General features: G+C 32.1%; 1 protein-coding gene and 1 pseudogene across 1 annotated transcript; one reads left to right on the forward strand and one right to left on the reverse strand.

Annotated features, from left to right (window-relative positions):
- Positions 1 to 7,595: 7,595 nt before the first annotated feature.
- On the reverse strand, positions 7,596 to 8,117 carry LOC121391753 (probable U3 small nucleolar RNA-associated protein 11). The gene has a single exon (XM_041523271.1). The coding sequence runs from the start codon at positions 8,115 to 8,117 to the stop codon at positions 7,596 to 7,598; it is 522 nt and encodes a 173-aa protein (XP_041379205.1).
- A 21,700-nt stretch (positions 8,118 to 29,817) lies between these two features.
- LOC121391754 lies at positions 29,818 to 32,666 on the forward strand (annotated as a pseudogene).
- Positions 32,667 to 72,089: the final 39,423 nt, after the last annotated feature.

The raw sequence follows: 72,089 nt of genomic DNA on the forward strand, positions 1-72,089 counted from the left end.
ACAAGTTAATATATGCTCGTTGATAACAGTTGAAAGGTAGTTTATCTTTGTCAGTTGTGTACTGATCAGGTAACTAATAGAGAAAGAGGTAAGAATGAAATGCAATCATATTCAAGTTAAATAATATTAATTATATAGAGAGTCAAATATAGTGCTTGTAGGATAGGTAGGCATTGAAACTATTGAACTTATACTGTAAATTGTTACATAGCAAGAAATGCCAACAGATACAACTGATCAGTATTCATGTACACATTGACTATGCTCTTAGCCAATACTGCATTTGGAGTACAAACACTACTTTAGATGAACTTACTGGGACATTATATTTGCGTCTAGCCAAGCCAACTTTAATATTTAGATAAAGATGAAGAAAGACACTTGTAAGAGCAGCCAGTATTACAAATCCAAATGGATCCATCTTTACAACTCAGCAAATATACTATTCATAATATATATATATATATATATATATATATACATATCAATCACTAGTAACCACACCCTCAAATATGCTCCTAAAAAAAACTGACATGTAGTGTTTACATGAAGTGATAAGATCAGATAACAGTTGAAAGGTAGTTTATCTTTGTCAATCACTATTACTAATTATGAAGTAATTAGTTCAAATTATAAAATACTTAATTCAAATTATAAAGTAGTCAATTCAAATATAAAGTGATTAATTCAAATTAATAAAGTAATTCAAATTAAAAAGTATTCAATTAAAGAATCTTTCTCTTTTAGATATTAATAATATCTAGTCTATTCAAAATGTTAACAACAGTGAAGATTGTAAGGATGAGGAAAGCAGGGTCATAAAACGGTGCACCATGAGGTAAGCATTTATTGGGACATTATACTTTTGTTTGGCCAAGCTAACTTTAATGAAGAAAGACACTTACAAGAGCAGTCAAATCCAAATGAACCCATCTTACAACTCACTAATATAGCAGCCACACCCACATAATTGTGTTAATATTGAATTAGTAGTTTGTGTTTCAAAATATTGTTGGTATAAAACAAATTTGACAAAAGAAGAAATACGTCTAAAATCTATTAATTATGTTTCTTTTTTGATTTCATAGCCAAACCTTTCAACTCATCCAACATAGCCTCTAGCTGAGCATCAAGAGTCACAGAACTATCAGACACTTTATGACTACCCTCTCCAATATTGTTTCTCTTTTCAACTTGATCGTAAGATGTCTCCAATTCTCTACCAGTCAACTTTGATGCTCCTTCTTCTTCAGTACCATGTCCTACCTCTGTAGATACTTCTCAGTTGGTGTAGCAGTACTCTGCTCAATGAAATCAATGTTAGTTTTATCATCAACTAAGTCTGAAGAAGGATTGGTTGTATTATCTCTAAGTATATGCTTTCTTCATTTTCTGAATTCTTTGGCTCCTCTCCTTCCACACCAACTAGTTCCCAGTCTTCATCAAATAATGTATCATCAATTACATAGCATCTTTAGCATCAGATTCTACTTCTTTAAACATCTTTTCTTCCATTTTCTCTGCCTTTAGCTTCCCTTCTTCTTTCACAAGCTTCTCTTCCTCTCTCCCTTTCTCAGATGCCTGTTTCAATTGCAACACGACCAATTCCTGAAAACTAGTAAGCTTATGAAAGTCTTCCGGTTGCATATATCCTCTTAAAAATGTGATAATTTGCGGGAGGAGACGACCTGGAGTGTGTAAGAGACAGCCGGTGTGGATTTGAAAGAGAAGGACAACAGTTAAATGAAGAGCCATTGCTGGATCGTTTTCTTCTTTGAGACTTGTTTGTAGAGTTTGTTGATGACTAAACACAAGTTGTCTACATTGTGTGTGTGTGTGTGTGTGTGTGTGTGTGTGTGTGTGTGTGTAGGTGAGAAAGAAGGGAAAGTTCAGTAACTATAAATTTGGACACCTGACATTTAACCTCTCAATAACAGTGAAACTTCCTTATAACATCAAAGTGAACCTAATCCCCTTTACTAAATTCTCCACATGTAACACAAGCTAGTGTTTGTATGACTATAGACAACCACAAACTTCTAGATTTACATGAATAATATGATATGATCTTACTTTTCTTTCTTCTTGTCCAAATTCCTCAACATCACTCCGCATGAATCGTTTTCACACAATGACTCAAAACTGGCAAAAAATCCACTAACCTCCTAAAGAAAAAAAAATTATAATGCCTCAAATTTAAAGGCAATACGATGTACATGTAACATGTACCCAGGTACATGTAAAAGTGGGTATCCAGCAATATTGACTAAAAGTGCACCTTACCTTCCTCAGTTAAACTAGAATTGAGTGTTGTAGTTAGTTTCTTTAGAGGATCAGGTAGTTTGTTAATCACTTTCAACCTCTCCTACACAATATATATATATTACATGATAGTAGGTTAAATATAAACCCCAATAATACAATACTACATTATTTAATACTTATTATACACAATTATTATAGCAGGTACTCACTTTATTAAAGGCATCCACATTATCAGATACAGCTAACTTACAATCCTCTGCTAAATATTTTACAACTTGATTTGTCATATCAGTACACAGTGTTCTTAAAAGATACTTTGACAATTGTAGCTTCAAATCATCTAAAAAGAAAATTAAAAGTACGCTAATAAATTCATAGATCATTAAGTAGCATTTAGTTGCCAGGCAACAGAGTAGGTGTGCAGCTGATGTAGTATATCATATAGGAAGGTGCTATAGTGAGATATTTAATTGCTGACACACCTCCACAATTATAGTTAACACAAACTTATACATGTACTGACCAAACAATGATCAATTTGTAAACAATTCCATAGTCACTATAGTACTCATTTACCAATATTTCATTACACAAAGTTCTAACCTTCAAACAGTTCAAGTCCTTTTTGAAACAATTTAGCTCGGCTCCATAACTCCTGTATTCCTTCTTGTAAGTGGGCGTGTCTCTTTCGTTGGATGCCCGCCTCTCCCTCTGCTTTGGACAGCCAATATTTGTTGGGCTTCTTTCTGAAATAAATCTTGTAGGGGACTACAAAATATGAAAAACAAAATAAAAAACAATTTAATATATTAATTTTATTAGTAAACTGATATAGTATTGTAATTGTTTTAATTCTCTACTAAACAGTGTTCAATCAACTAAATATTTGAAGTACATCACTGTTCTATTTCAGTCATAATCATTCACATTTCAACACATTATGCTAAATAAACTTCCTACTAACTAATTAAGTATCACATACTTTCTTTTGACTTAAAAAGAAAAAACATAAAGTGAATTATCAATGTTCAGGCCATTTTTTAAATATTAAAGAAATTAAAGGGTTAGGCTTGGCTCTAGTAACGACCATGCATAAATTTATATACATAGTCTAACAAGTCTATAGATGTATTCTTAATATTAATATTGTATTCCTTTTGACTTAAAAGAAAATATATATAGTGTAATGTGTGTATTTTATGCCCTCAATGTGCGTATGTTATGCCCACTTTTTAACTATTCAGGAAATTAAAGGTTGGGTTTGGTTTTAGTAACGACCATGCACAAATTTACATAGTATAGTCTGTAGATGTATTCTTAATACAACAAAAGATTGTACATACCTCCAGAGATGATTTGTTAAATTTCCAGCAAAATCTTCAGATAAATCTTCAACATTCTCCAACAGTATATTTTCAATCTAGCAATAAAAGAACTTAATTAAACAATTAATTAATATACATGTAATAATAGTATAGGTGTTACAAACAAGCTATCATAATACATTTTTCCAAGTATTTTGATATTATAATGAAATTGAAAACAATGTTACTAAACTAGTATACAATTTTTTGGATCCAATCAGTTTCAAAATATGCAGATTATGGAGGTAATTAAACAATATGTATGTATGAATTCAAGGTGATAAACGGTTACATTCCAAAAATGTGTAGAACATGGGCACTGCAGCTAAATTTTTCACTTTTGGTAGAAATTTTCTTCAAACAATTTTTTACTTTAAAGCTTTGCTTCTACTGTTCAACAGTTGTTTCCAGAAACATTAATACCAATTCTCTGATTTAAGGCAACTCCATCATTATATGTGAGTTATAGGACAACTTATAATCTCATTACCTCTTGCTTCGATAAAAATTTTATCTCCCAACTATCATCTCTCGTGTCACTATCTCTCTCCTTTTGGCGTTTCCCTTTTCCTTTCTTTTGTTTCCCACTTCTTTTTCATCTTCTCCAGTACCCTCCTGGGAAACACGACGCAGAAAAGAACCACTAGACGCAACAGCCTAAACAAACAAACCGCCATTATGTCACTGGGTCTCTTATTGAGTGTTAATTCATTTACTTTTTTTGCTTTCTCTTGTAACAATGGTTTAAAAATATCAACACATGATTTGAGAAACTCTTGGTGTGCTACTACTGTCTCTGCAATAAAGAATTGGTCCTCTTTTCCATAGAGCTTTTGCAATAGTTGGTTGCCGTCTTCGACAGTACAAGGAGAAGGAAGGAGTGTCTGAGAATAAGTTACCATAAGTAATATATTGTAGATAACTAAAGAAATTATTAATTACATTACATTTATTATAACAAGTACATGTAATACATTTTTATACATGTATTGATGTTCATGAAAGTTATTTTAATTACATACTAATTACTGGGGTCTATACAGACTTGTCCAAGGAATAACTAGACTATTTAGACCAGGAGTGTATCAATAAAGAAATGTAGGGATCATGTTGTGGGTGTGGTCAATATTCAGTATTAAAAATAAACAAACTGCTGATTTCAATTATTTGCGTGGGAGTTACACAACCCTTCCTTCCTTTTTGATTGATGTACTCCTGTTTAGAGCAATATCTGCATTTATCAACTACACAATCTACATGAAATGTTCTCTTTATCAACTACACGATCTACATGAAATGTTTATCAACTACACAATCTACATGAAATGTTCTCAGACTTACCATTACATCCACCCATTTATAAAGCACCTTCACTGTATCCTCCACACTCCCCATCACCTCACCTAATACACTTGGACCCAGTACACAACTCTCCAGTATATAAAGATCTTTCTTCTCCTTGTATCTCTGACGTATATACACAGAGGATCATCAATACCAAGCCGTGAGAGAGCATCATACTCTAGAGAAGATATATTGAACCTAACTATCATAACAATAACACATATATTACATGTAGTACTAAACAAAAAAACAAAACAAAGCAGCTGTTGCTTTTAAACCATACTAGTATTACATTTTCAGTTAACACCATATAATATAAACATACATACATACATACATATATACTGTAAACATCAAAATTTTCGAGGTAGTTATATTTTCGCAGTTGACACAAAACGCAAAATTATGAGTTTGGGAAAATTTTATGCAAAAGTTTGAGCGGCAAAAATTTTGACATTTACAGTATATATATATATATATATATATATGTATATGTAGGACTGTTTATTATAATCATTAGCTTTCCAAACAATGGATTTATTAATAATACATTACCTAGGTAACCATTAGTTGCCAGGAAATTATCTGCCCATTGGTTTTGCATTTGAGTATAAATACTTGGAATATATAGGGCTTTGTCCCCCGTCCATGTACTGTTCCTGCTAACTGTTCACTTGATACTAGATCGTGGAGAACAACTAAAATAGAAAGAGGATAGAATATGATGCTACAAAAAAATATTTGTATTGAAAAGGAAAAAACTCTCTCTCTCTCTCTCTCTCTCTCTTTCTCTCTCTCTCTCACTACTCACATTGAAATAGCTTCCCATGAAAGTTTCCCTGAGTAATTAGAGGGGCAATAGGAGTGGGACGAGTCACTGCCGAGAATAATCCCCTTATTCTCGTTTTATGACGTGAAACATATACATCAGTATAGAGAAGGCCACTCCCACTTTTATCAAGCTGACCATGAATCCTTGAGTTGAGAGCATTTTCTACACACTACGAAAAAAGAAAAGATCAAAATTATGAGTTCTACAATAAAATCTCACTGTAGTGGACAAATAGGTGTTAAATTTGGACCTAATAAAATGTAGTCTTAAAAAAATATAAGACCAGTATTGGTGTGAGGTTGTCTATAAACACACACTTAAGCAGATGTATTAAAGTCTGTTCATGATCTTACATTATCTAATATAATTTTCTTACATTATCTATTATAATTTTTCTTACATTATCTATTTAATTTCTTACATTATCTATTATAATTTTGCCTCTTTTATTAATTTAGTGTAAGTCTGCAATCAATAAGTTTAATAGTTCCAAAGTTAGTTATATTACCAATAACCAAAGTATTACCATGTAAGGCCACATATAAATTAATGTATTAATAAATTTAATGAAGTTGATCAAATCAATTACAAGATAATATATAGTACTAGTACAATTTAGCTCACTGTTGTAATGAAGTCAAGAGGCAAGTTGAAATTAGTGGACAAATCAACTAATGATATGTAGCCATTTTGTAAGAGTATTTCATTAATTTCTATACAAAGACTATCTTTATAGGAACTATACAATGGAGAGATGAATAAAGATGGAGAACGAATAGATAGAAGAAAAATTAATAACATTACCTAGTTATTAAGTCTCCATGTAGCAGCTGGAGAGATGAGTCGTGTTTCATTAAATTAGTCACACCCCTTTGTATTAATTGAGATCCACATTTAATACCTAAAAACATGTACATGTATTATTACATGTACATGTACTAATATATGGTACATGTACTAGTATTATTAGTACATGTATTATTACATTACATGTACTAGTATTAGGTATTATTACCTGTACATGTACTAATATATGTACATGTACTAGTATTAGTACATGTATTATTATTATGTACATGTACTAGTATTAGGTATTATTAATGTACATGTACTAGTATCGTAGTATATGTACATGTACTAATGCATGAATATACAATGTATAATGAATATTATAATGTTATGTAATATTGCACATGACCAATACAAGAGAGAAATATAGTTATTAATATTATTAAATAAAAACTAACCTGTTGCAAGTCAACAATGTTAATACGACCTGACATGAGAGAATAGAACGAGTTATCATAATAAATTAAGTCACTGACATGTACGAGATTAGAAATTGTTTAACACTTTAATAACTCACCTCGATGTGCTTCCAGTTCATTTCTGATTTCTTTTTCCAAATGATCAGGTACAATGTACTCCTTACCATCCAACGTGAACAGAATATTGAGTAACTTCATTTCTACTAATTTCTTAACAATCTCTACACAATTTCTTTCAGAGAGTTTGTGTGCCGTAGATGCGGCTTGGACCTGTTCTAGTGTAGCTTGTAAGCGACGGATCTCAGCCCAATCGGCCATTTTTATACAATATATTTTAACAGTAGAATCACTGCAATTGTATAGTAATCATGGGTGTGGCCAAAGTAGTTAATTAAATTTGATATTAATTATTATATAAATAAATACTATAACATTATGCACTTTTATTTCTTTCTTTCTGGGAACCATCTATAAGTCACTGGTCTGTTATCAGATCCTGGAATACGGACACGCCTCTCTTTCTTATTTAACAAATGTTTTCTCTAATTGCATTTTATGACTTAACCTCTCCAGTTCACGAGATCGTGTTAATCGTTGACTTAGCTCACGATAGGCTGATAACTTGAGAGAAGGGTCAAAAATATCTTTACCACGTTGCTGTTCTAGCAAATCTTTATCAAGAGAGTGGATTTCTTGGTCACTAAGATCCTGAATACTCTCCTGGAGTTCTCTTTTCTCAACTTCACTTTTATTTTCAAAACTGCTATATCTTTCTTTGTCTTCTTCATCTACAAATATAGTATGTGTATTATGTTGTAATCCTTCACTTGTGAGATGTAAGGTTGATTGAAGGCGTTCAATCTTCTTTTGCTCAATACTCAGTTTCATTTGAACATACTTCAAATCTTGTGTCTTCATTAAATGAAGTTCCTCTTCTGTGTAGTTCTCTTCTGGTTGAGGGATCACGTGACAACCATCTGTCAGTTTTGAGTTTGACCATTTTATAATAGAACTCATCAGGATTTCTGTTACGGGCCTTCTCATATAATTGTTTCAATTGGGCAGCTTTTTTTTCTTGTACGATTTGGCTCTTTGAAGATAGTCTTTACGCTTCTCCAAAAGACCGAGATGTTTTCTGGCCGAAGGCTGGCCTCTCTCTTTGTGTGTTTTTCTGAAGCGTTTTAGCACGTTTCTTGAAGGAAGACATTTCTAAAAAGCGAAGCCACGTGGTAATACGTGGGTGTGGTCATTAACCAGATCCTTTACTATTACTGGTGAATCACGTATAATTGGAGTTGAAATCTCCTACAATAAGTATAGCAAACCAATAGCTACCAGCTGTTTCATATAACTTAATGAAGATAGACTTATGGAGTAAGAGTAATTAATACTCCCTTTACAATAGTACTTTTTGTGTTAAAAATTAGTACTAAACCCTTTACCTGTATAAGACTCAACTTTTTTCTAGAGTTTGGTACTTCACTAGTATGATGAATTATTCATGACACTTCATACAATAGAACATTCAAAGTTTACAAGTTTTACTAGTAGATAGAGACCTATAATATACATATGTAAGGTTGCCATTTTGAAATATATTCATATTCCACCATGACTCTAAAAAGTACTCCACCATCTAGCTAATATACAATGTTATAGTGTAAAAAATCATTTTTTGGCTATGATCTGTGCATCATTGTTTGCGTAATAAGGAGATACTTGAACAAAAAAAATAAATAGGGACTACACACTCCCTTTCAAAAATTTTTTACAACTACATTTTCTCCAAGGAGATTGTGAACAATCACAACCACTGACAATGATACAGTTTTAATTAAACACCTGCTTAGTTATACTAATAGTATTACTACTATCTTATGGGGTTTGACCAGAAGTCATTTAAACTGAGCATATTCATAAGGACATTGTTATGACAGCACTGAACAAGCAATGTTAATTTTAACTTGTGTCATCAATTTTCTATTGAAGGATTTGCCATCTCTTTTAAAAATTTAAACATGACTTTGTACACAACTACTGACTTCGAAACAACTTAACAACTGTTAATAATGTCAACAATAATACCCATAATCTTATGGGGTTTGACCAGAAGTCACTAAACTGAATGTATTCGTGTTGTCATTGTTATGATAGTTGTATGTTATATAGTAATAATGTCTATGTATGTCCATGTGGATGACATAACTAAAGTAAGTTACACAAATACCAGCGTATTTGAACATACCAGTTTATGTCAAAATTATGACAAAAAAATGGAGTTGCTCAGTTGTAACAGACTACAGTATATAAACCAAAATCATCACTGTGTACTTTTATACTGTTAATAAATGTGGAATGTAGTACTATGAACTCTTTCGTAGAATCAACTATCAGTGAGATGTTCCCAGCTAGGTTGGGTTTCCTAATTTTTATTTTTACATTGTGTCTGTTATATTGAAAGCAAATAAGCCACTCTCATTTATTTTGTCATATAATTTTGACACAACCCCACAAGTCATTAGCACACAATTAAAGTTTTTTTTATCATTTCTGTGGCATTAAATATTGAATTTGATACATTTAGCAGCCTACGTATAACACAATAATGACACCATGTAAATACTTCCTGGAAACAAATGATCAATCTAAACTATTTATCGTTTTATAAACATAGGGAATTATATTTCCCATTCAAAAATTTGAAAGAAAATCACAAGCTGATATCAACATGTACGTCTATATGGTTAACAGTTTTTTATAGCATGCACCTTACAAGCATCTTGTGGGTTATAGTACTAAGTTTATTCATGATTACATTACAATTATGACTGTATGAGTCAACTTGTAAACACGACATACAATAATTATAATAATTATATATGTACATCAATGAAAAATGACAAAAATTAACATAATATGAAAAATCTTTCAAAAGTGAACTAACTTTTTCCCAATTACAATATTATGGATCACAACACTAATTCTATTCATATCATAATTGTGTCTGTACAAATCAAGTTTTTATCATATGACATATCCATAATTATAATAATATTATGTACAACCATGAAAATGATAAAAATTAATATAATATAAAAATATTTTGAAAAGTCAGCCAGAAAGCTATCTAACACTAATAGTAAGGATAGCGGTATTATAAAATAGACTATGAGCATTAGTATTGATTTAGGTAATTAAAATGTAGTGTTGGAGTACAATAGCTATAGTATTAATGTCATAACAGAAATTCACTGCTGTTTTGTGACGTGCAAACCATTGTAATTTTTTGTAGTTACTTTAAGGGACTTAGGTCTCTTTCCAGAACTACATTAACAATAGACATTCATTACTCTCACTGGTCACAACAATACTGTTAATAGATTGATATTTTAAACTTCATCATCTGGGTTTAACAGGAAGTCACTAAACTAAGCACAAACCATGTGACAGTCACATGATTTGTGTCAGGGTAATACATGTCCCACTTGGTTCAGTAGGTGTATTATATCTCTATCTATCACTTTTCACTTAATATAAAGCACTGAATTCTCTATTATATATTTGCACATATATATTCCTAACAGAACAGATAAACGTAATAAACACAATACTTCTTGTTTTAAAAATATATAGGGAAATGTCCCCTTTCAAAAATTGTCAACAACAACACGTAGATGTTGAAGTTATTGTTCCAACTCACCACGCTGTCAGCTTTTTATAGCACAACATTATCATCATCTTATGGGGTTTGACTAAATGATTGTATTCATATGGCCATTATTTGATAGTCAAATATTATCAGATACTGTTTGCATATGTATGTGTACAAAGTAAATGTACCTTCCCCACCCCTTGAATATATATTGTGTTATGTCACTTATGTGAGATATGAGGACACCTGTATTACTTCATTCTGCATTAAGATAACAATTTACTACAAATCTTTTAATGTTGCTATCTCAGTGTATTTATATCTTCCACTATCACTGGAAAATACTATGTAATGTGAGACATTAGGAAACCTTGTAATATTTCATTGTACATTAAAGATAGAGGGATTGATGCTGTAATAATTTTATGCATTTAGTGTATGCTTTTGAATGCATTCTAATAATAATGATAACTCTCTACATTGTCTTAATGTAGATTGAATATGTTGCATTTTTATAGATTAGGTAATGTCTTGTAACAATATGAAACACTTTGATTTGTCTTGTGATTTCATGAAGGCCTATTAAATGTTTATATTGTTTGAAATGACTATTACAACATCTCTAGTTACTACACCTGGAAGCTTATGACAAATTGACAACAAATTTATCATTAAAACTAATTTTCATAACAACTAAAAAAATACATATTATTATCCTAACTAAAGTACTTGGAAAAGACCAATAACTGTTCCTTTGAATCAATAAAAATATTAGGGACATAGTCCCTCCCAAAATTTACCACTCATTTTTTATCAATCTTATCAGTTATCACAAACAAAATCAATACAACAAGTATAGAGGAGGGCTTGTTCGTTTTATAAGTCAACACTAATATCACTCTATGGGGTTTGACAGGAAGTCACTAACCTAAGTGTATTCATATATCATAAATTATTACAGTCAGATCGTAATAGTTTATATATCCTTGCATGTCAGATATACACTGAGTATTACTAATTTATATTAAATTACATTGATCTTATCCACAAAACAAAGAACATTATTTAACCCTCTACATATTGAACAAAGCATGGATTAAACTGCTACATTATCTTTATACATCTCTGTCATATAAATTGTATGTTTATATTTCCCTATCAAGCTAGTTGATGCATTATAACTAATATCATTTATAATTATTACTTACAATTGCTGTGTTGTTCTAGTTTCATTAGTCCTCTGGTTTTATTAATTACTTTTCAAGTTGAGTCTCTTTATATGACATTATTAATTGTTTGTATGATTGGACAAATTAACTATAAGCTTAAAGTTAAGTGTCACTGAATTTATCCAAACAAACTAATGATATAACAGATCACTAAATGTTCTGAATTAACTCTTATTAGTTAAAGTCACATGACTTACAGCCAATCAAATACTTTCTTCGATCAGGAACAGCACATGTATTAATATCATGTATACATTGTTGACTTCCATACAAAGTAAATAATTTTGAGTAGATATCTAATATAAAAATTATTAGATTATGACATTTCTCTATATGTTTTTAAATGTTCTTTGAAAATATTGACGTTCTTCAACGAACTATAGAAACAAAGTACAATATTATATATTGAATCAGCTTTATAAAGTGCAAATGTGCATGAGATATTATGTTAACATATAAACTATTGAGATTACTCCTAAAGTGTCATGATATTTAAAAGTTTATGTCACTCACTTTCTCTAAGGTAGCTATCACAACATCTTTTGTTACGGAATCACTAATATGGAGTTAAGACTCTGTATGTGTGATATATGAAATGAATTGATAACTATTAAACATCATAGCATCTTAAATATATCAAATGTATTATGTTATATTGAATAATAATAATAATAATAATAATAATAATAATAAATAATAATAATAATAATAATAAAATAATAATAATTGACCTCATTGTTTGTTTTCTTGGATTTTTTAGGAAACAATCTGTAAAGAATATTTTACTTAAAGAATGCTATAATCATCGTTATCAATATTAGGTATTTTTAAAATAATGTATTGTACCTTTGTCTCCTATTGAACAACTATCACTTGTATAATTGACTATATAGGTCTGTGACTGTTCTTCAACAACTTCAATCCTACTCATGAATAATGTCATAAATTTGAATCCATCCATCCATCCACAAATGTAAGGATATAGTCCCAAAAGAACTCACTTTCCTCTAACTAAAATATAAATATGAGTAGATGGTTCATTATACTTTGTAAAAATACTTCCTTCATCAAAATAATGCTATGATAAAATACAGACAGAATAATTAATACAATATCATATACAGTGTTTAATTGGACTAACTTAAAATACACAGTCTGGCCATATATTGTAACGATTTTATACTCCAAGACTTGAATGTTATAGTAACCTATATAATAATATAGTAACCTATATAATGTATACAGTAACCTATATAATGTAATACAGTAACCTATCTAATGTAATATGTATCCTATATATGTAATATAGTAACCTATATAATGTAATACAGTACCTATATAATGTAATATAGGTAACCTATATAATGTAATATAGTATCCTATATAATGTTAATACAGTAACCTATATAATGTAATATATAACCTATATAATGTAATACAGTAACCTATATAATGTATATAGTATCCTATATAATGTAATACAGTAACCTATATAATGTAATACAGTAACCTATATAATGTATATAGTAACCTATATAATGTAATATAGTATCCTATATAATGTAATACATAACCTATATAATGTATATAGTATCCTATATAATGTAACACAGTATCCTATATAATGTAATACAGTAACCTATATAATGTAATACAGTAACCTATATAATGTAATATAGTAACCTATATAATATAATACAGTAACCTATATAATGTAATACAGTAACCTATATAATGTAATATAGTATCCTATATAATGTAACACAGTATCCTTATAATGTAATACAGTAACCTATATAATGTAATACAGTAACCTATATAATGTAATACAGTAACCTATATGAAAATATATAATGCAACAGGTTTAATAATATTAATACATACAATGAGTATATGTTACGTAATAAGATTAATGATACATTTCTACTGTTCATATTATGTTTTGCTCTACATACACCATGTTCTAATATAACAAATTTATATTGTAGTATATTACATATAGATAAATACACAATACATTTTAGTAACAAGAAACATAAATATAATATCCAATCAAAATGATAAAAATATAGGTCCAATTTTTGATATATCATTTGTAACTCACTTGTAGTGCACTTATTATTATAGAGAGTGTGATATCATCATCATTAAAGAGACCATTAGTATTAATATACCCTCTAATAAGTGAGAAATATATTAAGGGTGTGGCTTTGTTGCATAACATGCCAGCCGCCTTTTGTTTGCTTCCCACCAATCAAAGACAAAATATAAAATTGTTTTAATATACAACAAATGACGTGTGCACACACACACACACACACACACAATGAACCAATGAACTATACTAGAACCCTTGCCCATACTGAGACAGTAATCATAATAAGAAGAGATATATGTCAAGTATCTAAGATATCTTTACCTCTCAATACACCAGTCTCTCATTTTATCATTGTTTATAGTTCCATTAATACCTAATATAACAGATGTTTGGGAATATATACAAGTGTACCACTAAAATGAGTGAGAGAGAGAGGAGAAGAATTTTATAATATATCACATTTGCTAAATGCACAGTAGTAATTTACTTATAATTAATTATATTAGCTTGGTTTTAGTTAAGTGATAATATTATATAAGTTGTTAGTTAGATCCCTAAACTATATATATATATAGCACTTGGATACATATTAATACAAGGTTTATATACACAGACATATATATTAATATAATTATATATATATATATATTGCCCAATTTTGTTTACTTACCTTTGTTTACTTTGTATTGGTCATACAACAAGAACAATTCATAAATGTCTCAACTTCACCAAAACTATCTCCTTGAGATAAATGACCCAATATCACATGACCAGTTGGATCCATAATGGATACCACTCCATCCATCACAATATAGACACCTGTAGGTTCTGTCCCTGCTGTTAAAAATTAATTCACCCGCTGTAATTGGTTTAGAGATTGCAGACGTTTGCAAGAAATCAATATTAAAGGTCACAGATAATAAATTTGAAAGTCTCTCAAATAGTCTTACTAAGAACACCTTATGTGTTGCTGAAACTTGTGCTATACTTGTCCCTTGAGTACTACCTCTACTAGACAATGTATTATGTTGAATACTTTGCTCAGGTGTCCTCACAACTCTTTGCAAATTCTCTGGTAAGTCTATTTCTTCCTCTTCTGAATTATCTTCTTCGTTAATTGTTGAGGTAGGTCTTCTTAAAGGTACAATATCATTGAGGACTGGTTGATGCTGAAGAGTGGCAGCTGTACCTGATGTACGAGATGTAGCTCGACTACCACCTATACTAGCTCCATTACCCATTATATGAGGAATAAAATCTAATAAAGAGGAAAATATTTTATTCAATATACATTAAATACACTTAAGATTGATGTCTTTTCAAACAGTTCACAAAAATAATGATTTTAGGAGATGTGCACAAAATCTGATATAGTAATGAGTCCTTGTCTGTTAACAGGTACTTAGGAATAATTAATTAGTAATAACTTATGAATAATTAATAAGTAATGACTAAGGTGGTGGAGCTAATTATTGATGTAGTTTATCTGATTTATTCACTGACCTAAGAGATCTTGTCCATTCAAAGTAAAAGCTGAAGTAACCAAAAATGGCGATGGCGGCAAATTATTGTTATTTACATGTAATTCTGTCTTTGTCTCTCAAGGGAATGGTCTCACGAGACTTGTTCTCTTTTACGGGAAATGTTCTGTTTTAGCACTGTTGCAATGTCATTAGCTTCAAAAACTGAAAACTAAACTGTTGAGAGCTGTAACAGATACTTTATCTCACGGAGTGATTGCTAGATGGAGCTGTACCAATATGCTGCTATGGTAACCAGATAACAATTCCCAGTGGGCGTGGCTCGAGCAGGACTGGGCGTGGTTGTCAGCTTAATGTTGGTAATTACAAGTATGAGTTACATTTAAAGATATATGTGAGATCATAAAATTCTTTTTAAGTGTATTTAATTAGAACAATTGAATATTATAATCCATGGTCTTTTTAAAAATTAAAAATTTAACTCGGTCATCTAAAATGCTTGATTTTTTAAAAAAAATTTCAGTTATAGGTTCTTATTAAGCAACACTGATATGTGCATGTACATACATGTTAATGGATAAATCTCTTTAGTTTTTATTGCATATTCTAATATTATTTCTATTACACAATGACCTTTAGACCTAACTTCATGAAAACATTTCAGATAATATGGTTATTCACAAATCTATGACAAGGATGCCTTCATTATTACTAGGAGCTATATAATAAAAGTTATTATGTCTCCTACTACTCTTACAAGGTATTTATCTAAGTAGATAAGATCTGCTTAGATCAGAGAGACTACATAATACTGTCACCTTTAGCTCAGAGATCATATTTGGTATAGTAAACTAAATGACACTTAATGATATATATATGAGCAGTAGATTATCCATAACACAATAACTTGTCTTAATGTCAACTCTACAATTTTTATTCATGACTAAAATTTACAAATGTAACATGTGTTAATAACATTTAATTAAAACTTAAATTAATGTATGAAATAATTGGTATATTGAAAGTGCATAATTTTTTAAAACCATCACTGACAGATCTGAGTCCATACAACTAGTCAGATACACTATGATAGCTGTCTCCTACATACATATGCTAGTTTCACTAATTCGTAATATATACTGATATACACATAATATTATTATTGTAATAGAAAATGATTTTGAGACCATTAGTTTTGGATTTTCCGACAGAAATATTGTATCTTATATCACATATAGACATTGTGTTATAAATATATTTCTTTCTAGTAACAAGTTGTAGTTAAGGTAAGACCTTTAATTAATTGTTAATTAGATCAATTAAAAGTCAATTAATGTTGGTCACGCAGGTTGTGATGGAGGTGACAATTTTTCACGAGTTTTTCTTGACTGGTTGTCAAATTGACGCGTGAAAAGATCTCTTGATAACATAAAAGGTACTCCATTTTTCATACTTCTATGTTCTCTACGACTCGTCTCGTCGCTGGATCGTCTCGTCACTTCGTTGGATCGACTCGCCTCATCGTTGGATCATCATCTCGTTACTTCGTTGGATCGACTCGCCTCATCGTTGGATCATCTCGTTACTTCGTTGGATCGACTCACCTCATCGTTGGATCATCTTTTTGTTTTAGTTATGTCATCTTTTTTGTTTTCTTTTCTTTTTTTTTCGTTTTTTTTTTATTTTAGTTTTTTTTTATTTTTTGTTTATGTAAAGTTTTTTTCTTCTCATTTCTACAGAACTCAACTTGGAAGTTCTTACTGTGATTGGCCTGATGTTCTTGACTGTTCTTCTCTGATGTTCTCTTGACTGTTCTTCTCTGATGTTCTCTTGACTGTTCTGATGTTCTTGACTGTTCTTCTCTGATGTTCTCTTGACTGTTCTGATGTTCTTGACTGGTCTTCTCTGATGATGTTCTCTGGATATAAAAGATGAGTCGCTCTCCTGCTCATTGGACTCTTTCCTGTCTTCCTTCAAGCCTTCTTTCCTCTTCTTTTATTTTTTTTTTAATTTTATTTTGGGCTATCTAGCCTATCTACACCATACACACACTCACACAATCTCTAAAAATCATATTCCCCCTGCCGCCTGGCGGCCAAAAAATTTTTTTTAATATCCAAGGCCGCCAGGTGGCGGGGGAACCTCTGATCTTCTAGGGTGCGTGTGTGTGCTGTGTGTGTGTGTGTAGGTTGGTAGTCCCTTTTCACTTCCTCTGTCTCTCTTCACTCTCTATCCATTCATTGTCATCAGTTCAGTTTTGACTACTCTTTTTCTTTCCCTGCAGGAGCAGCACTGTTGAAAAAGGTGAGCTATCTTTCCATCCAACCATCCATTCTTTAGTAATCCAGCTGTTCCAAATAACTCTCTCTTTCTTCCTCTATGTTCTCTACTTGTGGATTGACTGGAAGACTCTTGTGGACTGACTGGAAGACTCTTGGGGACTGACTGGAAGACTCAAGACTCTTGGGAGACTCTTGGGAACTGACTGGAGGACTCTTGGGACTGACTGGAGGATTCTTGGGGACTCTTCAACTGCCTTATTTTAATTTTTATTTTCTTTTTTCTGTAATTTTTTAATGTTTTTCTTTATGATTTGTTTTCAATTTAATATTGAAGTTCTCAAAAACATTTTTATCTAAATTTTGTCAAAAATCAATCATCTTATCTTTAGTTAAAATTATTTTAGAAGTTAATTAATCTTCAAATCAAACATTCCAGACTTTTTTAACTTTAAAAATTTAGTTAGTTCGACTTTTTTCAACTACAGTGACACTGAAATCTTATACCAATATAAATCATTTTTTTTATTTGTTAACAGTTTTGTAGATCATTTTTTATTGTTAACTTTTTTACAGTGACACTGAGATCTTATATATTATTATACCAATATAGATCATTTTTTTTATTTGTTAACAGTTTTGTAGATCATTTTTTTATTGTTAACTTTTTTAATTGTTAACAATTTTGATTGTTAATAGTTTTGGAAAAATAAAATAACTTCATTAGTTTTGTATCATAATTATTATCATTAATGTTTTTTAGCTAAAAGCTATATCATTTAATTAATCTTTTTCTTAATAATTAATTAAAAATCTATTACTATCTTGCTGTTCTCTTTACGAGGGCAATGTAATATTTCCCGCCAAAATAGTAGTGGTCACGTGTTTGCTGTTCCTTGCTGGGTGCGTGCTCGTGATATTTTCCCGCCTAGCCAATGACACTGAAAACTGTGAATGTTCACAAATGGAAACCTTATTTGACTGACTCTCTCTCCCTCTTTTGACTGGACTCTTGAGATCCTAATCTGTTAAGACAGTTTAATTTGTGTTTCAATGCTTCCACTCCACTAACTTAGTTTATCATTGATTGTACCAAGAACAAGAATATTGAGAGGGAGTGCCAAAGAATACTTCATATATGTAACTGTGGTTGATCAATGGATGAACAAAACAATGATTTTTTACCATGTAAATTGATGTAATACAGTTTTAAGTATCTTTTCCAAGGACTCCATTGTCTGGTACGAGTTTCAAGAATGTAAACTTGTTAAGTGCCTTCAATGTAAGTTATTTACACGTGTTCTCAATGAGTATTGTACAATTATTGAATGATATGGGCAACCACATACAATAGATATACAAGACTATTTAAAATTCATAGATTACAACAATTAAAACTTGTAATTTGCTTTATTATATATATAATACACTTACAACATTCATACATTTCGTAGACCACAACAATAAGTTATTGAATATTCATTAATCACAGTCTGTAGAGTTAGTCTCCAATGGTATCCATTACACATCTGATCCTATTGATTTTATTGTTGGAGAATAGAATGGACAACTTCTAACTGTTTATAGGAAGTAACTATTGCTGCCCTTTAAAGACGTTTATTGTCGAACATGATGGAGAGATGGTACAATTAGAACTTGATATAAGAAATACAAGAAGGTATTGTTAATAAAACACTATAGGAACAATACATGTACATATGTCTTCTCTACTTATATACTTGAGGTTACTATCAGTTGTATATCTATTGATTTTAACAGTTTTACTTTTATCGTTGACATTTTTTATATAATTTTCATGCCACACTTTCGGAATTAAAGCTATGTGTACACTCTTATTTTAGACAATTCTTACAACAAATAGTATGTCTAATTTAGTTAATGATTAGTGAGTCAGTAGTTGTTAACTCTCATTAGATGATAGTTGTTGTTAAGTACATGTACTAATGTTCATTAATTTAATTTGTTATTCTCTTGTGTTTTATTTATCCATTTTCACTTTATATATCCATTGATGATCTCTATTTATCCATTTTGTATTTCATTCATCCATAGATACCACATACATTTACGATACAAGCTATCTAGCCACTACTAAATCTACTTATAATGATTCTTCTATTAAGGTTAATTACAGTCTGGAGTACCAAATAAAAGATAAAGGTGCTGGAGTTGGTGGTCATATGAATGACCATCTGAGCATTAGTATGGGAACAAGACTTATAGTGGTGGTGTCAGAGCTGAAGAAGGAGGACAGAAAAAATAAACTTTACATTATTATTCTACTCCACCAGATAGTGAATGTAATTTAAATGGTGTGGTTTTTGTGAGGAACTATAGTTCTAGCTACATCTGTATATCTTGATCAGTCCATTTATGTATCTGTTCATTTATTTATACATTCATTCAGCCATCTATCCATCCATTCATCAATCTGTCTATTTGTCCATTCATCCATCCATCAATTTAATACTACCTATTAATCCATATCATAGAGTTATATTCTCTTACTAAAAACTTAACTTACTCCAACAACAAAATCTATTACTCAAAAACAATAATATTTTGTCTGAATCTCCACCTAGTTTTTGATACAGAAGCCACACCCACTGATTTAGAAGAATTCTATTGGCAGTTTAGTACAGAAAGACATAGTCCTGCCTGTGGTTAAATTTTAAGTTCCCATTTCCATACAACCACTTCGATTCTCATTCCCTTTACACTTAATTTCATTTCCCTATTTCAAATAGTTCACATTGTTAATTAATATAGTCTGATGTACAAGGTGAATTAGTAATCATTAGGGCAAGTTCTACACTCTTAACGTTGTACTTGACAGCCACAATTATTCAGATATTTGGTACTGTGTTAATAATTGTTAGTAGTTTACTTAATGCATTATAACTCTCCCATTCACCTAGTAACTTTATAATACAAGAGGCGAAAAAATCATTATTGCATAATTTTCGGACTATCTCAGTTTGTCATCAGACAACTAAATACACGCAGTAATAATATAACATTAATTATACGAGCTTACTTGATATTTCCTAATTTAAACCCAATCCTTTGTGTAGTTTAACTGAAAGCTACTCATACTTAGGACTTAGAGGAGCTCTTAAATGAGAGGAACCAGTAGTCACAACTCATGGAATTCCTATGTTACCATTTCTTAGTGTAATGTGGTTGGTGGGTGGAGGTGCTTGTTATCTGATTTAAGATTTTCAGCATCTTCATTCACAGCATCCAACTAATCCATTATATAATAAAGTTGTATGGACACATTTACTTGTATGAGTAGTTTTCTAAGATAAATATTAACTTCTGACTGTGCATTAAAGATCACTAGCTTCACAATGAGTTAGATCTCTTAGACTATGTCCATTCAACTAGTGTAATAAAGTCAAAAGGCAACTTACTATTATTATAATAATTATAATTATATATAATCCAGGTAATAAGACAAATAAGGAGATAGACAAGGTTAGAGCCACTCACTTCAAACTATTAGACATTTTTTATACCTATCAACCTATTTTTATAGTTCTTTTTATTAGTGGTGAATTATAGCAGAGCCTATAGAAAATCTACTTGACTCTAGTATTGTTCAAAAGGATGCTCAGTCTCATCAGCTATAGCAATGGTGATATGTATAGTTATAGTAATAGTGCCAACAGCTATATACCAAGCAAGGAGGTACTCAAATTTTTAAATAATTACCATTTTAACCATAACTAATATTTGCAATATCATGTCTTAATTTTTTAAACATATTGTCAATACAAAAATTTGAATACATCTAATAAACCAATCAAACTTGTTAAACCAGTTAAAGAATTATTATCTGATAAAATTGATGCTATGCTTTGTAATACCAATTGCATGTTTTCATGTATACCATACAACTTAAAGGAAGTTCGTGTAATGTTCTCTATAAAACACTGATCAGTTATGCCAACATTCCTTCCCAGTGGTTATTTAGATTTCATTAAAAATGTACATTTATAAAAAAAAACATGTTGTGTTGCCCAAACGATTCCTACTCGCTCACCCACTCAGGCTTCCACTTAGGCTCCAGGATTCCCTGCTATTGCTAGCTGGGACCGCCACCTGGCTTGGTAACCCTCGTCTTCGCGAGGTAATCCTGGCTGGAGCATCGCCCTAACTTAAAACCAGCCGTACGGATTCCAGCTCTTAGGGAATATCGCATTCAGGAACCGGGAACCACAAATACACCAGCCTCTTCTCGTTTAAAGGGAGACTACCAGCCCTATCCTAGTCGGCCTTTCGGATACTCCGTAGAGTATGCTGGTAACCATCTCAGAGGTCTGATGCATTGCAGAACGCTGGCCCACAACACAACCTATCCAAGGTTGTTTTCGTTTCCTTTTATATGTACGTCAGATTTTGTCTTCATGTTCTTGTGGGGCGCAACCCTGTCTGTTATGAATCTCATTAACGTTAACTATGAATATGTTTAATGGCAGTCTGCGATAGCACTAACGAAGTAAAAAGCCTATTAAAATAACTAAAACCAAATATTTTTAGTTAAAGTTAAATACTTTAAGTCACGCATAAGCAACTAGAAACCTATAGCTTCACAAATTTGTTTTGTTTTAAGAGTTTTGCATAATTTGGAGGGACACATCTACAATATCCAATATTCACTATCAACAATGGGAGACAGCTTAATGTAATACAAGTTTCATCTTGCATACAAAATCAAAAGTCAACAGAAAACTGCAATCCAATGAGAGATGCATATTATTTTAGGAGAAAAGCTTAGGTAATAGATCGATTAATATGTGGATGAATTATTAGATAGAAGGACAACAAGAGGAAAATGATTGGAATACTTATTGCATCTGTCTCTGTCTCTGCCTCTCTCTGCAGTCTCTCTCTCTCTGCAGTCTCTCTCTCTCTCAACAATTAGAGGATGACTAAGAGAGACTGATTAGTCTTCCTAAATTAACCAATCTGTACTCATATGTAGATTGAATAAAATATAAAATAAAATGTTGAAAATAGTAAAAAAACACTATTTTATTTGTAAACTGCCCACAAGTCATGTTACTAGTCTGAGAAATGAATAAGACAAACATGTGTAAATGTGTAGTCAACTGTCTAAGTAATTTGTTAGATAATATAATTTCATGGTAAAAACCATATTGGTCGTCATGCACTATGTGATTATCATGAGATCGCAATATAAATATACATATGATCTGACTTTGAAGTCCATGAACTGTCAATTCCATAGTAATTAAAATCATAATGCACTAGTGCAAAGTATTTTATAAGGATATATACAAAGTAAATGACTATAAATTAGTTTAAGATAATCAAGTTAACAGTATAATATAATCAATAGCAACAACATATTGTCTAGACTGATTTATGTTATATTATATAGTGTATCATTACAATTTACTATATATAACACCAGTATTGTATCCACATGAAAATTACATAATATTAAACAACTAATAAGCTAAGCCTTCCTTTTAACTTTCTTAGATTATTCATTATTAAGTCTATCATTCATTCAGAACACTCTTCAACATCCTGTTATAGTTATGTCATAGATAGGTACAATTTACTGTAAATATACAAATACTTAACAAGAATATTTACAATTATCCCATGGTATAATCATTGAAGCCATATATGAAAATTGCATTGGACCACAATTTGATTTATCAAATGAAGAGTTTCTTGGTATACAACACAAAGATGACATTTTAAAATAAATTATAATTACTATTATTATAATTATTATAATAATAGTAATTATATAAATATCCAGGTAATTATTAATTACCTGGATTATTTCAGTCCACTTTCATCAGCTTGTAAGCCTTTAATAATACTACTCACAACAGTACAATCTACAATAATATAGTAAATACAATATCTATTATCAAAAGAGACCTTGATCTCTTTTTATATGTACACTGAAGACCTGCCTACTATATGAATAATTAATAAACAATTAAGATGGGTGGAGCTATTGTCTTGTACCATGACCTAAGAGATCTTGTCTGTTAAGTAGAACACTGAAGTAATCATGAATAGTGGCAAATTGCCATTAGTTAAACTTACATGTAGTTCTGTTTTACTGGCAGTGTTCTGTTTTGGTGCTGATTACACAGTCTTTCACTGGCCTCCACTTCAAAATAATAAGCACAAAATGAAACTGTTGAGAGCTGTAACAGATACTTTATCTCATGGAGTGATTGCTGGATGGAGCTGTGCTAATGTGCTGTTATGGCAACCTGGTAACAATTTGTCAATTAGCATAGTCCAAGTTGGAATGGGCGTGGTTATTGGTTCAATTTTGGATTTAGATCACTTCATTGAAGCTAGATCATTAAAATTAGAGGTAATTACATAACCCTAACTTATGTTTTGAGGATTAAGTTTCAATTGTTGGTATGTGAGGTTATTAATGTAGTATGCCACACCCTTTTTTTCCACTGATTTGGGCCCATGTATTCAACTTAACAACTTTACCAAATTATAATTATCCTCATATATACCAAAGTATCCTAGTCTTAATCTCAGTAGTAAATAAATAAATAAAGAACTATAGTTGCATTGGATTTGTTACTTAGCAACATACCCACATGGTTACTATTTTTAGAAAAAGTGTTCTTGTTTAGAAAACTTATGTTTAGGTCATGATGATCTTTTCAAAAGATTATAAATACAATATATATTAATAGTATTTTAATGAGGTAGCCCCTGTTCGTTATCCTCGTGTATGTAGATTAGTTTTAAATTAATTTATCTTATTATCTCTATCATTATAGGATGCCATTTCATTGACCAAAAAGACCATTTGCACACAATACAACACTACTTAGTTTTACAGTTATTCTCGCCTATTGCCTTCTCTTTTTTAATTCCACATCTCCGTAACAAATATACTCAGTATCTTCCGCTAATAATATTACTGAGCTTTCTTTCTCATCATTTAAGAGATGCTGATCGTAGAGGGGTGTGGTTTGGATTCTTCTCAACTTCACCTATACCTTGGAAACTATATGTTGCCATGGTGATAGCAATTCCATGGTTATTACGGATTCCTTGTGTGTTTTCAGTATTATCATTACCGCATCAATCTTTGAACAAGACAGAAATTGTTTAAGAAACACTTAAAAAGTATATTCTATATTTCTATTAATTTTGTTTGTGAGTTGTTAATTTTTTTATTTAATAATAATTATTATCAATGTTTAATTTTAAAATCATACACTGGTTGGTTGCTACCATATATCACTATCATGTGATCACATACATATTAGGAGTGTTGTTATTTGTTTTTATTTGGTATAAAACATGACAGTCCCTTATGTCAAACATGTAGACACCTGACTGGGATCAACTTTGACAGTCACATCACTCAATGTCCATATAATTAGTAACTATATTTGATTCCTTTTAAACTTTTTGTTTATTATAATTCATTTTATTTATTTGCTTTAAGTTTAAAAAATAACTCTAAATCAGTTAGCTTTTAAGATGATTCAAATTGAACATATTTTCTGAATGTAGATGACTCAAAATAAAGCCTACATCATATCTACATTGTCACTGATGTAACTTATAATAAAATTAATATTATTTAAATTAATGTTTTTAAATGACAATTATTTTTATTTATTAAATTTGTCTCAATTGTTAACAATGAAAAGATATTTTGTTGTATTTTATATATCAATTAAAGATGATAATTACAATATTATCAGTTCTCAGTTATTTACAGTGAAAAAATATTAATAATACCCTTTCTTTATCCTAATTGAGTTACATCAGTTGTCATGACAACTCTCCCTAGTGATTGTGACCCTAGTTTTATCAGTTCATCACAGACTTGATTTATAGCTACACACATCGTACATGAGCCTAGATAACAATATGACATAATAGTCCATCTATAATAATTATATTCAATTATATTTTCATTTGTCCATAAATGAATCAATGATCCATCTATCCATCTATTCATTCAACTATTCATCCATTCATTATGTCAAGTCTTACTTCAGTTTTCCTTCTTAAGTTTTATAACAGCATCATTTAATATATCTTCATGTGAAGTATGTTAAAGACAATACTAGTTGTCTATTTTATAAGATATCATGGCATAATGCTTAGCTGTAACCTATACATGACATGATTCATCACATGCTAGTCACATGACTTGACTTTTTTAAAATTACCGTGTCTATAGTCAAGACACATCTGTTTTTTCTAGCAACACTTTATAATTTTACTAATGAAGGACAACTCTCATATAAAGGATATCATAACAATGTCTACTAAATAGAGTGGTCCTATTAAATTATCTACTAGCAAAAGGATACGTAAATATTTGCCTTGTTGTGAACCAGAGAGTGTCCATATGGGATCAAAGAGAAAATGAAGGCTGTTCCCCTTTAGGAATAACAGTTTAGTCTCTGGGGTTCCAACTGGAGAGAGAGAGAGAGAGAGGAAGAGAGGAGAAAAGAGAGAGAGAGAGAGAGGAGAGAGAGAGAGAGAGAGAGAGGATAGAACATATAACAAACATATTTTACTTGTAAATCAGGTTGAGTTGTAATCCAATGTCCTCGTGATGCTAATAAATTAATAATTTTCTTGTTTTGTCGGTAGATTGTGTATAGTAGTGGGTGTGGTTTCATACTCATATCGTTTTTTAACGATTGTTCCACTTGGTTTTTAAACAGACATTGAAGTAATATTAAAAATCAGTGATAGAGTAACCAGGTGATACTGCACATGAGATATTAATAATATCATGTGACATTGACCCACCTACCTCCTTGATCAACAACACAGGGACACACCCATTCCTCCTGTTTCCTGTCGACAAACCTCAATGAGATCTTTTATCGTGACAGTATTAACAATTTTATCTAAAGACATTGAAAGACATTATACTGACATCCTTGAATAATACCCCTTAAAATATTTAATTCAAAGCAATTAAAGAAATTATAATTTCTGCTATAACTAGAACTATGTCACTGTCCTGTTAACTCACAAAGTGTAGGATGAAGTAAAGACAGCTTTTCTGCTTCTTCTGCACTATTAGTAACAGCAATGACCTGTAATGAGTGAGTGAGTAACATTAATAATATCTACATGTACAGGTAATGTGTATGTGTAAACAATATTGTTTCCTAATATCGTATGTAATGTACATATTCATATACTGTAGTACAATTTAATTTATTTTGTAGTATATTGTAGTATAATTTACTACAAAGTGAGTCTGAAGACCTATAATAATATGTATATAATATTATCATAATATGTACATATATTATAATATATATCATAATTATATTATCATATATTATCATAATATGTAACATTAAATGTTTACTTTAATCTGAGTAGTTCACAGAGACTAATCACCGCAAGTCCATCAGGCTAAAGTCAGAGAAACATAAAGGGTTAAAATATGACTGATATTATATATAAAAGAACCTATTTTAGAAGGCACACTGAATCTAGGTCACCCTCTATATTGAAGACACTTGTTCTAGTCCCATACTAATACTTTAGTGTATTATACAACCTCTATATTGAGGACACTTGTTCTAGTCCCATACTAATACTTTAGTGTATTATACAACCTCTATATTGAGGACACTTGTTCTAGTCTCATACTAATACTTTAGTGTATTATGCAACCTCTATATTGAGGACACTTGTTCTAGTCTCATACTAATACTTTAGTGTATTATGCAACCTCTATACTGAGGACACTTGTTCTAGTCCCATACTAATACTTTAGTGTATTATACAACCTCTATATTGAGGACACTTGCCCATACTAATACTTTAGTGTATTATATAACCTCTATATTGAGGACACTTGTTCTAGTCCCATACTAATACTTTATTGTATTATACAACCTCTATATTGAGGAGACCTCCATTATATTAAGGACAGTTACCAAGTCACAAATAATGTACACTATTAAATGACTATATTATTATAATATCTTACTGATAATGCTGAGAATAGAAGTAATATTGAAGCTGAATCAAGTCTGGCTTGATAGAACAGTATTGTAATGCTCGTACTGCAGGACTTAAAATAGACACAACATCAACATGTGTGAGATCTCGTGGCTTTTTAACTGAAACAAAATAATAATTAATATAATACTTAATATATCAAGAGTGACCTTCATATAATAATAATGTAATATTAATATACCTAGACAATATTCTGGTACAACACAATACTCTGCACAACCTGGACACCTCTGTATCAAGTGATAATATACCTAATAATTATAATAAATAGAATATGTCTTTAAATATAATATAATATAATAACATACCACACACTTCATCATTGATAACATACAATGATACTGCAGTACCAACTAGAAAAGAGTGAGAATAGATGGATGAATGATAATGGACCAATGGATACATATAGTTGAAGAGATGGATTATGGATGAATGGGTTTGATGGATGGATGGATGAATGGACAGATAAATTGATAAATGGATGGACTAGTCAGATAAAGAATAGTCAATATGATATAGTATATTATATACCTTTAGTGATCACACCTGATATCTCATAACCAACAGGGAATTGGTCCAACTCTGGATTTAACTCCAATAAGGTCTAGATGTATTATGAGAAAAATTACTGATAAAATGTATTAACTAAAACAGCTAAGTTGATTAAAATTACAAACTAATTATATACTTTCTGTTACTATGACAACCAAACCTGTATATCCATTCTATTTAGAGCACATGCTTTAACATGTATCATGACATCTGTTGGTCCTAACTCTGGTAGAATAACCTAAGAGAGAGAGAGAGAAATAATCAATTAATCGCTATATGGTCAACAAAGGCCACACCCAGGACACTTATTCTATTGAAATTGTTATAATTATTTCAATAAATATAAAATCACTGAACCATCTTAACAAGATACATCCTTCAAGATGTGATACTACGTTATACACTTGCATGTCTTATGAACGAGACTATGTACATGCATTCTTCATTATATCTATTATATTGAGTGCCCCATACATGTTTTATAGTTTGTTTTAAGAACTTACATGTTCTTCTAAACGTGGTACTAACTTTCTCTGACTATCAGAAGTAGTGACATAAGTTAAATATATCCCCTTCATGTTTGCCAAAGTGGGTGTGGCTGGGGTCTGCAGAATTGTAATATTGCTTTTCTAATTAAACGTAATTTTCTGTCTCTGACCAATTAGATTGGAGTAAGAAGCTATACACGTGTATAAAATTTATTTGAAATTTGTTGGTCAAAAGAAGTACCTCCCATAAGATATTTGTAAAAGGTATTTAATTCCTCTATAAACTAAAATCTTCACCCCTTTTTGTCAGATTAACTATGTCAGCTGGTCCAGTTCAACACAAGAAGGCTGTAAGTTATTAACAATGTAATTGTAGTTAGTCTAAACTATTACATGTGTGTACATATTGGAGATAGTACCTGTTCATCAAGCAGGCTACCACACTTAGACTATGTAGTATTAATGTTGTTAGTTTAGAATTATCAGTGCTTACTATCTAGTAGGAAAGGCTGCTTTGCTATGAATTGTTGATGTTCAGAGTTTTGGAATTTTGCCTGTTCAGCAGAATAGCAGTCACCTATTTGGTATTAAGATACTAAAGCTGGTTATATCTTGTCTAGTGTCAAATTAATACAGATTGTGATACATGTTGAAATATTAACTCTCTTTGAATTTGAGTTTATATTTCAAAAGAGGGAGGGGTTTGTGTAGTGTAGCCAGGAAAGTTCAGTATAATAGTCCACAAGAATCTCATCAAGAGTAATCTGATCTACTATTAAAACATATAATTTAATTGTTACATTTATGTAGCTGCTTAAGAAAATAGATCAGTTTTTTAAAGAAGTGGTTAATTACTTAATTAACCATTTTATCTTTTTTGATATTACAGCTTATGATGAAGTTGCTGAGGAAAGAATTTATTAATGAGGAGTATAAAATATGGAAGAAGAACACACCCTTTCTCTACGATCTTGTTATGACGCATGCCCTTGAGTGGCCTAGTCTCACGGTACAATGGCTACCTGCTATTGAAAAGTGAATGATTGTCATGTGACCATCATGTGATCATTGTTTATAGGCCTAATGGGAAAGATTATACTCTTCAAAAGCTACTTTTGGGAAACACATACAAGGTATTGTTCAATGTGGTTTGATCTTGTTCACATTTAATGGCTTCATTCCCATACCTTTTGTGTTACAAGTATGAGAATAAGACTGTATACAATGAGTATAGGTATGAGACTGTCTTAATAGAGGAATGAGCATGGGTATGAGACTGTCTTAATAGTTTATATCACATTGATATGAGATTAAAACTTTTTTTGAGCATACATAACATGGGAAATGAGATTTGTATATATGGTATGGGAATGAGACTATGTACATGTAGTATGTATTATGTCAAGATATAGGCATAACACATGTCTACTCTGTCTATATATGGACCATATATATAATGTATTATTGTAGTGTGATTATAGGAATGAGCCATGTACATGGTATGGGAATAAGATCATTTATGTTGTATGAGAATGAATCATGTACATGGTATAGGGATGAGACTATTGTTTGTTTTCTTTTAGTTCTGATGAACAAATCATGTCGTAATAGCTAGTGTTAAGTTACCTAATGAAGAGGCTCAAGTTGATACAAGCAGATATGACAGTGATAAAGGAGGTTGTGGTCATAGTTATTAAACAGATATATTAACTTTTTGTTTTAGAATATGGAGGGGTTTGGTTCAGTAGCTGGTAAGATAGAGATTGAAGTTAAGATTCATCGAAGGAGAAGTTAACAGGTGAGTTCTTTTGAGAGTTGGTTTGTTCATTTACTCTCTCTCTCTCTCTCTCTGCCTCTCTCTCCCTCTCTCCCTCTCTCTCTCTTAGAGCACGTTATATGCCACAAAATCCATTTATAATTGCTACAAAGACTCCATCAGCTGATGTACTTGTCTTTGATTACAGTAAACATCCATCTATACCAGGTAAACCACATACATTTATCCATTTTATTGATTTTTGTCTCTAGAGGGTACAGAGTGCAAACCAGATTTACTTCTTAAAGGACACACAAAGGAAGGGTATGTGATTGTAAACATAAAATGTTTTATCATAACAAAGTGAAACATTTTATAATTTACTTATCATTAACAGTTTCAATGTATTTTTATATTAAGAGTAATTATACAATATACACCACACACATCACCTAGTGTAATGTACTTTGAACTTTGTACTTTGACCTCTTGTAGATATGGTTTGTCATGGAACGTCAGTCGTAAAGGTCACCTTTTAAGTGCTTCAGATGATTATGTAAGCACAAGAACTATGATCTCATTATATCTAATGTGTATGATTTTTTAGACTATTTGTCTATGGGATATAACTGGTATTACCAAGGTAACATTAAAACATGTAACTAATATAATTGTATTGTTTATATTGTCTGCTGTTTATCAGGATCAGCGAACATTAGATGCTAAGTCTATTTATACTGGACATACTGCTGTAGTAGAGGTGGGTGGAGTCAAGATTTATATAGTTGTTTATTTTTTGTTTTAGGATGTTGCTTGCACTTACTTCATGATAGTTTATTTGTTTCTGTTAGTGATGATCAAAAGTTAATGATGTAAGAATCTCTTTCTCTCTCTCTCTCTCCTTTCCCTCTCTCTCTCCCTCTCCCTCTCTCTCCTTTCTCTCTCTCTCTCTCTCTCTCTCTCTCTCTCTCCTCTCCCTCTCTCTCTCTCTCTCTCTCTCTCCTCCCTCCCCCTCGCTCTCTCTCTCTCTCCTCTCTCCTCCTCCTCTCTTTCTCTCCTCTCTCCTCTCCTCTCCCTCTCTCTCTCTCTCTCTCTCCTCTCTCTCTCTCTCTCTCTCTCTCTCTCTCTCCTCTCTCTCTCTCTCTCTCTCACATGTTTACAATCTATTCTCATATCTTTCAGATGGGATAGTCGTGTCACAAATACTTCTAAAGCCAGTCATATTGTAGAAGCTCACACTGCTGAGGTAACTTTATATGCACTATAGCTACATGATATGTTAATATATCACTATCTCTTGTAGGTAAACTTGTTTAGCCTTCAATCCATATAGTGAGTATATATTAGCCACTGGATCAGCTGACAAGGTAAGATCTGAGAAGTGAGTAAATATTAAAATGAGAACTTATTTTTCTCCTCTCTCCAGACGGTAGCATTATGGGATATGCGTAATCTTAAGATAACTCCATTCCTTTGAGTCCCATAAGATGAGATATTTCAAGTTCAATGGTCTCCTCATAATGAAACTATTTTTAGCATCAAGTGGAACAGATAGAAAATTAAATGTTTGGGATCTCAGGTAATAAACAATAACCACATGTACACGTACATTATTTTGTTATTGTAGTAAAATTGGAGAAGAACAATCACCTGAGGATGCAGAGGATGGTCCACCTGAACTATTGGTAAGTAAGCTGATAGAGATTATATCGTTCACTCACTCTCTCTCAGTTCATTCATGGAGGTCACACAGCAAAAATATCTGATTTCTCTTGGAACCCTAATCAGCCGTGGGTTTATTTGTAGTGTCTCTGAAGACAACATATTACAAGTTGGCAAATGGTAACACATCTACTGCTTCAATCTTTGTATTTTTTAACTTTGTTATTTTTTTAAGGCTGAGAACATTTATAATGATGAAGATCCTGATACACCCGCACAAGACTTAGACCTGTGCAGTCTTAAGTCACACGATACTCACATGACTGTTTGGACATTACCTTTGTTTCATTGTAGTTTCGTCATTTTCACTAATAATTAACTATTGTTGTTCACTTTAAACAAACTTGTTGTCAACTGTAACTTTGAGTTAAGGCAGTATAAATGTACTAGACAATTTGTACATATCTCTTAAATAAACGATTTTACAGATCATTGTTGTCTCATATGTTGTGTTTGTCTTGCTCATGAAATAGTCAACATATCATAATGTACATGTTGTAATAATTTTAGTTACTAAACCAGTAATAATTGGTATGACATTTTTAGTGTATTAATATATTAATATCAAACTACAATGCTATTGTTGTCTAATTCTTACAATAGGGTTTTCATTTATATGGATGACTGTACTAATCTACTAACTCCACGTCCTCCCTCACTCTATGAACAACACTGTTGTATTCCTAGTAACAGTGGGAAGTTCAAGTGAGAGAATCACGCTGTGATGTGGAGGATAGTAAAAATATGAATAATTGAAGTAATGGCTGAATCATACAATACATGGTCAGTTATGATCAGATTGACTGATACAATGCTTAGTTAGAGTTGTCGGTATGGGAGTCATTCCAGCACAAAAAATACTTGTTAAACTATAAAATATACTAGTAATCAAACAATTTCACATGTTGTTTAACGTTTTTGGAAACATACACATCAGCAAAATATCCATGAATCTGTCACTGCAAACAATCTATTTTTAATAATACAACAAATATTCCACAATCAGAATATCTCTTGCTAAATAACAGATCACTATTGAACAGGATATATGTTATATATATATATATATATATATATACAATATATTAACGTGTGTGTGTATGTACATATTTATATATATTTATCTGCATTGGTGCCAATTACATTAGTAGCAGTAGGAGCATCGCAAAGCACAGAAAGGAGCATCAAAACTCCCTTAACTAACTATTGTCAAATCAAGGCTTAAATGTATGTCCATATATGGACATAACTCTGCTAAGCTTTTCCATTTTAATAGCTTGTGGGCTTTAACCTCTTAGTTAAATAGATAAAATTAACAACAATAACAACAACAGTTGAGACCAGAGCACTCCTGTCCAAACCAGAGATCTCACTGGTAACTCCAAAGTGTGCTGGTGTTCTGTGTGGACAAGGAGTTACAAACCAAAGTGCCTATCTCCTTGCACCACGCAGCAAGGAAATGACCAAAACGGTCATAATCCTTGTAATAGATCCGAAAAAGTTGGCAGAAAGTTCTTTCTAAGAACTCCAGCAACTTCCCTAGCTTGAGATTAGTCTTTGTGCCAGAGAACTAGTCTTGTTGAATAAAGAGATGCATGATGTTCAATTGTTTTCCACCTTTTTAATGACAACAGCCTCCATAGTCTCCCAAGTCCAATTCATTTAACATTTCTCATGTAAATGACTTCTTTCTTTCTTAGTTTCTTATAATTTTACTCGCCATTGATAGTTGTAATAGCTTCGTCACGTATTTAAGTAGTATATTCCTTATATGGAATATTCCCTGAACAAGTATATAATGCGAGTTGGACGCTCCTTCGATCGGCTCATGCGCGCGCTTCCTGGTAGCAGGTTGCCTTGTAAATCAATATTCATGATGTCACCACAGAATAATTAGCGGTTTACTTATATAATACTGTAGCGATATGTATATACTTATTTCAGCGCTCATTGCTGGACTTAGCTAGAAAAAAATTAGCATGAAGATAATTGTTATTTGCTGTCTAATTACTTTTACTAATCGTGACTAGTGAGAGCTCCTCTGTTTGTATGGATAACTGTACTAGTCTACTAACTCCACGTCCTCCTTCACTCTATGAACAATACTGTTGTATTCCTAGTAACAGTGGAAAGAATTCCAGACAAGAGAAAACAATGTTGTAAGATTTATTCTCTGTCCCAACCATCCTCCTTCCTCTTGTCAAAGGTTCTCTCTAGATCTTTAAGTTGTTCAGAGCTCTTCGAACAAAATGTTACAGCTGAATCAGGCTATTATACAATACTATCTCCTAATGGTTCTCTTATATCTGTGTATTGTGAGATGAAGGGTAGTAATTGTGATGGTAGGGAGGCTGGATGAGAGTAGGTACCTCAATATGAGTGAACCTGGTGCTACTTGTCCTCCTGGAATGACATTACGACAATTTTACAACATAGGTCATGGAGTTTGTGGTCGACCTACTTCTTCATCTATAGTTTATTCAGCTCAAGGTTATCATTATAGTAAAGTCTGTGGTCAGATAAAGGCTTATCATTTGGTGCACCTGATGGGTTTTCCACCTTTGCATGGTAGTTTATATCAATCCAACATTGAGAACTGTAACACATATGTTGATGGTGTTACTATTACTTATGGTAGTAGTCCTCGTAAACATATCTGGACTTATGCATGTGGTGCAAGAGAGAAAGATGAATTTATTATTGATGCTGGACGGTATAATTGTCCATGCAATATTAACAATACAGGAACAACTGTACCTAGCTTTGTAGGAAGTAATTATTATTGTGAGTCTGCATTATCTCCAGGATTACCATATCTGTCTGTCTTATATCCCAATGATCCCTTGTGGGGATGGTCAAGGATGTGAAGGAGATGAAGGGCCTTGTTGTACTAACCCTAATATGCCTTGGTTTATGACTACACTAAAATGGGCTACCACTGAAGATATTGAAGTAAGAATGTGTGGTAGTGAACACTCATGGGATGAAGATACTCCTTTGGAAAGTCATTGATCTTTACATACGTTAACAACAATGTATGTAGGATGATGTCGATGCATATAATAAATATACTTTTAATTTAGGAGATATTTTGTATCTTTGATTGAGTGAAATTTTGATCGACTACTAAAGTTACATAGGCTTTTGTAAAACTTTATTTTTTCGTTTTGTTGATTCTTAGTCCATCAATCCCCAAAATGCATTTAAAACTATTACAACATTACAGCTTTGATTAATATTACTATAAAGTGCACATGCTCTTTCTTATGTATTGTAAATACAAATTGATTCCTGCATAGACACTGTTGCCTTGCAACATTTCTATTAAGATAAGATATACAGTAATTGTAGGAAGAGGATGATGGGGAATGAGGAGAATAATGGGAGAATTGTAAATTTGCTTCGATGTGGTTAATTAAATAAATGATACAAATCCATACATGTGTCCTTCTACGTAGTGAGTACTATTGTGAGTCTTGACATGTACCTATATATAAGGGACTACCAAGTGATTATAAATTATATCCTGATAATCCATTAAATGATGGTCAATGATGTACTGGAAATGAAGGACCATATTATACTAACTCTAAGATACAAATATATAATGCGAGTTGGACGCTCCTTCGATCGGCTCATGCGCGCGCTCCTGGTAGCAGGTTGCTATGTAAATCAAATATTCATGATGTCACACAGAAATAATTAGCGGTTTACTATATAATACTGTAGTGATATGTATATACTTATTTCAGCGCTCATTGCTGGACTTAGCTAGAAAAAATTAGCATGAAGATAATTGTTATTTGCTGTCTAATTACTGGTTTACTAATCGTGACTAGTGAGAGCTCCTCTGTTTGTATGGCTGACTGTACTAGTCTACTAACTCCACGTCCTCCCTCACTCTATGAACAATACTGGTTGTATTCCTAGTAACAGTGGAAAGAAGTTCCAGACAAGAGAAAACAATGTTGTAAGATTTATTTTCTGTCCCAACCACCTTCCTGCCTCTTGTCAAAGGTTCTCTTTAAGTTGTTCAGAGATCTTCAATCAAAATGTTACAGCTGAATCAGGCTATTATACAATACTATCTCCTAATGGTTCTCTTATATCTGTGTATTGTGATATGAAGGGTAGTAATTGTGATGGTAAGGGAGGCTGGATGAGAGTAGGGTACCTCAATATGAGTGAACCTGGTGCTACTTGTCCTCCTGGAATGACATTACGACAATTTTTACAACATAGGTCATGGAGTTTGTGGTCGACCTACTTCTTCATCTATAGTTTATTCAGCTCAAGGTTATCATTATAGTAAAGTCTGTGGTCAGATAAAGGCTTATCAGTTTGGTGCACCTGATGGGTTTTCACCTTTGCATGGTAGTTGTGTCAATCCAAACATTGAGAACTGTAACACATATGTTGATGGTGTTACTATTACTTATGGTAGTAGTCCTCGTAAACATATCTGGACTTATGCATGTGGTGCAAGAGAGAAAGATGAATTTATTATTGATGCTGGACGGTATAATTGCCCATGCAATATTAACAATACAGGAACACTGTACCTAGCTTTGTAGGAAGTAATTATTATTGTGAGTCTGCATTATCTCCAGGATTACCATATCTGTGTGTCTTATATCCCAATGATCCCTTGTGGGATGGTCAAGGATGTGAAGGAGAAGAAGGGCCTTGTTGTACTAACCCTAATATGCCTTGGTTTATGACTACACTCAATGAAACTACCACTGAAGATATTGAAGTAAGAATGTGTGGTAGTGAACACTCATGGGATGAAGATACTCCTTTGGAAGTCATTGATCTTTATGTTCTTTAGCAACAATGTATGTAGATGATGTTGATGCATATAATAAATATACTTTTATTTTAGGAGGTATTTTGTATCTTTGATTGAGTGAAATTTGATCGACTACTAAAGTTATATGGGCTTTTGTAAAACTTTATTTTTTTCGTTTTGTTGATTCTTAGTCCATCAATCCCCATAATGCATTTAAAACTATAACAACATTACAGTTTTTCGATTAATATTACTGCAAAGTCTTATGTATTGTATGTAAATACAAAAAATCTCTGAAAAGGAATAATAATTGATTCCTGCATAGACACTGTTGCCTTGCAACATTTCTATTAAGATAAAGATATACAGTATTGTAGTAATGAACAAGGATTGAGGAAAGAATAATGGGAGAATTGTAAATTTGCTTTGATGTGGTTAATTAAATAAATGATACAAATCCATACATGTGTCCTTCTAGGTAGTGAGTATTATTGTGAGTCTTGATATGTACCTATATATAAGGGACTACCAAGTGATTATAAATTATATCCTGATAATCCATTAAGTGATGGTCAACGATGTACTGGAAATGAAGGAACATGTTGTACTAACTCTAAGATGTTGTGGTTTATAAAGACTGTCAATAAAACTACCACTGTAGACATTGAAGTGAGAGTTTGTGGTAATGAAGGGTCAAATGATGAAGATACTCCTTTAGATATAATTTTCATGAACTTTATATTAATTAATTGATTGTTTACATAATGTAACCATAGAGATAAAACTTGATGAACATTTTTGTCTGATGGAGTTATATTCATCAGTAAAATATCCTGTGAAGCTTTTTGGTCCAATAACAAATCTGTCCTGTGACTGTGAATTAAATGATAACTTAATCTTAGATGTGAAGATTACCATCAAGGATCTATGTCCAGTAATGTTATATGGGACACTGGTTTGTGTGGTATACAGGTTGCATGTATGTAGGAAATTATTTGATGTAACACAGTGATGATTTTGATTATCACAATGCACATGCTCTCACTCTCTCTCTCTCTCTCTTATGTATTGTAAACACAAGAAATGTTTGAAAAGGAATTTTAGATAATTCTTGTTGTAGGTACTGTACTGTTGTAGGTACTTTTGTAGGTACTGTTGTATAGGTACAGTTGTAGGTACTGTTGTAGATACTGTTGTATAGGTACTATAGTAGGTACTGTTGTAGGTACTTTTGTAGGTACTGTTCTAGGTACTGTTGTATAGGTACTGTTGTAGGTACTGTTGTAGGTACTGTTGTATAGGTACTGTTGTAGGTACTGTTGTAGATACTTTTGTATAGGTACTGTTGGTACTGTTGTAGATACTGCTGTAGGTACTGTTGTATAGACTGTTGTAAGTACTGTTGTAGGTACTGTTGTAGGTACTGTTGGTACTGTTGTACAGGTACTGTTGTAGGTACTGCTGTAGGTACTGTTGTAGGTACTGTTTGGTACTGTTTTAGGTACTGTTGTAGGTACTGTTGTATAGGTAAGAATAAGTAAGTCAAACAAGAATGAAGGAATAAGAAAGTCAGACAATACAGCAGAAAATAAAACAAGTTAAAAGAATGTCCTAAGAATATGTTTATGTGACCCTGCCACTCTCAGAGAGAGCAGGTCGATATGACCAGAGTCAGCTTTGAAGGTGATTGGTCTATGACGGGACGATCTAGCTCCTCTTAGGCATACAATTGATGATCTTAACAAGGAGAACCCCAGACGTTTTTTTATTATTTATTTCAACACTTAACTTGTGGTATCTTATGTTTATGTATTTGCGCATGCTCAGTTGGCCAGTGGCCACGTTGATGTTTTACATATACAATAAAAAAGAATAGTGAAACAAGGAAAGCAGACAAAAGGTGGTGCGGCCATGAGAAGCTGTGCGGCGCGCGGCGCGAAAATTCTTTTGGGAGGGGGCCTTAATATTCATGAGTGTGGTTAATAATTAATTATGACTAAAATCGTCCAAAACAGAAAATGAAAGATTGTGCTTTGTTTATCAAGTCAATATCTCTGTTTCCTCTCTTTGTACACATTAAGTAGAATACAGTGATTTAATCTTTCTTGAGACATCGTAGATCGTAAAAGTAAGTCTTTATTCTGTGTAAAGTTGAAAAGGATCTTTCGGACAAAGCATTTGTTGCTGGTATTACCATAATTATTTTTAGTAGAATGACAACCTCGCTATATAGTGATATTTGAGATACAGATAGAGACTTGAAAAACCAATGATGTCCTTCAGTCTAACACTCTTGTTTGGATGATTCTTGTCGCTTGTGAAATTCATCCCAATACCTCCAGTTGCGTTTCTAATTGTATAGCATCAAAATCGGTTCCATAAAAGTTGACTATATCAGGTAACAGACTGTGGTAGTCTCACAACTGGCTGCATTAGAAAACACCTTTTCAATTGTTCGTATATCTTGTATCCTGGTTGATTAAAGCGTTGCTATATGCAGCTGACAGATAGGTCAAGGGCTTCAAAATAGATAAGCTTGAAATGGTGCTCAGCAGTGTCAGAGTGATAATCACTAGACAAGCCACCATCTTCATACCGTTGTGATCTTCTCCTTTTGTGAGGCAAAATTGGCTCATTAACATCAAAATCTTTAGCTTTCATAAGGATGCTTTCCCAAAAAGCAATCATCATTTCTTAATGATTTCAGTACCTTAATGGTCATAAAAACAACAGATATATCTGCAGCAGATATATCCTTAGCTTACAAAGTAGAGGACAAATTGTCCGTGTGTCTTTGAAACAAGTGAACTAAGGACAAACCATTAAAAAAACTAAATAGCTACCGAAGCCAATGTTGAACCTCAAAAGTCTATCCTTGATAACACTTAGAATCACTTCAGCTTTAGTGTTAGGAATCTTGTATAAACAACCAATAAAATTTTCATGAACATCAAGAAACTCATCCACCCAATGACCAGTTGCTCTTTGTTTGCTGAGTCTGTAGTCTCATCACACATTATTGTGTAGTACAAACCACTCTGAAAGTTTACAGCTACCTTCTGTAACAGGGATAATGCCATTAACTTCAGTATCTTGTTCTGGATTTCAGGACTAGTATACTTCTCTGTCTTTCTTTGCAACCACTTGCTCACATTGTCTTCATCTCTGGCAACAGTTTTTAAAAGATTGTATAAAGTTACTGTTCCTTTCGTCATTGTCTCCCCGTAAAGCTAGCCCTTGACGTCAGAGAAATTTAATGCATTTCAGGATAAGAAGCAACATCATTGTGCTTCTTTCTTTTTCATGCTCAGATACTAGCATCTCTGCAACATCCTGGGTTTATGGAACAACCCTTTCAACGGCTATACGATGACAAGTGTTTTTTTCTCATGACTTCTGAATCTCATCAGTGCATCTTTCCAATTCGAAACACCAATGGTAATCAAGCTGGCTCTTTGGATGGAACAACAAGTTTATTCTGATGTTCAGCCAGTCTACAAGTATGACAATAAACCACATCTTTGGCTTCATCACACACGAAAATGTCAAACCAATGTTTATGAAATGACTTGCTTTCTTTCTAAATGATCTCCTTGGGAAATTGATTGACTTCGGTTGGTTAGGCTTAGCACTGGAATACTTTGTGTAACTGCAATGTGCTGTCATGCTTGTTTACAGAAGGAGGTGCGTCTTCCAATAATAATTATTATCAGTCTTGATCTGAAAAGTGGTGAGGGTCTGGCCTACCGCTTCCTACGGCACTGAAAGATCTACAATACAAACCTTCCTCTGCTAGAGACAACACAACAGAACTGACCTAGAAAAAACTTATCATAAACATGATTGTTTTTTGCTGTCTTATTATTGGTCTACCAATTGTCACTAGTGAAGGCTCATCCACTTGTATGGCTGACTGTACTAGTCTACTAGCTCCACGTCCTCCCTCACTCTATGAACAATACTGTTTGTATTCCTAGTAACAATGGAAAGAAGTTTAAGTTGAAAGAAAGCAATGAAGTCAAGTTCATATTTTGTCCATCATCAGTACCTACATCTTGTATCAAACATACATTTCTATAAAATTCCTGCATTGCTCTACTACAAGCCATCCCTACTAGTACATCAGATATTATAGCCTCACTTTAAGTAATGGTAGTATTGTCAATGTCTATTGTAATATGGAGGGTAGTAACTGTGACGGTAAAGGAGGTTGGATGAGAATAGGCTATCTCAACATGAGTGAACCTGGTGCCCACCTTTCCTCCTGGACTAACATTACGACAATTTAACAACATAGATCATGGAGTTTGTGGTATTTCTAATTCAGGAACATTTGTATCAACATTATTTTTCCTCTGGAGGGAATAGTTACAGTAAAGTTTGTGGTCAATTAAAAGGTTATCAGTACAGATCACCAGATGGATTCCCACCTTTGTATGATAGTAATGCTACTCCAAACATCGAGAACTGTAACACATATATTTGATGGTGTTACTATTACTTATGGTAGTAATCCTCGTAACATATCTGGACTTATGCTAATGGTTTGAATGAAGGTTTTGTCAATTTCAATGGTATATATACATTATTATGTCCATGTAATAATATTAGTGCTGGAACAAACTGTGCCTAGTTTTGTAGGAAGTGATCACTATTGTGAATCTGGATTGCCTGCAGGACAATGGTGGCAGTCAGTCTTATACTCCGATGATCCATTATGGGATGGAAAACAATGTAATGGAAACGAAGGACCATGTTGTATTAACCCTAAGATGCCATGGTTTGTTAAGATTCTTAACGAGACTACAACTGAAGACATTGAACTGAGAATATGTGGAAATGAAGCCTCAAGTATGAAGATACTCCTCTAGATATTATTGAACTTTATGTTAAGTAACTACTTCTTGACAATTTGTTTCTTTGCCTTTATTTTTTATATTTGCATACAAAACAAGCAATACATAATACATACTTATATTGTTTGTTACTAATATACTTAATATGGTGGTACTCCTCATATAAACATATATATAGTTATGTTGAATTGGTGGACTGTTTGAAGGTTCTAATGTCTACTCTATAATGTTGTATACCATTTATAATTGCCTCAATATATTCTCATTAATGATGTTGTGGTTTCATCTTAATAAATTCTGATCTCAGATTCTATCTAGTAGACTACATGATTACTGATGTTCATTGCATGCACATGTATAGGTTATATACCAACATTGAGGTAGATGTGTGAGTGGGTTACTTATAGCCACAGGTCAGAGGTGCATGTGTATAAAAGGCTAAGGAGACTGAGCTTTATAACTACTGACTTGTACCATGTTGACCAATCAAAGTGCTTTATTTCAATTGACAAAGTTGTAAACAGCACATTATATTGATTATTAATATATTATGGAATTTAATAGTTTATGTAGCTAGCTAGAGTAAGCTACAAATTGTATATCGTTCACTGTCAAAAATCGGTCAAGTCTCAATGAAATTTAATACAGTTTTATCATTACTGTTTTTGCAGCACAGCACTATCTACCAAAAATAGTATTTAATATTTGTGACCTGATTTGTGAAAAATCAACTGTTAATACATCTTAAAAAACAGTTTGTATACATACAGTTGTTATATATCCATAACTATTCTATATGTAGGCAAAACTGCTTTTTCGGCATGTTTTAACAGTGTTATTCTTTCACAATCAGGTCACAAATATTTTGACAGAAGTGGTTCCTTTTTGCAAATCAGGTCACATTTAGATAAATTGAGTGCACAAAATAAAAGAAACATTTGTTAATATGTATATTCATAGATATAACACTTATTTTCATTAGTCGCTTTTTTCTTACTAACAGTTTTATTTCAGTTGTAGTTTCATCATTTTAACTAATAACTATTATTGTTCACTTATCAACTATAACTTTCAGTTAAGGCAGCATAAAAATTCTAGACAATTTGTGCATATAACTTGAAGTAAATGATTTGTGACCTGATTTGCAAAAAGGGACCACTTCTGTCACAACATTTGTGACCTTATTTGTTAAAAAACACTGCTAAAACATAACAATAAACAGTTTTGCATACATATAGAATAGTTATGCATATGTATCAACTGTATGTATACAAAACTGAGATGTTTGAGATGTTTTAACAGTATTTTTGTTCAAAAGTCATGCAGGTCACAATGTTTTGACAGAAGTGGTCCCTTTTTGCAAATCAGGTCACATTTTACAGATCAGTGTTGTCTCCTATGTTTTCTTGCTTGTGCAATAGTCAACATAACACAATGTACATGTTGTGACACTGAATTTAGTTACTAAAACAGTAATACCCGTTCAGAACGTTTTTTTTTGAAGGTATTAATATACTTATTACTAGCAAACTATGATACTGAATGATCATTGTCTAATTCTTGGTCTACTAACAGTGTTTAGTGAGGGTCATTCCATTTTTATGCCTTACTGTACTAGTCTATTAACTCTGCACTCCTTTCACTCTTATGAGCAATTAATGCTGTTGTCTTTCTATAGTAACAGTGAAAGGAAGTTTCATTGCAAGTGAGAGAATAATGTTGTGACATGGAGGATAAGTATGAATGGAAGAATCATACAACTGTGATCATTCATTATCAGGTTAACTGATACAAGGTAGTAAACATCACACTGTTTTTTAACTTTAACTAGGTTTATTCAATGTTTAGTTAGAGATGTCACTATGGAAACCATTCCAGTAAGAAATATACTTGTTGAATTATAAAACATAATATTAACTAGTCATTACATATGTTGTTAATATCTTTAGAAACATCATGTCACCAGAGTGTCCATGAATCAGTTGCTGCAACCACTCCATTTTGAGCATTATAATATAATGAAGATATTCCATATAATCAGACATATCTTGCTAAATAACAGATTAATAAGTACACCTACTGAACAGAATATATATATATATATATATATATATATATATAATATATATATATATACATACACATATTTTGTTTGCATGGGCCTTGGATATTAAATATTCATGAGCCGTTAATTATAGCTGTGTCAAATCACCGCCATTTTGATAAAACGTCACTTCCGCTTGACATTGGATTAGCTTAAGGGTCAAACAACTGTAGAAAAAATTATCCATAATAAAATTATTTTTTTGCTGTCTATTTACCGGTTTACAAATTCTGCACGTGGCTAGTGAGGACTCCTCTGTTTGTATGGCTGACTGTACTAGTCTACTAGCTCCACGTCCTCCCTCACTCTATGAACAATACTGTTGTATTCCTAGTAACAGTGGAAAGAAGTTTAAGTTGAAAGAAAGCAACGAAGTCAAGTTCATATTTTGTCCACCATCAGTACCTACATCTTGTATCAAACATACATTTCTATATAATTCTGCATTGCTCTACTACAAGCCATCCCTACTGTTACATCAGGATATTATAGCCTCACTTTAAGTAATGGTAGTATTGTCAATGTCTATTGTGATATGGAGGGTAGTAACTGTGATGGTAAGGGAGGCTGGATGAGAATAGGCTATCTCAACATGAGTGAAATCTGGTGCTACCTGTCCTCCTGGACTAGCATTACGCAATTTAACAACATAGATCATGGAGTTTGTGTGTATTTCTAATTCAGGAACATTTGTATCAACATTATTTTCCTCTGGAGGGAATAGTTACAGTAAAGTTTGTGGTCAATTAAAAGTTATCAGTTTAATTCACCAGATGGATTCCCACCTTTGTATGATAGTAATGCTACTCCAAACATTGAGAATTGTAACACATATGTTGATGGTGTTACCATTACTTATGATAATAATCCTCGTAAACATATCTGGACTTATGCTAATGGTTTGAATGAAGTTTTGTCAATTTCATGGTATAACATACATATTATGTCCATGTAATAATATTAGTGCTGGAACAACTGTGCCTAGTTTTGTAGGAAGTGATCACTATATTGTGAATCTGGATTGCCTGCAGGACAATGGTGGCAGTCAGTCTTATACTCCGATGATCCATTATGGGATGAGAAACAATGTAATGGAAATGAAGGACCATGTTTGTATTAACCCTAAGATGCCATGGTTTGTTAAGATTCTTAACGAGACTACAACTGAAGACATTGAACTGAGAATATGTGGAAATGAAGCCTCAAGTAATGAAGATACTCCTCTAGATATTATTGAACTTTATGTTAAGTAACTACTTCTTGACAATTTGTCTTTGCCTTTTATTTTTATATTTGCATACAAACAAGCAATACAAAATACATACTTATATTGTTATTACTAATATACTTAATATGGTGGTATACTCCTGATATAAACATATATATAGTTATGTTGAATGGTGGACTGTTTGAAGGTTCTAATATCTACTCCATAATGTTGTATACCATTTATAAATTGCCTCAATATATTCATCATTAATGATGTTGTTATATCTTAATAAATTCTGATCTCAGATTCTATCAAGTAGACTACATGATTACAGATGTTCATTGCATGCACATGTATAGGTTATATACCAACAGTGAGGTAGAATGTGTGAGTGGTTACTTATAGCCACAGGTCAGAGGTGTATGTGTATAAAAGGCTAAGGAGACTGAGCTTTATAACTACCGACTTGTACCATGTTGACCAATCAAGTGCTTTATTTCAATTGACAAAATTCTAAAAAGCACATTATATTGATTATTAATATATTATGGATTTTAATAGTTTATGTAGCTAGCTAAGTAAGCCACAAAATTGTATATCGTTCACTGTCAAAAATCAGTCAAGTCTCAATGAAATTTAATACAGTTTTATCATTACTGTTTTACAGCACAACACTATCTGCCAAAAATAGTATTTAATATTTGTGACCTGATTTGTGAAAAATCAACTGTTAATACATCTTAAAAAACAGTTTGTATACATACAGTTGTGTTATATATCCATAACTATTCTATATATATGCAAAACTGTTTTTCGGCATGTTTTTAACAGTGTTATTCTTTCACAAATCAGGTCACAAATATTTTGACAGAAGTGGTTCCTTTTTGCAAATCAGTCACATTTAGATAAATTGAGTGCACAAAATAAAAGAAACATTTGTTAATATGTATATCATAGATATAACACTTATTTTCATTAGTCGCTTTTTTCTTATTAACAGTTTTATTTCAGTTGTAGTTCATCATTTTAACTAATAACTATTATTGTTCACTTATCAACTATAACTTTCAGTTTAAGGCAGCATAAAAATTCTAGACAATTTTGTGCATATAACTGAAGTAAATGATTTTACAGATCAGTGTTGTCTCCTATGTTTTTTTCTTGTTTGTGAAATAGTCAACATAACACAATATACATGTTGTGACACTGAATTTAGTTACTAAAACAGTAATACCCGTTCAGGACGTTTTGAAGGTATTAATATACTTATTACTAGCAAACTATGATACTGAATGATTGTTGTCTAATTCCTTGGTCTACTAACAGTGTTTAGTGAGGGTCATTCCATTTTTATGGCTGACTGTACTAGTCTATTAACTCTGCACTCCTCTCACTCTTATGAGCAATTAATGCAGTTGTCTTTCTAGTAACAGTGAAAGGAAGTTCAATTGCAAGTGAGAGAATAATGTTGTGACATGGAGGATAAGTATGAATGGCTGAATCATACAATATGTGATCATTCATTATCAAGTTTAACTGATACAAGGTAGTAGATCATCACACTGTTTTTTTAACTTTAACTAGGTTTATTCAATGTTTAGTTAGAGATGTCACTATGGAAACCATTCCCAGTAAGAAGTATACTTGTTGAATTATAAAACATAATATTAACTAGTCATTACATATGTTGTTAATATCTTTAGAAACATCATGTCACCAGAGTGTCCATGAATCAGTTGCTCCAACCACTCCACTTTTGAGCATTATATTATAATGAAGATATTCCATATAATCAGACATATCTTGCTAAATAACGATTAATAAGTACACTACTGAACAGAATTATATATATATATACATACACAATATTTGTTTGCATGGGACATTAGTGCCATGGATATTAAATATTCATGAGCCGTTAATTATAGCTGTGTCAAATCACCGCCTTTTGATAAAACGTCACTTCCGCTTGACATTGGATTAGCTTAAGGGTCAAACAACTGTAGAAAAAATTAGCCATGAATAAAATTATTTTTTGCTGTTTCTATTTACCGGTTTACAAATTCTGCACGTGGCTAGTGAGGACTCCTCTGTTTGTATGGCTGACTGTACTAGTCTACTAGCTCCACGTCCCTCCCTCACTCTATGAACAATACTGTTGTATTCCTAGTAACAGTGGAAAGAAGTTTAAGTTGAAAGAAAGCAATGAAGTCAAGTTCATATTTTGTCCATCATCAGTACCTACATCTTGTATCAAACATACATTTCTATATAATTCCTGCATTGCTACTACAAGCCATCCCTACTAGTACATCAGGATATTATAGCCTCACTTTAAGTAATGGTAGTATGTCAATGTCTATTGTGATATGGAGGGTAGTAACTTGTGATGATAAGGGAGGCTGGATGAGAATAGGCTATCTCAACATGAGTGAATCTGGTGCTACCTGTCCTTCTGGACTAAACATTACGACAATTTAACAACATAGATCATGGAGTTTGTGGTATTTCTAATTCAGGAACATTTGTATTCAACATTATTTTTCCTCTGGAGGGAATAGTTACAGTAAAGTTTGTGGTCAATTAAAAGGTTATCAGTTTAATTCACCAGATGGATCCCACCTTTGTATGGTAGTAATGCTACTCCAAACATTGAGAATTGTAACACATATGTTGATGGTGTTACTATTACTTATGATAGTAATCCTCGTAAACATATCTGGACTTATGCTAATGGTTTGAATGAAGGTTTTGTCAATTTCAATGGTATATATACATTATTATGTCCATGTAATAATATTAGTGCTGAACAACTGTGCCTAGTTTTGTAGGAAGTGATCACTATTGTGATCTGGATTGCCTGCAGGACAATGGTGGCAGTCAGTCTTATACTCCAATGATCATTATGGGATGGAAAACAATGTAATGGAAATGAAGGACCATGTTGTATTAACCCTAAGATGCCAGGTTTGTTTAAGATTCTTAATGAGACTACAACTGAAGACATTGAACTGAGATATGTGGAAATGAAGCCTCAAGTAATGAAGATACCCCTCTAGATATTATTGAACTTTATGTTAAGTAACTACTTCTTTGACAATTTGTCTTTGCCTTTATTTTTTATATTGCATACAAACAAGCAATACATAATACATACTTATATTGTTGTTATAATATACTTAATATGGTGGTACTCCTTTATATAAACATATATATAGTTATGTTGAATTGGTGGGGGGGACTGTTTGAAGGTTCTAATATCTACTCCATAATGTTGTATACCATTTATAAATTGCCTCAATATATTCATCATTAATGATGTTGTTTCATCTTAAAAAATTCTGATCTCATATTCTATCTAGTAGACTACATGATTACTGATGTTCATTGCATGCACATGTATAGGTTATATACCAACAGTGAGGTAGATGTGTGAGTGGTTACTTATAGCCACAGGTCAGAGGTGCATGTGTATAAATAGCTAAGGAGACTGCTCTATATACTACTGACTTTTACCATGTTGACCAATCAAGTGCTTTATTTCAATTGACAAAGTTGTAAACAGTATATATATTATATTGATTATTAATATATTATGGATTAGATAAAATTGAGTGCACAAAATAAAAGAAACACTTGTTAATATGTTATATTCATAGATATAACACTTATTTTCATTAGTTGCTTTTTTCTTACTAACAGTTTTATTTCAGTTGTAGTTTCATCATTTTAACTAATAACTATTATTGTTCCTTATCAACTAGAACTTTCAGTTAGGCAGCATAAAAATTCTAGACAATTTGTGCATATAACTTGAAGTAAATGATTTTACAGATCAGTGTTGTCTCCTTTATTTTCTTGCTTGTGAAATAGTTAACTAACACAATATACATGTTGTGACACTGAATTAGTTATTAAAACAGTAATACCCGTTAAGAACGTTTTGAAGGTATTAAATACTTATTACTAGCAAACTATGATACTGAATGATTATTGTCTAATTCTTGGTCTACTAACAGTGTTTAGTGAGGGTCATTCCATTTTTATGCTGACTGTACTAGTCTATTACTCTGCATTTCTCTTACTCTTATATGATGAGCAACACTGTGTCTTTCTAGTAACAGTGAAAGGAAGTTCAATTGCAAGTGAGAGAATAATGTTGTGACGTGGAGGTAAGTATGACTGAATCATACAATATATAGAAGGTCATTCATTATCAGGTTAACTGATACAAAGTAGTAAAAATCACACTGTTTTTTAACTTAACTAGTTTTATCAATGTTTAGTTAGAGATGTCACTATGGAAACCATTCCTGGTAACAAACAACCTTGTTGAATAATAAAACATAATAGTAACTAGTCATTACATATGTTGTTAGCATACATGTCCCAGAATGTCCATGCAATCATTCACTCATTTTTCAGTATAATAAGGCATATATTTCCATAATGAGAATATATCTTGCTACATAACAGATTAATCAATGCACTACTGAACAGGATTGTGTGTGTGTGTGTGTATGTTATGTATATATGGTACATCAGGTTAGTAGCAGGTTTCCTTGGAAATTAGATATTCATAATTTGGTTAATTAGCTATGTACCTATATAATACTTTATTTGGCAAATTGTGGCTATAAGGGTTCCTCTGTTTGTATGGCTGATTGTACTATTTATTTAACTCCCACTCCTCCCTCCACTCTATGAACAATACTGTTGTATTCCTATATAGTGGAAAGACATTTACTGTGAAAGAAAAGATCGATCGTGAAGATAATAATCTGTCCATTTACATTAAAAATACCTACATCTTGTAGCAAATATACATTTTCATATGATTCTTGTAATGCATTGCTACAAGTACTCCCTGCTACAACTTCAGGATATTACAGCCTCACTTTATGTAATGGTAGTAACTGTGATGGTAAGAGAGGCTGGATGGAGAGTAGACTACGTCAACATGAGTGAACCTGGTGCTACATGTCCTCCTGGACTATTCTTCGACAATATAACAACATAGATCATGGCTTTGTGTTCAACTATGTCTTTTTACTCTGTTAGTTTACTCTGTTAATGGATTTAACTACAGCAACAGTTTGTGTCAAATAAGAGGTTATCATTTTGGTGTACCAGATGGATTTCCACCTTATGCCATTCCAAATATTGAAAACTGCAACTCATATTGTTGAGGTGTTACTATTACTTATGGTAGTAATCCCGTAAACACATTTGGACTTATGCAAGAGAGACAGTTTTAGGAAATGATGACCTTGGGCCTTATAGTTGTCCATGTAATAAATGACAGCAGTGGTACCTCTGTACCAGAGTGGTAGGTAATGATTACTATTATGAATCTGCATTATATTCATCAAATGTTCACCTAGAAGTCTTGTTCTCCATGATACATGTGGGATGGACAACTATGTAATGGAAATGAAGGACCATGTTGTACTAATCCTAAGATGCCATGGGTTTATAAAGAAAGATCAACTCGCTGAGGTTCTCCTATATCAGTCTTTATTATCAGATTGATAAGGAGTGTAGTAATTACTACTCTCCTTATCAATTACAATAGGCTGATAGCAGAGAACTTCAGCTTGATCAAGCTAACTATAATTATTAGGATGGACCATTTGTTGTCCATTTTATATAGTAGAGATCACTATTGCACTGTGTTTGATGCATTGAAATTATCTATAGCACTTAAAAGTGAGAGAATAATGTTGTGATGTAGATGGTAAGTATTAAATTGTTGAATCATGCAATACATGGTCATTCATGTAGTAAAATTGGAAAAGAACAATCGCCTAAGCATGCAGAGGATGGTCCCCATGAACTACTGGTAAGTAAGCTGAAAAGAGATTCTCTCTCTCTCTCTCTCAGTTCATTCATGGAGGTCACACACAAAAATCTGATTCCTCCTTGGAACTCTAATCAGGCCGTGGGTTATTTGTAGTGTCACAGAAGACAACATATTACAGTTTTGGCAAATGGTAACACAGCTACTACTTAAATCCTTGTACCTTTTAACTTTGCTTTTCTTTAAATTTAAGGCTGAGAACATTTATATGATGAAGATCCTGATACACCTGCACAAGACTTAGAAAACCTGTACAGTCTTAAGTCACATGACCATTACTGACTGTTTTGAGCATAACTTTTTCTTGTATAGTAGTTTCATTTTCGCAAATATCTATAACTTTAAATTACAGAGTATTGGCATGAAAAATATTTTCAGCAGCTCTTCTCTCCTACTTGTCATTACTATAAGAATAAAAGGGAAGACCAATACACTTAATAACAGTCTCATTTCTGGTCCTTTTCCTTTGACCAAATCACTAAATGTATGTCATTGTTTTTTTTCAAATTGTCTGCAGCATGAAAGGTCTCTGATAAAATATAATTTTGTCTTCTTATATACATCTTCACTCATTTAATGTCAGAGTGTCTGCAAAAAGAAGTTATATATATATTGTATAAACTTATTCCTGTTCATATGTTATATCCAGCTTTGTATTAGTCCGTAGTTCCAACAAAACCACTATTACCACTACTGAGGTGACTGAACACTTCATTGCTGGCCACTGATATGGATAATATACCATGGTAACAATTGCATAACAACATTACTATAGCACCAGCATTTACATCACCATAGCAAAATTATTGACTACAAGGCCAATTATTGTTTTAAGACTGAAATAATACTTAAATGTGAAATAGCAGTAATTTTAACAAGATTGACATAAAATATTATTTTTATTCCATCAAATTGAAAATAAAGTAAACAGAAAATGAAAATGAAAGTAAAATAGAAAACTGCTCTATTTGTATTGTTTACTATATAAATGTTATTGATTATAGTTAATATAGACAGTTAACAAAAACCTCAAGCAAAAATTAAATACAGTTAATTGACAATTAAGAAGCATCACCAAAAAAGTCTTTCTTTAATAAACTGATAGTTCTCTAACTTCTTACAAGCCTTTTTCGTGTTGTTTGATAACTTCACTATTTTTATAGTCGTATTTTTGTCGAGTGCAGCACAATCATCCTAATATCATCATCATTCAGTGAAGTTATAATCAAGGTGAAGCTCTCCCAGTGATCGAGTTGTCATTATTAGTTCTGCTATTGCACTGCTACTTTTTGAGGTGATCTGAGGATTATAGCTGACATCGAACTTGTTTAGTGTTGGTTTTTTAGCGAGTCCATTACAGAGGTATTGGCCACCATTATCAGTAATATCACAGTAGGAGAGAATTAGTTCTTTGAGTATCTTGTTAACACTCAACATTTCAGACAAGTGAGTAATGTCTTCATCTGTGATGGTAGCAATTGACACCATAGTTCTATTAGTGAGGATTATGAGAGAGAGCATCACTGACTTGTTTGATGCCACCACCAGAAATGGACAAGAGTCGAAATGTAGTCTCTGCAGTATTGTATTATTAGAAAAGACTTCTGACAACGTTGATACCAGATAAACTATCCAATGTGGTCTCCCCCATCTAGTTTCTCTATTGCGCACTCCATTGAGATTATTAATTATAATTAGAAACTTTCGAGAGATGATCTTTCCAAAGGTGAATGGACCACTTTTTGTCTGCTTGTTTTTTGTATGGTTAATTTATGGATGACATCTTTACATTGTTCAGAAGTTGGAGAAAAGAGATAACACTATTGTCATCATCTCTCCACTCAACTCTTTCAGTGCGTCCTTTTATAAAAGAGAGGTAGTTTGGCAATATAGTACAGACATGGTTATATGGTAATATAATGGAATACAGTACAATACCTTGGTACAGGCTTACACCTAGCCCAATAAGTGTAAATATCTTGTTGCAATGAAATATGCATAGTATAAATTCTCTCAGAATAAGTAATTGTGGGGTTGATTGCTCCATTTATATATATTCCAAGGCACATTTTTCTTATTGACAAAGGAAATATAATATATACTATAAGTTTTATCTATTTGATTACAAGGCACATTTTTCCTTATTGACTAAGGAATATAATATATACTATAGTTTATCTAGCTAAGCTATTTAATTACAAGTCACATTTTTCTTATTGACAAAAGGAATATAATATATACTATAAGTTTATCTAGCTAAGCTATTTAATTACAGGCACATTTGTGGACCTAATTTGCAATAAGGGACCACTTTCTCTTCTTGTAAACATTTGTGACCTGATTTATGAAAAGGGACCAACTGTTAAAACATCTTAAAAAACAGTTTCGTGTACAACATATAGTTGTTATGAATAGTTGTTCATATATAACACTGTATGTATACAAAAGTGTTTGTTTGAGATGTTTTAACAGTGGTCCCTTTTCACAACTAGGTCACAAATGTTTTGCCAGAAGTGGTCCCCTATGTAAATCAAGTCATCTTATTTTGCATTCTGTCTAGAGAAATATAATATATACTATAAGATATCTATGTCTATACACTGTAAAAATTAATATGTCATTTTAACAACTAATTATAATATTTACATGGATGGATTACTATGGAATATGAGAATTCTTGGGAATTACTCACTGTATAATTTGTTGTTATGTTATACTTTATATAGTAACAAATTATACAATGAGTAACTCACATAAATTCGAAACTTCATAGCAATTTGTCCCATGTAAAGTACAAATTAGTTGTTAAAATAACCATATTAATTTTTACAGTGTACTCCCTTAAATCTCATGTCATGCATCATATCCCTAAATGGCAAACATATGATGAGTACATTCACTCCCTCTCATAATTATAGACTACTGTGATAGTAGATTGGTATGACAACTATAAAATGTACATGTAAATAGAGGGTTATCTCAGCTCTTATTATAATGAGATTCACGTGGTATACCATGGACACACATGTACTACTATACCTTTGAACTATGTGGCAATTCCACAGTAGCTGCCTACATAGCTCACTGGATGGTACAAAAATTAACATCTTTTACTTTCTTTTTAAATGTGTGAATGTGAAATAAAACTTAATTCATGTTACTCAAATAGGTTGTACCAATGATTATAAATTACATTTATAATAATATTACACTATTTTTGTTAAATTTGGTCAAGGTCTAATACTATCAGGACCTTTACCCATTGTTTTATTGTATCGTTATATGCTCATATTCAATGAAAAAATTTAGTCCCTGTATACTGACTACTGTCAAATTCTGACTAAAAAAAATCTTAGCATGATTTTTTGGAGGAGCTTCCTAGCTTTTAGTGAACATTTTTCATAGTGTAATTTGTTCTTTATCATACTTATCATAATTTCACTCATAGTAGCTATAATAGCACAGACAGGAATTATTACAGTAGTCATTTCAAAGCCAATAGTTTATCATCCGACCTAGACATACTAGATCCGGCTCAATGCATTACATACATTGTAGTAAACATAGGCTTATGACTATAGTCCTGAGGTTATAGCTATAATATTTTCTTGTACTTTGGCATCATCCCAAATGTGTCATCATCAACAGAATTTTCTTCACGGGTAAAATCTTTTAAATGATCTTGCGGGCCCCTGCTGATAATATAGACTCTGGACCCAATAAGTAATTACAAGAATAATAATTTAATGTATTGCTTACTGTGTTTTCACTGATGAAACCTCTTCTTCCACTTGGCTAGACTGTGCCTGAGTATCCTCAAGTCCTTTGTCAGTTTAATTGTTTTCAGAGTCTTTGGAATAAAATGCTAATCTAGTAAAGACGCCACATCATACTAAGTTAGAGCAATACTCATTATAACCTTTTAAGCTTTGCTTTTAACTTCCAATCTGTTTATCTTTTGTCCCTGTTGCAAAGTCAATGATGTATAAATGTCTGTAGAGTCTCTATTTCTCTTTGTCCCTTACAGATAAACGCCGGTAATGTTTCCTCGGTAACTAATTATTAATAAGAAAACAATTTAATTAATAAACAATTAAACATTATTAATTGCATATTTATGTCAAAGGTACAGTGACATATCTAGTATTGCAATTTAATGGCAATAGTATGGTGTTAAAATTAACGCGTCAATTACGGCTACACGTTGCAAGACTATATTGAATTGTAGGCTTAACGGTAATAAAAAAGTGCTGTTACCCTGTGCGGTATTAATGACATAAGTGTTATTAATAAGATATTAAATCATCCTTTTAATACTATTTCAATACTTTGTGGTAACAGAAAAGAAAGAACATCCAATACACCACAGTTGCTCAATCTTGCTATGCTGGCTTTGGGGGCATAATCAAGTATAATTCCAAAAAATTATTGCATAAATAATAATAATAATGTTTTAGAATTATAATTTTCATAACATTTATCACATGATTGGTTGATTTAACCATTATTTGGTTATATAGGTTGCAATTACAAACTTATTTTTTGCTAGAAAAAGTAAAGCATAATACTGTTTTCATTACTAATGTCCTACTGTTTATGAGTAGCTACATAACACAATAATTTCATAGTACATTAGTAATCAAAGTAGTATTAAGGTTACTTTTTACATAGCAATCCCACATAACCATGTATTGGTTAAATTCACTAATCATTTTTACAGTGTATACAGACTACCTTTGTTCGTCTGATAATAGACTCCTATTTCATTGTCTTCTTTCTGCTGATGGTTTGTTCTAGTTCCGTCGACTTATTAACTTCTTTGTATTCTCTTCTACAGTAGCTCTAATTTCCTATGTAACAAAAAAAAACAAAACACATGTAGCAACTGTTGTCTGCACTTACATATCTCTTTTATTGTCAAAAAATGTGAAGTAGCCAAAAGTTAATTTGATCACACCTGACTGCTTTAGCAAATCAAAACTCTCCTCTGCCATCATAAATAGAATATCCATCATATGTTGTGGAGCATAAAGGTAACAATGATGGAGTTGCTTTGCTAATAGTTCTAACTTGGACAGAATCAGCCGTATCTTTAAATGCTTTATCGACCCCCCCCCACAAATTTTTTATATCTTCAAGAGTGTATTCATCAGGTTCCCAATCAAGGGACAAACCAATAGTATACAGTGAGATGAGTACAAAACTTATGGTGAACGTCTTTCAAAACATATTTTAGCTTTTATTTCCTTGCAAAAATCCGTTAACTTTTGTTTCGAATTTTGAGATTCGTTGTTTGGCCCCCCTGACTTATAGTAGATTAGGCTATGGCTTTCAAACAACAAACATTAATAATGGTACATTGTCTTGAACAATTTCCATAACAGCATCAAATGGATCTAGCTGAGACAATAGAGGTCTGAGCTCTGGATATAATGTCTTAAGATACTTCTTGAAATCTTTAGTGAAGTAATTTTAGATTCAATCAGAGGTGAAACATTATAAATAAGTTCTCCAAAGGCTACTCTCATCTCTTCAAAATCATTACTGATATATTCGATTAAGAGTAAACAGTAAAGAAAATAATTGGTCCTGTAAAGCAAAAGGTAATTTAAAAATGTATACATATTTTACTTCTTAATAGGACCCCTTGAGCATATCTTCAGCAATAGCTATTGGTTTCTTTAGACATCATTAAGACCTTAGCAAATTTTGCTACATGTTTGGATCTTCAGACACGTGTAGTACATAGTGATTTCAAGGGACCATATCCTAGCATACCTCCTAATCCATGACTTCATCTAATGTCTCCTTAGAGATACACTCTCTCTGTATAATAACATCTGAACAATCTCAACAGGAAAGAAAGTATTGAAAAGTCTATCAGAGGATTTCTGTAACGTTTGATGAGCTTGAGTAGACAAGTTTTCTATCCAAAAATAAGAAAAAAGATTAACAACAGAAAAATTTGGACCACATGGGCCTTGTTTCAGAACTTCTATTCAATAAAATGGGGAAAGATAGCTGTTTTCAAAACCTATACTATAATAAATTACACTCATTATGAACAAACTTCTCTCACTCTAAGAAATACAACAAGTTAACGTTCTACGTACTTCTAGTTTTAAGTATTCGTGTATTTCATAGCTTCTTGATATTATTAACACTAGGACTCTTTAATAGCATCAATCACTGTTTCCCAGGTAAACAAGATGTGACTCAGTAGTAGTTAACCAGCTCTCGAATGACTTGATCAAGATTGTAAGTATTTCTTACAGGATACTTGTTAAACTATTTAAAAAATTCTGAGGAAAACTTTAGTGATACACCAATCCCATACCACTTGTCATTAATATCCGCTAATAGCTTGAGTAGTTCAAGTTTAGTGGAGCCTCCTTTATGACATTTGAAAATCTAAGAAATAGAGAAGAGTCAAGTCATTAGAGTGATCAACAGTTGTATCAAGTTTTTGTATCTCACCTAGTTCTTTTGCAGCCATCTACTTAGGAGTTTCTGATCAACGAGACACAGTAACGTATTTATTATTGCAGTTCTTAGACACCCCCAACCCCTATGCGTAGGGGGAACGATGTTGGGGGTTGGTACAATTAAGTGTACGTTGCTAAATCTGGAAAAAAAAATGGATGTCCGCTCTTGCCCCCATACGTTTGCCACTGTGCCATTTTGACCATCGAACTTCCAACTTCTTTATGTGATTCCAAAGGACTGTGAATTTTTTAATTGGATTCATGTAAAGGAGAATACAAGGGATTATAGAGAAAGGGCACACAATTATAGTAAATTATCACAAGTTAATGCACATTAATTTTCCACCATTCCTGAAGGAAATAGTTCCAATTGCAAGCGATTGACGAGAAAATGTTGTGAATGGAGGATAAGTATGGAATGGCCTGAATCATACAATATGTGATCATCATTATCAGGGTTATACAAGGTAGATAATCATCACACTGTTTTTAACTTTAACTAGGTTTATTCAATGTTTAGTTTAGAGATGTCACTATGGAAACCATTCCCAGTAAGAAAACATACTTGTTGAATTATAAAACATAAATATTAACTAGTCATTACATATGTTGTTAATATTTTTAGAAAACATCAGTCACTGAGTGTCCATGAATCATTTACTGCAACCAATCTATTTCCAGTATAATAACGGCATGTATTCCATATCAGAATATATCTGTTTAAATAACAGATTGATCATACACTACTGAACAGAATATATATAATTAACACATATTTGTTGCATGGGGTGCATTGACATTAGTAGCCAGGTTGCTTGGATATTAAATATTCATGACCGTTAATTATAGCTATGTACGTATTCAAAATCACCGCATTTTGACAAACGTCACTTCCGCTTTACATTACAGCTCCCAGTGAACAAACGACTGTTGAAAAAGGTTATCACAAACATAATTGTTTTTTGCTGTCTATTTGCTGGGTTTACAAATTCTGCACAGTGGCATGAGGGCTACTCTGTTTGTATGGCTGACTGTAATAGTTTACTAACTCCACGTCCTCCCTCACTCTATGAACAATACTGTTGTATTCCTAGTAACAGTGAAAGAAGTTTAAGTTGAAAGAAAACAATGAAGTCAAGTTCATATTTGTCCATCATCAGTACCTACATCTTGTATCAACATACGTTTCATATAATTCCTGCATTGCTCTACTACAAGGCTTTTCCTACTGCTACATCAGGATATTATAGCCTCACATTAAGTAATGGTAGTATTGTTGATGTCTGTTGTTGATATGGAGGGTAGTAACTGTGATGGTTTAAAGGAGGCTGGATGAGAATAGGCTATCTCAACATGGTGTGAACCTGGTGCTACCTGCCCTCCTGGACTAACACTACAACAATATAACAACATAGATCATGGAGTTTGTGGTGTTTCTAATGATTCAACATTTGTATCAACATTCTTTTCCTCTGGAGCAAATAATTACAGTTTGTGGTCAAATAAGAGGTATCAGTACAAATCACCAGATGAATTCCCACCTGTGTTTGGCAGCAAAGCAAATCTAAGCAGTTGAGAATTGTAACACATATGTTGATGGTGTTACTATTACTTATGGTAGTAATCCTCGTAAACCATATTTGGACTTATGCTTGTGGTTTGAATGAAGGTTATATTAATTTTAATAGTATACTAACATTATTATGTCCATGTAATAATATTTAGTGCTGTGCCTAGTTTTGTAGGTAATGATCACTATTGTGAATCTGGATTACCTGCAGGACAATTTTGGCAAAAAATGTTCTCTATATTCTAGTGATCCATTGTGGGATGGTCAACAATGTAATGGAAATGAAGGACCATGTTGTAATAACTCTAAGATAACATGGTTTATGAAGACTCTTTCAGGAGACTACCTCTGAAGATATTGAATTAAGGGTCTGTTGCAAGTCAAGGTTATAGCGATGAAGATGTCCCTCTGGATATTATTGAACTTTATGTTAAGTAACTACTGCTTGACAATTTTCCATTCTATGTCTTACTTCATAATGTTTTATATCAGTTAAATTCTCAATATAATCATCATTAAGACTAATTGTGACATTGCAATAAACTCATATCTTAGACCTGTATCAGGTAGACAACCATTGATTTTGTTGTGTACAATGTGTTGTTGGTTACTTCTTTGTCAATATTTAAGCAAGAAGTTTTGTCCTCTTACCAGGACATGTTTACTTGGCATTTATCAGGCCATTTAGTGTACATTGATGAAATAAAAAACTGTCACTTTGTCTTAATGGCCAGCTATAAGGAAAACTAAACCCTATGAGTTGATTCAATCTGGTGATACATATACAAACATAAACAATTGATATGTAAAAATGTACATGTATTAATTAACCTATTGTCTTAATTTTCGTATTATTACAATAAGACTACTGTGTATTAATATTAAAGCAGTACACTGCATTTTTTAAATATATAACTGAATGGTACACGATTGAAATTGGGCAATTCATCAAGACTTTATGTCATTGCTTTAATTCTACAAGTTACTTTAATAATAATGTATTTTTTTGCTATTTTCTTTCTTATACTTGTAGCAGCAGCTTTCATCTCTTCCATTCAGATTATCCTATTAAACATATTGTGATAGCTCTCTTTGTGGTAAAGGTTCTTTTGGATCTTTAACAGGAGTTTCTATGGATGTGTTCTCCATTGACGACTGCGAATTATTAAAGGTTAATGTCAGCTATGATAACGTTTCAGATTTCTATCCAACACATTATTTGTGCAGACGTCTCTAATAAATGTAGTAATGATACTAAATATCTTATTGAGGGACTCGTAGAACAATTAGAAGCTATCTTTCGAGTCCTTTTATCATATCCTGCTGAGTGTTTAGAGATTTCTACAGAGAAATAACCTTGCTACATCAGGCTATCACACAATACGAGCTCCTAATGGTTCTTTTGTTGTCAGTATTGTGATATGGAGGGTAGTAACTGTGATGGTCAAGGAGGCTGGATGAGAGTGGGGTACCTCAACCTGAGTGAACCTTGTGCTACATGTCCTCTGGACTAACATTACGACAGTTCAACAACATAGACAATGGACTTTGTGGTCGACACTATGTCTTCATCTATAACTTACTCTACTTATGGAGTTTCTTATAGCAAAGTCTATGGATCAAATAAGAAGTTATCAGTACAATTTACCAGATGGATTCCCACCTTTACATCTTGGTTTTAAATAAACTGCAGACATTGATAATTGTGACACATATGTGTAATGGTGTTACTATTACTACAGTAGTAATCCTCGTAAAACATATCTGGAATTATGCTGGTGGATTGAGGTGAGAGATTGGAAGGCCAAGTTTTATATTGGTGTCCATGTAATAATGGAAGTAATGGAACAACTGTGCCTAGTTTTGTAGGAAGTTGTAGTATATATTGAGACTTATTATGTTGTGTTATCTATGCATTGTAATTATTGTATATGATTTGTGACGTCATTGATACATTTCTATTTATATATATTTTGTATTCTGCCATTGTTGTTAGAGAGAGATTAAGATATTCAATTCAGTAAATGAAATACCTAAAGTAGTCGTGCTAGACGGAGTTACTACAGAAGTGATTACTATTGTGAATCTGGATTACCTGCAGGACAACAGTGGAACCAGTCTTATATTCTAATGATACATTATGGGATGGACAACAATGTAATGGGAAATGAAGGACCATGTTGTACTAACCCTAAGATGCCATGGTTTGTTAAGACTCTCAACGAACTTACTACCAAAGACATTGAACTAAGAATGTGTAGTAGTGAAGCCTCTCAAGTAATGAAGATACTCCTCTAGATATTATTGAACTTTATGTTCAGTGACTATTTCTTAAACAATTGTCTTTGTTATTTTTTTATTTGATAATAATAATAACACAATTCTAATTGAGAGGGGTGTGGCTAGCTTATTTGCTTGTCCCAAGAAACAAGCAAAAAACTCTAGATTCTGATTACAAATTAAAGCATTTTTATATTTGACCTGATCTATGACAACATTGTGATGAAGTACAAGTAAAAAGTTATTATGTTTACATTATGAAATACCTTCTAAGTATTCATCTGACATTTTGTCTTCAGGAGAATTCTTCTCATCTTTTAATTCGGATATTACATACTTAATAGAATAATCACAATATGTCAGTTATTATTACCTGTATTATCACTGACAAATGATCTGTGTTCTCTTCTGAGTAGATTTTGTTTGGGTCTCCTTAAGACCTTGTTCAATCATTAGTTTATGAACCTTTAGTATGAATGCTAGATCTAGTAGCAATGAATAATAAATACAATCAGTAATAATTATATTATTACATTAATGTAGGTGTGGCTACCTTAAGTCAACTATTAATTGTGTGCATTAAATAGTGACTATTATCAGTTTAATGTGTATTAATTTTAGTAAATTTTTAAACTTTTTTAAAATCAAATTATCATTTTTAGTTCTGTTAATTTTAGTAATTGTTATAATAGTTGCTAAAATTCCTAAAAATACAATAGTACACAAAATTAAAAGTACACTTAAAGTATCTCTAGTTAGATACACATCTCAGCTCACTTTAAAAACTCTCCTTGTGTGGATATCAAAGGAAGCTATAATTAACAAGCTATGAATCTTACTATTTAACTGTGGTACTATAAATAAAAACTTTGTCCTTGTGTAGCAAGCCACTTTAGGGAAAGGTGCTGGATATACAAGACAAAACTAACCCACAGTGCTAAGGCTAAATGGATGGCATTAATTCCACTTGCTATCCACTCATATACCAATTACCTATTAAGTTCTGCTTTATTTCCTCAAATTTGTTTGTCTCTCTCTCTTAGTTGTAATGTCAATGACATGATGATCTCTCTATTTCTTCTGTCTCTTAGTAGATACTGACACTAGCTCTTCAATAACTAGAGGAAAAGAACAACTTATATCAAAGTACTTATAAATAATTAATAGCTATACACTAACTTACCTTCTTTTTTGTTTTGTTAAAATCTTCAACATGTTTGTCTTTAATTTGTTTCATTTCTATGTAAACCAACCAATTAGTAGCAAAACATTTATCAAACAATTAATTATAATCATAGTCACTATTATTATGTAATTATTATCATAATTAATGTATAATGAACATAACATGGTTATTCACTACATGTACAAATATGTACCTTCATTCATAGACTCTATTTCCATAGTCATCTTTTTACTAATGGTTTGTTGTAGTTCCAGTCGACGACTTCTCAATCCTTTGTGTTCTCTTCTACAATAGTTCTAACCTCCTATATATCAATAAACAACACATGTAGTAAACGTTGTCTAATACTACTCATCTCTTACCTTGTCTCTTTGATGTTTGTCATAAATAGTATGATAACCGATTATGAGCTTAGTCAATCCCATCTCTTTCAACATTATTAATTATTTATAATTAATGTAAATTATACTGATTGTATATATTCACTGTTACGAGATGTAAAATTCATACCAAAGGTTCATGAACTAATGATTGAACAAGGTCTTGAAGAGACCCAAACACAAATCTATCCAAGAAGAGGAACACATATCATTTGTCAGTGATAACACAGGTAATAATTAGAACTGACATATTGGATTATTACATTAAGTTTGTAATATCAGATTTAAAAGATGAGAAGAGTTCTCCTGAAGACAAAATGTCAATTGATAAATACTTAGAAGGTATGTCATAATGTAAACATAATAACTTTTTTACTTGTACTTCATCACAATGTTGTCATAGATGAGAAGAAGAAGGGGTGAAGAGCCTCAACTGGAGTAGATCTGTTATGAGAAAAAAAAATCACTTTAAGTAGGCAGAATTAGCACTATATGTACCTGAAAAAATCAGTTGACAAATCAAAACCATGGATTGGGCAATCTGTCTCATGCCATATTTTGTCCGTTCTTCACGCCTGGCAGTAACAGTTTGTTTTATTTCTATCTCTCGAATATGACACAGTGCCAGTTCCTTTGAACGTCTTTCGCCTAGTGTTGTGGGATCACTGGTCTAGTAATGTAGAGATTTAAAATACCATTACAATATCTAACTAACCATACATATCTACAAAGTTCTTTTTGCCTTACTACCAAGATGGTTCACAATCTCTGATGCTCTCACATTATCACACAAAGCACAGATTACTGGAGCAATTACTAATACTTCTGAATTCGTCAATGCACTAAACATACGGACACCCCTTTCAAGGGCTAATAGGTCATCCACTATGGGTCTGCTCATTCAATGGCTGAGAGACCAATTGGAGCAGGAGATAAAGTGCATGTTCTGAAATTGCTGTGCTTCATATTTAGAAAGAGAAGCAGAGTTATCTTAGGTTTTATTTCTGTAATCATATAGGTAGGAATTGGCAATATATACATGTACATATGCATACTAGACCAAGCCAGATGCATGCATGCATGTGCGCCACACACACACACACACACACACACACACACACCACACACACACACACACACACACATAGATGTACATGATTGCCAGCAAGCATCCAGAAGACTGAATACTACTAAATATATATATATATATATACTGACCTTCCAGTTCTGCTTTAAGGGCAGCCATTTCTTCTTTTATTTTTACTTGACATTTCACTCTAACTTGTTGAATCAAGCCAATTGCTTATCCTGATTCTGGACGTTCTACTTTCATGCTGTTTCAAACCACCCCCTGATTCTTTTAAGTCATAAAAAGTCTGAATCATATATCACTGAAATTATGTATCAGTATGTTAAATATTCATTGTTGATTCCGATAAGTAGTCCAGTATGATTCATATCTGATTGTGAAACATCACGATACGGAAGCTTGGCTGTGTATATGCCCACGCACAGCGAGGTTAATTAATATTTGAAAGCTCGACACCCCCGCGGAAGTTGCATTATTTGAAAGTTAACCACAGCTATATACAACGTGTAGTGTTCTTACATAGTTGAAGTTAGCCTTACAGCGATTTTTGAAAACTCAACACATGGAGTAGTATCGGGTCAGTTAGTTACATAAGAAGCTGGAAAAACTGTAGGGTAAGTAATATCTGTTTTTAAATTAGGGATGATGGTTATTATTGTCGTGTTTTATAACAAAAATTAATAAAATAGCATCTATTGTAAGTAAAGATGTCTGTACTTTGTGTTCCACCCTTTGCTTTGATAACAGCCTTAATTCTTTGTGGAATTGACGAGACCAGATTTTGTATACCTCTAATGAATATTCTTCATTTAAAGATCATTTAGTGTGTTAGGTAATTAACAAAGAGAGCTGTTGTGAGCAATTATTCTAGTTTCCTCTCTAAAGAGAGTTGTATAAGAATAATCGTGAATTCTTGATTTATACAGACATGGGGTTAATTTTAATAAGCCTATCCTTTTAATAACTAGTTCTGGTGGGAAAATTTGATGTTAACATATTTGCCAGTCATAATCCTAGGGTAACTTTTTGAATTAAGATAAAAGGTCGTACTGTCTCCTACAACAAGTTAAAGGAAATGGAGTTTACAACACAAAGACGAAGACAAAAGGCTCCTACTGAAGACCTCTATCCTACATGACTACAACTTTATACCCACCCACCAACCCAAGAGATTCATTAGAGTTTTAATAATGCTTAAAATATCATCATTACAACATTATTGAATTTATAGTTTCTTTAATAGGATGTCCATTTCGTCATTGGGATGAGGGGTCATATTCAACAGATGTTAGTACAGCTATGGTATTCCTATGAAGTCCATACAACAGATAATGGACTATGTTCAAAGTTCTCATTATCAACTAGCTTGTCAAAATATTTTGAAGTCACACATGGAGTAAGTGTTTCTGTTTTTAACTTTATAATGGAATATTTAGACTTTAAAGTTGACTTTATATACGAAGGCTAAATAATAGATATATACTAGAATCTGACTTTATTTAAGTATTGTAATATTGTATAAGAGATATTGAAACTATATAATGAACTTCATATTTTTATAATTGACTCCCAATATAGAAAAAAGTATAAGCTAGAATGAATGACATCACTTAATTTAAAGCTATCAGGATTTCACAATTTTTCATTTGACTAATAAAATTATAACATTTTTTACCATATGGTGTCAAATTTGATTTTGATCTTTTTTGTAGCTCAGTCAAAGTTCCTTTAGTGTAAAACATCCCATTCTATATTTTATTGAGAGTAGAAAATGTAGATGTGCAAAAGGGGGAGGAGATATGAGTGGACCAACAAGTAAGAAAGGAAGAGAGGAAGTTGAGGACAATGATGAAATGGTGATGGAATTCAATGATCTCTCCAGAACAAGAACTGGCTCAACTCATGAATTTAAACTATATATATATATATATATATATATATATATTATATATATAATATATATATATATATAATATATATATATATATATATATATATATATAATATATTATATATATATATATATATATAATATATATACATCTATATGTGCATATAAATAAGAGAGAGTATTAATGGTACTCATTTCACTAATATTTGAGAAAGAGAGAGACCATCTTTGCAGTTATCTGTGCTTTAAAATGTGACTGCCCTTGATAACCAGAGTTAAGAAAGATGTGCTATTATATGGACGAATAGATAACAATAAATATCACTGTCAGAAAGTACCAAACAGAAGATCATGTTAACTTGTTACATCATTTGTCTCCAATGTTACATTTACTTATTCTTTCTCTGTCTAGATACATACCCCCTCCAGTGATGACTCCGAGGACAATGTCTCAGTCACTTACAAAACTTTACATTGTAAATATCAACTAATCCAGTTCCAGCTAAACCCTCGCCAACATCACCAAACCAGCCAGGTGGATTACCTGTCAATATGAGCATGCCAAATGTGGCCACTGGCTCTCAGCATGCCAGGCACAGTCCTAGTCCTCTTATTACCAGGAAAGACTCCAATGACTAAAGAATAAAATTTGATGGTTTTATTCATTAGGTGATATGCATTTTATAATTACCTGGATACATCTTTATTTTACATGTATAATATTAACAATACATTATTGGACACCATGTATTTGTTATATTTTAACAACTAACTTTTGTAGTATCTCTAATAAAAGGAAAACAATCATAATTGTTATTGTTCCACTTTTTTCTTAATAAATGATTTTAGTATTAACCAGTTAAACTGATAACATATCATGTGACATGTATTGTTTATATAGTTGTATTTATTGTTAGTATGTACAATGTCTATAAATCATTTATTATCTACTAATACATTTACAACATTTTACATGAACTACTGATAACATTGTAGTTATTATTTATAAATCAGTTAGGTCCAGAAATATAACTAATATTAAAAATATAACCATTGAATGAGCTCCACCCAAAAACATTGTCTGTTTGTTGTTCTAACACCAAATAAAACTAGTTATAATAATGATTAAATTAATATAATGTCATTATTCATAAAGTGTCACATAACAACTAGACTCCCAAACAACTAGTATTCATCAACCCTACCCTAATTTATGCTTAGCTAAACAACTATCTTAGCTAACTATCATATATAAATAAAGACATCAAATTGTGCCTTCAGAAACATTTGTATAGAATAAAACAATCATTAGACATGATAATTAATTCCTGTATATCACTGTGAACAAGAACTAGTTTTCTATTTGTCTTGTATGTGGTATGTGTTATCATAACTCTTTATCTTGATGGACAGACAGTATAAAATAATAACTTTATGTTTTGTTTTACATGTATAATATTAACAATACATTATTGGACACATGTATTGTTATATTTTAACAACTAACTTTTGTAGTATCTCTTAATAAAGGAAAACAATCATAATTGTTATTGTTCCACTTTTTTAATAAATGATTTTAATATTAACCAGTTAAACTGATAACATATCATGTGACATGTATTGTTATATAATTGTATTTATTGTTAGTATGTACAATGTGTATAAATCATTTATTAAACTATGTTTAATTTGTTCTACTAATCATTTACAACAGTTTACATGAACTACTGATAACATTGTAGTTATTGTTTATAAATCATATAGGTCTGGAAATATAACTAATATTAGAATATAACCAATAGAATGAGCTCCACCCAAAAACTATTATCTGTTTGTTGTTCTAACACCAAATAAAACTAGTTATAATAATGATTAATTTAATATAATGTCATTATTCATAAAGTGTCACATAACAACTAGACCTCCCAAACAACTAGCTATCATCAACCCTACCCTAATTTATGCTTAGCTAAACAACTATCTTAGCTAACTATCATATATAAATAAAGACATCAAATTGTGCCCTTCAGAAACATTTGTATAGAATAAAACAATCATTAGACATGGATAATTAATTCCTGTATATCACTGTGAACAAGAACTAGTTTTCTATTTGTCTTGTATGTGTGTATGTGTTATCATAACTCTTTATCTTGATGGACGACAAGTATAAATAATAACTTTATGTTTTGTGTACATGTATAATATTAACAATACATTATTGGACAACGTTGTATTTGTTATATTTTAACAACTACTTTTGTAGTATCTCTTAATAAAAGGAAGACAATCATGAATACTCTGAACTAGCTTGCCTCATAATATTCAGATACGTTTTACAATAGTTTACAAAGCTGACCCCCCCCCCCCCCCTTCTACCCTTCATTACAAGGGGGGGCTGTCTCTGTAAGACGAATATTAGTATATTCTTTCCAATAAATTATAATGAAGAATTATTTTTGATGACTTTAATTTGAAAATATTATTCATTAAAATGCTAAGCAATAATTAAACCTATCAGTAACTAGAAACTAAGCCATCCAGTGCTATACAAGCACAGTCAGAGACTCCTGCAACCTCCTCTAACTATGGCTGCAAAAGAACTATGTCAACTTGATTAGAGACTTAATATTACTTTTTGTCATATGTAATAAGAATATTTACTTTTAGGTGTAGCTCATAAATGAGAATGAACAACATAGTATATTTATCCAATAAATTATCACAGAATTTATTTTCTTATGAATATTAATTTAATATTACTATTTATAAAGGACTAAATAGTAACCAGACCTCCTAGTACTACATGAGTGCAGTAGATACTCTTTGACTTCCTTTAACTATGGCTGCAAAAGAACTAGGTTAGAGACTTGACACTAATTTTTGTCATATATATATGTAATAAATAATTATTTACATTTCCCAGATATTTCTGACATCATAAGAAAGAGCCTGATGAACATGAACTACTTAATCTATTAGCTGATATTGATAACAAATGGTTCGAAATCGGTTTAGCTTTCAAGATTCCTCACAAAATATAAGTGGCTTAAAAGAGCGGCAGGATAGTAATATTGAAGCTCTCTGAAGTTATTTATAGCGGAAAACAACTACTGATCGAAACTCGTTACTTGGGAGACAGTGATCGCTACTTTTGAAAAAAGGACGTATCATTAACAATAAAACAGTTGCTAACACAATTCGAGAATACTTGACCAAAGGTAATTAAAAAACGCGTTTGTTAATATTGCTCGCGTAATTTAATATTAGGACTTGCGAAAATTTAAACGATTGTGCAGGTCATAAACACTACTCGACAAATCTCCACTGTGTATTGTGTATGCATTGTGAAAATATTCAAATGACTTTCCAACTTCATGATGTATTACTTTTATATTTTCCATGGGCAAAAGCACTTAAGTAATCATGCATACAAAAGGCCTAGCTAAGGTTAAGCAACAACAACATCTAGTCACTAGCTGTAGCACACATGTGCATGCAGTATAACAGTCTTGCATCATCTAATAGTATGCTTAAGCTTGCACGTATTTTTGTACCCTAGTTAATATGTAATACTTCAGAATTAAGTCTATTCAGTCACTGGAATTTTGTCAGTATCCCATAATTGACAATAAAATAGCTGTTACTACAATGCGAGAATACTTGACAAAGGTACAAAAATGCAAGCAATGTTATTATGTCCGCGTAATTTAATTTTAGCGATTTGCGAAAATAAAATAACGGTGTAGTAGTCATATATACTATATGACAAATCTCCACATGCGTGCATTATTAAAATATTCAGAGCTTTCTAATTTCTGATGAATTTGTTTTGTATTTTCTATGGTCAAGACTTCTTTAAAGTGGTCATGAAAAGCCTAATTAAACAACAACAACAATCACTAGCTGTATTCGTAGCAAAAGTATAGCAGTCTTTTACCAGCTTTATATATATGCTTGTATGTATTGTTTGTACTTCAGTAATGTAATAATGTAATACTTCTGGAATTAATGATTCAGTTGCTGTGAGTTTCACCAGCATTTAGTATCTATGGTGACCAATATATCAAGTAACAAAATTTTATATACAATTGTGTTAATTTATTAGCAAAAGAAGAAGATCTCGAGAGGTTCTTGAAAACGTTGTCAGAGTCTCTGATCAATCCAGTGGAAGTGTCCCCAGCACTTGTTCAGTGAGAGATGTATTGGTGAAGCAACACATGACAAGATAGAGGCGTTAGAAAGTTCTCTAGATGAGAAGAAAAAAACTCTGTTATCTGTTATACGCACAAAAAGTATGTTCAGACCATAAAAAGTTGAAAGCATTAGCTACAGTATTGTCTAAGTTTGAAGAGACAAAGATTTATCAAAAACAATTTTCAAAGAATATAGTAAGAGATTATTATCACCCACAATGTAATTATTAATACTAATGATTTCTTTGTCTAGTTCTACATGACCAGCCACAAGAGATTAACACTTTTTGACCATACGAGCCAAAGACATCATGCCCAGTGACATATTATGTTGTCATTATGGTGCTCTCTCTCAGTCTCTTCAATATCCTATTAGTCTTGCACGACTGCTCCATGGAGAGCAAGTTATTCAGAAGATCCACATCAGATAGTATGGAGACATGTAAACATCCAGTAGCATTGCTACTTAATGCTGTACGTAAAGCAGTACATGCAAACTCTAAGAATCTAAAAAGTGTTTGCGAATGTGCTAAGAAAGAGTGTTGACAATATACAATTAGGTGATGCGTATCATGAAGGACTATGGTCAGTATCATAACTAATAACAGACAACAGTACTAATGAATGTTACATATAGATCAATTATTTGAAGATGGAAATACACCCAAGGTATAAGTCTCAGGTTCCACACTACTACCAAAGTTCTTGCACTTAGTCCATCTAATAAAAGCAATGCTCGAAAGTAATCAAATTTATTCATTGCAATTCAGTTAACTTTCAATTATGCTATAGCTGGAATTTTTGTTCCTCGAACATGAGACGTACATTTCATTCAATGAGAATTAGAATTTGGAGCAACCTTCAACAAAGTCCGAGATGCTATCAAGGAGACATCTTTGACTGCTGAAAAGTTTAAAAAGTTATATTCTAGACTGTTATCCTGATCTTACTCTCGGTTATCTCATACCCACCATCAATACCATTGATAACATACTTGATATTATAAAGGAGAAATGTACATTAATTGATATATGCATTCTTTGAGGCCATTGCTAAACGATTTGACATCAAAGAAGCTGAGACTCCACATTGAAGATTATAAAAATGCCATTAATGAGTTTTGTCACACAGTATCAATAGGTCTGTGCCTACAGGAATCCTTGGAAGTGACCAAAGGGTCCTTCTCTTAATTGTGAGACTGCTAAATTTGAATTGGAATGGGATCCAGACGAAACCTCATTGGCTGACATTGAGAACCTTCTATCAGCTACATTTGAACGATTAAGGAAAATTGTTAAAGTTGATGTTGTTAAGGGGAACTCCATCATTGTGATCTGTACCTTTCCATTTAATCTTCTTGGTCCACTTATTGCCAAGCTCAGGAACTCTTGAAGTATTAAAAAGAAAGGATTAGTCAAACTAACAATCGGTTATGATATCATTTATAATAAACACCAAAAACACACAGTAAGAGATGAATAGTATTAGAGAACAGGTCCTTACATGTATTGTGTTTATTAATATATATAGGACATTACAGCTATTACAGAAGAAAACACAAAGGAGTTTAAAAGACAGTTGGAGATACAAGAAATGATGGCATTGAGAGACCAACAGATAGAGGAGTTAAAGCAGAAGTTAATTGGTAAAGCTCAACATCTTAAATATTGTTCTGTAACATACTGTATCGACATATATATATATATATATGCTAAACTATAATCAGAGTTTTAAGATATATCGTAGACAAGATAGTAACACATTAACTAAGTAATTTCAATTACTTCT

The sequence above is a fragment of the Gigantopelta aegis genome, unplaced genomic scaffold, assembly GCF_016097555.1.
Source record: "Gigantopelta aegis isolate Gae_Host unplaced genomic scaffold, Gae_host_genome ctg2928_pilon_pilon, whole genome shotgun sequence".
Classification (NCBI taxonomy): domain Eukaryota; kingdom Metazoa; phylum Mollusca; class Gastropoda; order Neomphalida; family Peltospiridae; genus Gigantopelta; species Gigantopelta aegis.

Coding starts and splice junctions, on each gene's coding strand:
- LOC121391753 (XM_041523271.1), bottom strand. CDS start 8,117: ATGAGAAGGCCCGTAACAGAAATCCTGATGAGTTCTATTATAAAATGG.